The sequence below is a fragment of the Durio zibethinus genome, chromosome 24, assembly GCF_047325235.1.
Source record: "Durio zibethinus cultivar Kanyao isolate XHJ-2024 chromosome 24, ASM4732523v1, whole genome shotgun sequence".
In the NCBI taxonomy this organism is placed as follows: Eukaryota; Viridiplantae; Streptophyta; class Magnoliopsida; order Malvales; family Malvaceae; genus Durio; species Durio zibethinus.
In genome coordinates this window covers 16,783,337-16,855,000 of record NC_143185.1, presented here as the reverse complement: position 1 = coordinate 16,855,000, position 71,664 = coordinate 16,783,337, and the positions used below count along the sequence as shown (strand labels likewise).

The window sequence follows — 71,664 nt, the reverse complement described above, 5'->3', positions numbered from 1 at the left end:
AATATTGTTCTTTCTAATTTAATAGACCAATTATCATATAACAACTGATTTTTCATGATCCCCACAAACATCATAATGTCTCAAATTTTCTTTTTGGTCAAATATATTGCTATCATTTCCAAGTCAAAATCAAAACCTATGCATCATAACTTATAAGTAAAATTCTCTTATAAAATTTAAACAATAAGAACTCCAAATACTTGAATTCATGCTGAAAATATAGTTATGAATCATAACCAAATGTATCACATTATTCACAAATTTTCTTTTCAATTTTCTTTAAATTTGAGTACATGTTTAATATCACTAAGTACACAAAATCATCACTAATTATTAAGATGAACAGAAGAGGTATAGTCTCTTGGAAGAAAAGATTCAACCTGTTGAAGGTAAGAATAAATCTTATGATACAAAGAAATCCCAGCTAGTTCCAAATGTGATTATTCTGCCTAAATTCAAGATTCTGACATTTGAGAAGTATAATGAAACTGGATGTCTTGAGACATATTTAGCTCAATACTATCATAAAATGATTGGGCATGCTATTGATGAAAAGTTACCTATTCATACCTTTCAAGAAAGTTTGATTAGAGTAGCAGTTAATTGGTATTATAGTTTAGAAAATAGCTAAATTCTACTTAGAGAGATTTATAGCGAGCATTTTTTAAGCAATAACAACACATGTTGGAGATGGTTCTAGGTCGATTAACCCTTTAAAACATGAGAAAGAGCCCTGACAAAAGTTATAAAGAATATATTGCTTGATGAAAAGAGGTTACATCACAAGTTTGATCACTATTAACTAATAGGGAGCTGAATTTCCTATTTGTGAATATTTTTTTTCTTTTTATTTTGATAAGTTGATTGATAATACATTATCAAAATTTATAAATTTGCTATTTGCTACTGGTAGAATTGAGGATGGGATAAAAAAAGAGAATGATTATGAATGCCAACGTGAAAATTCATAATGAAAGGTAGGGAAATTTTCGATGAATATGTTTAAAAGGCAATTAGTGAAGGGAAAAATGAGAAAAATCTTATCATGATACAAGAAGATTTGATAAATGACTATTTCTAATTATCACTATATTGTTCCCAGCTGATACCTCAAATTGGTAAATTTCTTCAACCATTACATCTTTGTGCATCAAGTCCTTTGTCATAAACGTTTGTAAAACAAGGGATTAACCTAAGCCATTCACAAAGCCATAAAAGAAAAAGAGTCAAACTATATCATGCACTTCTAATGTCTTATGCTAAGCTTTTCACTTTATTTGTCAAAAATCATATGATTTCTATTGTCCCTACAAAACCTAGAGAGTGGTATAATCTCAATGCTAAATGTGAATTTCATGATAGGGTCAAAGGGCATTCAATAAAAGACCATACTACCTTCAAGGATACAGTTTAAGCATTGATTAATGCAAATCCCATGAAGTTTAAAGAACTAGTTAGTCATTTTGATGATTGATAATAGAGAAGTTACGGGTCAATAATGCTAAAGTTGAAGCATCAAATAGGAAACTTTTGTTTATGTAAATTTGCATCACAAGAACACTATTAGGATATGAATTTTTTTTTTTGAGTTTGTGTTTGAGTGTTTGCATTGAATGAATGGACATTATGCATCATAGTGTCTCATCGATTTATATTGTCATTTAAGGTTTTTTTTAATTTTTTAAAGTTTTAGACTTGTAGGTTTTCTTTGAAAGAAAAATAGTAAAAAGAAAAAATAGTTAGATTTGAATCAAGTCCCACGTAGTTAAGTCCAAAGGCTATAGAGAAAGAAATACCTTTAAAAAAAAAGTAAAAAAAATAAAATTTTTATGATAAAAAGAAGAGTCTTGGATGAGTTAGTGATCACTATTAAAAAATTTTTAAATACTTAAATACTATTTCTTAAATTATTCAGTTGATTTTTTTATCAGCCATGACTCTTCAAAAGTCATAAATTTGAATTCATGAACTGTACCCTCACCTAATAATATCATGATATCAAAGGGTGATATTCTTTTTCAAGGCAATGAAAAATGAAACAAGTAATTTAAAAAGGAAAAATGAAATTTGGATTCTTAGAAGATTAGGCAAACATGACATTTGTTTTGAGAATTCAAATGAGATAATTTGATGTGTTAATGTTGAGCTAAAGTTTCAAAAAAAAAATTTCAAAATCAAAGCCAACCTAAGTCCAATAAAGTGATCTCAAACATACCAACTTTTTAGTTTTTTACTGCAAAATTATCCTGGTCTCGTGTCATAGGGGCATGTTGATCAGAAAAGAAAGACCTCATTATGCTTAAGACAATTTGAGTTATGATTAACCCATATATTCTCTTTTGTGGAGGAACATAAATCATTTGACACCTTAAATGAGTTTATTCTACATGATCATTTTTTCGTTCATTTCACATGACCCTTTTTTGTAATAACTTTCATTAAGGATAGTTTGTTAAAATGAAAGATCTTTCATGAATTGTATTTCTAGCAAAGTAGACTAAAGTATGAATTATGGGGGGAGGCATGTCAAAAAAAAAAAAGAAACAAAAGAAAAAAATGTGAAAAGATGAAAAAAAAGGTTATGACATAATGTACTTAAGAAATTTGAAGAAATCTAAGTAAAAACTTGACAAATCCAAAATTTTGGAGAAGAAATAGAAAAAAAAAAACCAAAAGCTTAAGATGAAAAAGCCAAAATTCTCAAAGAAAAAAAACTTTTGATATGAAAACTTTCTTTAAATTCATTTTTTCAAAGGGAATTACTTTTCAATTTAAGTGATTATGCTTGAAATGATAAATGGCCATCTTTCATCATCCATTACAAATGTAGAAATTTATCCTTTATTACCCTTTTTAGCCTAATAAAATTGTTTCAAAAATGAACCATAATTAAAGATCACCCTTCGTACTAGGGGCAAAAAAAGATGCATTTAGGGGTTGAAAATGATGATGCCTAAATAGAATTTCGTATGTTAGGGAAAAAGCCTAATATAAAATTTTTAAAATTTTTGAATCTACTCAATGAAATAATGCAAAAGGAAGAGTGAAGAAAAAGAGAGAAAGAATGAAAGAAAGAAGAAAAGAAAAGAAAATGATTGGGTGAAAAGTATAAGAAAATGATAAGGAATATACCTTAGAGGGAATCCTTCAATGAAAAAATGATCATAAGTTTTAATTATGCTCAAACATTTATTTTGGGCCTGTTTATCCCCTTTTCTTTGAAAACCTAAACCTTGGCTTAAGTTACATCTTGTGAAAAGTTCATGTTGGATCAAGTATGAATGCTTAAAAAGTAAAAAGCTTTTGTTGGAAAAATGGCCACGAAACCCATGAATATTTTGGTTCATCTTTTTTGCCTAATTTTTTGTTTGGACTATTATCTTTTTTTTTTTTAAGATAAATTTGAATTCTTAGGTGCATGGTGTAATAATAAAAGAGAAAAAAAATAAAGAAAATAAAAAAAAATGAATGTGGCTTTAAGGTGAAAACCTTACAAAAGGATAATCTAGAGTAAATCTTGAAAGTCATTTACAATAGCTAAAAAATAATAAGCCAGACCCTTTTAAAGATCCAAAAATATCAAGGTCCTAACAGTTTGAAAAAGGTAGATTTTGAAAATCTCTATCTTTTACCATTCCCAAATAACCTTTCAAAATCTTAAACCCTTATAGCTAACCTTAACATAGATCAAAATATCACATTTGAAGGTTAAATAAAGTATTTAACATGTTTGATTTTCAAAGGATTCATTTTTTTAAAAAAACGTACGTGTCATCTGTGAGCTTACATAAAAAATATATTCCTCTTTTATCTTTTTTAGGTGGATAAACCCTTTTAAATGAACAAAAAGCTCAATGTGCAGAACCATTCAATCCATTTAAAAGATAATTTTTACTTTTTTCATTTTTTATAGGGATCACCAATTCTTGAGAAAAGATTTAAGCCCAATTTAGCTAACATCAATAAAAATTTAAACCTAAATTATCTAGTACCAATGAAGTTTTAAGCACAGTTTAGCAGGCACCCAAATTTAAGCCTAGATTAGTTGGCACCACTGAAGTTTTAAACCCAATTTGACTGGCATGAATAAGATTTAAGCTTAGTTTAGCTAGCATCCCATGAAAAGATTTAAGCCTAGCTTAGTTGGCACCCAATGAAATTTAAGCCCAATTTAGTTGGTAGCCAAGGAAAATTTAAGCTTATTTTAGCTGGCACCAATGAAAATTTAAGCTTAATTTAGTTGGCACCTTTGAAAAGATTTAAGGCTAGTTTAGCTAGTACGTATGAAGTTTTAAGTCTAGTCTAGCTGGCATCAATAAAAATTTAAGTGTAGTTTAGTTGGCACCTAAGTTTAAACCCAGTTTAGCTAGCACTCAATAAAAATTTAAGTCCAGTTTAGCTGACACCTAGGTTTAAGCCTAGTTTAACTGACACCAATGAAAATTTAAGCCCAGTTTAATTGACACCCAAGTTTTAAGCCTAGATTATCGAGCATCAATAAAATTTTAAGCCAATTTAGTTGGTAACCAAATTTAAACCCAAATTAGCTGGCATTAATGAAGTTTTAAACCCAGTTTAGTTGACACTAAGAAAAAATTTAAGCCCAATTTAGCTAGTACTCAATGAAAATTTAAGTCCAGTTTAACAAGCACTAAGAAAAATTTAAGCCCAATTTAGCTTGCATGTAAACCTAAATTAGTGATCATCTCATTCAATCTATAGTTCAAGCTCGATCACCTCATTTAACTTATGGTTCAATCTTGATCATCGTTATCTTTTGACTCATGGTTTAATCCATGTCGTCTTAAGAAAAAAGCCAAAAGAAAGAAAAATAAAAAAAGCATAAAAAATGAAGAAAAAACATATAAAAAAAATTTATTAGGAAGTAGCATCCAAACAAAATTATTATTTATGTCTGTATTATTTCTAATCCTTAGAAATATGAAAAAAGAGGCAACTATAGACATCTAATTTTGTTTGAGATATTTTATCTTTTTAATCTAAGTTTGTTTCTATAATTAAGCATTAATCATCAATTTTTTGAGTCCATTAACGATCTACTTTAAATGCTATCGAAAAAGACTTAATGTGAACCCTATAATAAAGTCGTTGCATGGCTTGATAAAAGTCTATCTTTAAAATTGGATCAATAAAGGTCTATACTTAAAAGCTCATTAATGGCCCATTGTTGGCTATTAAGCAAAAAACCAAATAAAATAATATTAATAATAATACTAATAAATAACAAAAAATTAAAAAGGCTTGGTAAAAAAAATTAAAAATTAAAAAAATAAAAATAATGATAATAAGAAAAAAAAATGATGATGAAGTCCAAATCAAATAAATGCCCATTTAACCTTGTTTAAATTTGTTTAAAATGACTAAGGCCTACATGAAAAAATGAGACAAAGATAAGCCCATGCATTTAAACCTAACTTTGTATGCATGAAGCCGAAAAACTAAAAAAAAAAATTGGTCGATGTGAAAGGAAAACAGTTTTGAAGTGAAAACTGAGTTATTTACGTGTTGAAAAAAACTAAAAAGAGAGGAAGGAATGGTTGGGTCATGAAAACTAAAAAGAGGGGAAGGAACGATTGGGTTGTGGGATGATAACATGAGAACGTGGGGTAAAAACTTGAAGAAAAACTTGCATCAAGAAAAGAGAGAGAAAGAGAGTAAAAAGAAAAAAAACTAAATAAAAAATGAGAGTACGTAGCAAAAAAAGGGAAATAGAAGAAGCAACAATGAAAATAAAAAAAAAAAAGCAAAAATTGACAACCAGAAGAATGAAACACCAGTTGAACTAACAGTAAGCAGAAAATAATAGTTCTAAAAAATGTAAGGAAAAAAAAAGAAAGGAAAAAGAGCTCGTGAAGTAGTGATGAAAATAAAACAGGAAAAATGATGAAAAAAGCTAAAAAAGAAAATGTAGAGAAGCGAGCAAAAAGTGAAACAAAAAAAGACATGTAAAAATGACTAAAAGATTGATTAAAAATTGAAGGGGGAAGAGAGATAGGCAAGCAGTACATGGGGGCCAGGCAAAAACAAAAGGCTTTATGGTTTTAGGAACAAGAAGGACGTGAAGCCAAAAAATGGAAAGCAAAAAGAAAAAAAAGAAGACAACGGGAGAAGAACCAGATGTGAGAGTAATCAGTGAAAAAAAATTAGGCTACCGATGGAAACAAGAAAATAATGTGAGTAGACAGTAGGCAGGTACAAAAAAAAGCAAAAGAAAAAGAGAATGGGAAAATAGGAGAGACGTGAAAAAGGAAAAAGAGGAGAACCACTTGCAGCAAAAAAAAATTAGAAAAAAGAACAAAATGAGGAAGTAAAAAATATAAAACAAAAGAAAAATGCATGGCAGTGGTAGCAACAAAAACTAATGGAGGCGTGAAGCAAATAAGGGAAATCAAAGATGAAAAGAAAGAGGAAAAAGGTGAAACTGAACAATCGCATAGAGATGAAACGATAAAAAAAAGACGCAAAAGAAAGGGACAAAAAAAAAACAAAGCATAGAGAACTTTCGTACAAGAAAGCTTTGGAAGGAAGGCCAAAGTTTGTTCAAAAGGTGAAAGAAAGCAAGATATTAACTGTAGGAAGAATAAAAGCAAAAAAAGAATCCTTCTTAGTCCATGTTTGGCTGGTTGTTTGCATAGAAAAGTTCTTATACTTGCCTTAGTTTTTGCTTCTTGTTCGGTTTCTCTCTGAAGCTTTTTTTGTCATACTTGCGGTCTTTGTGAGGTTTTGCTAGGTCAATTACTATGCTTAAGTTCCCTCATTCGAGGGGTTTTTTTTTAATGCTTGTATAAGAGTTTACACTATGCTAAAATTTGTGTGATCTTAATAAAGTTCAATTTCATGTATGCTTCATATCATTTAAAGTTCATGCATATTTCTTTCATGTTTAATTGCAATTTAAATTTTATACCTTTTAATTTTCCTGATGATTAAATTCTTATGCTCATTTTAATTTTTATGTAATTTTTATGTTGTAATTTACTTTTGATACAATTTATTTTATTTTTTATATATTTTAGATTTATGCAAAATAAAATAAAATAGATAAAATAACAAAAATAAAATTTTAGAATCCCTGCTTAGATGTTGAAGGGAATTAAAAATTGTTTTTTAAAAAAGTAATTTCACTTAAATGTTGAGAAATTATTAACTAATAAAAATAAGTACTAATAAAAGTAAATAAATAATAACAAAATTTTTAATGGGAAAGAGAAAAATATAATAATAATAATAATAATAATAATAATAATAATAATAAATTTTTATTAAAAAAAATAATTAATAATAAAAAAAAATCATGTTTAAAAAAAATTCCACCTAAATTATTTTTTCAACTAAACCAAGAAAATAATTTGAGTTTTAGCAAAAATATATTTTTGATCTTTGAAAACAAAGCTAGATTCAAGAGTACAATTATGCGCAAGGAATGATTAGCACCTCACAATACCTGTTAAACAATGATATCAATTAGCCATGCTTTATCTTTTGTGTTGAATAAAAATGATTTTAATTTGAAATTTAATGATAATTTTTTTTTTGAAAAAAAAACCCAATTTATAAAAATCTTTATTTATGAATATTGTAAAAATCTTTAAACTAAAGAATTACTTTAAAATTCTCAAATATTTAAGCAAAATTTAAATATAACTCTTTTTGCCTAAGATTTGTCATGATATTCTTTAAAAATAAAAAACAACATTCTTTAAAGATGATAATTATTAGTGACTCTTGAATATCTAGGCAGAGTATCAAGAATTATTTTCCTCAAAATGTTATTTTAATTTTATCTTCAATCCATTTTTTGAATAACATTTTCCACAAAAAAATTTTTTTGCAGAAAAAAATGATGTTACAACTAACCGAGAAACAATAGTTAAAAAATAGGAGCATGTGGAATGAATGCAAATAATAAATTAAAAATAAACATATGCAAATGAATCTAAGACGATAAAATGCAATTTTTGGATTGGATATTTAAATATAAAGAGATCACCTAGACTCTCCAACCTCTAGATAGAGTTTATGTGCGATATGTATATTTAAGAACTTGTTTTTATTCTAATTTTTTATTTGATCTTATTATTATTTTTTGTTAAGGAATCATATAGAAAACTTAATGAAATAAAATTTTCTAAATATCTAATTATCTATGTAGCATTTGGGAACATATTACTTTATATGTGGTTTTCATATGAATCTTCGAATTTTGGAAAGATTCTATGGTATTTGGATTGGACTTTAGTTTTGGGTAGATTGAGGATTTAGGGTTTGTTTAGGGTTTGGGGTTAGATTTATGGTTTGAAGGTTTTGGTTTATGGTTTAAGGTTTTTAATTTTAGGGTTCAGGGTTTTTAATTTTAAGATTTAGGGTTTTTATGAATTTTTCCAAAAATTTTCAATATTTAGATGGACTTTATAAGCAAGCTTAATTTTCATATTTTGTCTAAAAATTGATTTTTATGAATATTTTGGAGAGACATTAATAAAATGCAAATACCAAATATAAATGCATGAACATAATTAAAGATAACATATAAATGATAATTTATAATTCTAATGATGTAACAAGTCATTAAACAAGCAAAAAGCAAATATAAACAAGGAAGAAAATATTATTATTATTATTATTATTATTTATTTTGTGAAGAAAATTTTCTTTAATTTCTCAACATCTAGGTGGAATTCAAGAAAATTAATCCTTCAATATATGATTTGAATTCCCCTTAACATCTACGCAGGATCTTCAAAATCATTTTTCATCATTTCATTTTTTTTATATATAAAATTAATGAAGATTTAAACAAACATAAGATAATTCAAATCTTAAAAATTACCAAAGTAAATCCATCTACTGCATTCACGTGTTATAGCAAAAAAAAAAAAAAAACTTTAATCACATGACAACAAATAGTAATGCTGAACGAGACATAATCAAATCCAAACTTCGGAACAATTGTTGAAACCCAGAACCTTTTGAATCCTCATTTTCTTTCACAGCTTGAAAATTTTTGAGATCATTTTTTTATGTATTTTTTTTATAATCTTTGAAGACAATAAGCCCTAAAGAAAAGTTTCAATCTTTCAAAAACGACACATAAAATGATAAAACTGTGACCTTCATGAAATAGATTTTGAAACCTGAAGACCCTACAAAACCTTTTTCCTTTCTTCAACTTTAGAAAGTTTCTAAATTTTAAACAAAGCTCACTATTTTATTGTCAAAACAACACATGAAACCTAAAATTCCAAAAAGAGATCTAAGCTTTTTAGGGAAGAAACACCAAGCCAATTCTAAAATTTGAAACCCAAGAACCCCTTTTTCTTTTTCATTTTGAAAGTTCCTATTTTTTAAGTAAAGCTTCCAATTTTAACATTAAACTGATCTTGAGATTTGAAAACAAGGCTATTGAAATGTGATGTAAGAAGTCTAAGAAAAAAAAAAAGGAAAAAAGGCCAAAGAAAGGCCATTGTTTGCCACCTGTTTCATGTTGACACAATTTTTTTTTTAGAAAAGACTTTCCTTTTGCTATCTCAATTTAGAAGTATGCATTCAATGTGAGAACCTAAGCTTTTATAGAATGAAGAATGAAAATGAAGCTTCTATAACAATCTTTGTGGATACCCATTTGTGTTTGGGTCAAATGATGTTTATTATTATTATTATTATTATTACTACTACTACTACTACTGCTACTACTACAACTACTACAACAATAACAACTACTATTACTACTGCTACTATTATTATTATTATTATTTAATGAATCTTTCTTTCCTTTTTCTTAATCGGCATAATTGAAAAAATCAATCTACATAAAACCACGAATCAAATCAGACCATTTGGAAAAACCTAGGCCTAAATCATGATTGACAGAATCCAATCCCAAGATTCAAGCCTAGATTGGTTCTATTCGAGTAAAATCCAATCTTAGGATTCAAGTCTAAATTGGTTCTGCTCGAGCCCTAAAATTTCTACCCAAAACTGGCTATAAATTGGACACAGGATCATAAAAAAAAGCAAGAGTGAATTTTTGGGGAAATCTTTGGGTTTGAAATTTCTAGTTTTAAGGATTCTAGGTTTGAAGTTTCTAGGTTCAAAGTTCTAGGATTGAAAGTTTGAATTTTTTGGTTTGGGTTTGGAAGTTTTGGGTTTAGGTTTGAAGTTCTAGGATAAAGTTTGAATTTCTAGGAAATTTATGGGAAATCTAGAAAAATCTAGAAAAATTGAGTTTTTATTTGAATATTTAATTTTTTTGGTTGAATTTTTCAGTGAAGTTTGAATTTTTCAACAAGATTCGGACAACATTTTTTAGAAACTGACGAGTTACCCAGTTTTTAGTGGCTTGTTCTGAGGGTTTTTTAAAGAAAAGGCAAAAAGAAATCTGGTTAAAGGGAGAATGGATTGAAAGCTTCTAAAGAAAAGCTGAGAAGTTTGGCTTTTATAGAGCCTCAACATGACGTCATTTCTAAAGACCCAAAATCCACGTAAACTTGTTCAGGATCTATACGTCGCTCATGGAGCAACCTGACCTGATCGCAGGTTTTTTTTTTTTATTTTTTGATTTTATTTTTCTTGCAATTTTCATTTTAAAGTTTTTTTATTTTATTTATCATTATTATTTTACTAATTTTAACTTGAGCAATTTTTATTGTTTTAAATATTTTTATAAAATTCTTTTTTATTATTTTATTTCTAGAAAACAACCTAAAACAAAAATTTTATTTTCATGATTCTTACCAAACTATTGGAGGATTTTTTATAAATTTAAATTTTATGGATTCCACAAAATTGTTGAAGAATTCATAATTCAATTTTTACAAAAAAATAAATAATTGTTAATAAAGTATTTTGCATTTTATTCTACCAAACTATTAGAGGATTATATCTTAAGTTAAATCTTACTAAATTATTAGAAGATTTAATAAATTTTCTCAAAAATAAAATTTTATAAATATTTTACAATAAAATCTTACCAAACTATTGAAAAACTTGCATCAAAGTAAATCCTACCAAACTATTAAAAGACTTTACTAATTATTTTCTTGGGTATAATACTTTAAGAAATCCGATGATGGAGCTTCTTTAAGATGGGACACTAGTCTCCGTAAATACTCATAAGGTAAGAGAATTGTCTTAAATTGTTACCAAACTATTGAAGTAATCTTAAGATCAATTTTCAATAGTAAATTTTTGGTAAATTATAAACATGTTTAAGACTTGGATAATTTGAAATCAAACTGGTATCATCTTTTGATGAGTCTTATGAGAGTGCTATAACCTTCTTCACATGTAATTGTACTTCCAAACATAAAATTTAGTTTCATAAACTAGAATCTATTATTTAAAAATATTTAAGTCAATCTTGGGACTCCTCTTTAAATAGGATAAATTGATCAGGTGGCTAATCATACCTAAATAAAAAATGATGACTCATTTAAACCATGTTTAGCAGTAGATCCACAGATCTATATGTTATGATAATCCTAGCACAACCGACCAAACAATCATAAAAGGAAATTAATCCCATGCCTATGCATACAACTCACATATAGGAAACATAGTGAGGATGGACATTTGAGGCTCTAGATACAGACCATGAATGAAGAACAAAACAATAGTTAGAATCATCCCCACATAGCAACTACGAACAAGCGACAAACACAAGCTTTGATAAGGCAAAAAAACTCTCTAACATAAATAACTTCTTGCCCCTGTTTTGGATGTTATGCTACTATTTTTTTTAAAGCTCTATTTTATTACTTATAGGTTAATGCCATGACTTTTAAAGGGTAGACTTTCATCTTTAAGTCTTTTAAAGACCATCAACTAAGCCAGCCTTAATGAAGAACTTAGGTAAGGTAGAAACCAACAAAAGAATGCAAACACATACCCTATATCACAAGTATACAAGCTACTCTATGCATATAAACACACACAAGGAATAAAAGAACTATCTTTTTCTATTTTCTTCCCAAAGGTAGTAATTTTTTACCTAACTTCAATATATTTCCTAAGCTTTCTTTTTTTCTTTCAGAAAGCTCTATTTCTTTTGCTTCCAACTCTCTTTTTTCATTTTTTACTCTATCAAGGCCCCTCTCTATTTTTCGTGCAAAGCTTTCTTCCTTCTTTTTTTTTTCAAACTCCCTGAAAGCTTTCTATTTTTTTTATGGCTGCCTCTTTAACTATTTATGGCTTACTCTTCAAAGCCTCTTTTTTTTCAAGGTTTTCCTTTCAATTTTTTTAGCTAGCTTTTAGCCCTCTTTTTTTGTTTATGGTTGTTCTTCCCATCCACTATTTTCTGCCTTCTTTTTTTGTTGTTAGAAAACTTTTTTTTTTAATTCCTAAAACCCTTTTTTTTTTTTTTTTTGCTGCTCTAAAAACTTTTGCCAAACCTTTTCGTTTTGGCTTTTTTTATATTGGCCAGACTTCTTGTTGCCTAAGTTCTTCATTCCTTTACCCACCTTGTTTATCTTTTTTTATTTTTCTTTCCTGCCATTGGTTTTTTTTATTTTTGTATCAGTAGAGCCTCAGCATCTGTTTTAGCTGTGTGCTTCTTCATACCTATGCATGTCTTCACATGAAAAAGAAATTAGCGTCTTTTTAGGCATTTCCTTTCTCTTTTTTTGATGCTAAAAAAAATAACTTTCTTTATGTTTTTAGCTGCCTAAAAGCTTTTTCTATTTTTGTCATCCCTTTTCTTTCTCTTTTTAATAGTTCACATGTTCTTTTCTTTCTTTATTCTCGAATTATTAATGCAAAACCCTTAAAAATAGCTAAATAGACCTTTTAATCATAAGCCTTATCTCTTTTTTTTTTTTTGTTTTGGGTTTCTTCATGTGTGAGCCATACCTTTTTCTTTATTTGTTTTGGGCTTTTTCATGCATGGGCCTTTTCTTTTACAGTTTTAGATGTTCTAGGCTATTCCAAAAAGGCCACGTTTTGGGCCATTTTAAATGGCCAATTTGGGCCTTTAATTGGGCCAAAAAAATGGGTTGCATTAAGGGCCTCGTCTGGGCTTATAAAAAGTATTATAGGCATTCTTTATCAATTTTGGGCTTTAAAAAGTATTTTAGGTCTTCATAATTAGATTTGAGCTTTTAAGCATGAATAATCCAATATTAAATTTACCCAACAAAATTAAATTGGATCCAAATCAAATAAAGCCCAAATGACCTTATAAGATAAATTCAATTAAAATTATCAAATGAGCCACATCAAGCATGCAAATTAAATAAAAAAATAAAATAAAATAGAACAAACTCGAATAAAATTAGGTATGTATAACAGTCTTTTAGATTATTTGAAGATTGAGTTATTTTTGAATCTTGATTTACCACAATTTTAAAATTAGGATAACATGTTATCATGCCAACTTTGTATGAAAATGAATGAATGAATGCATGAATGAATGCAATAAGAAGGATTTACCATATAACAATTGTTTAAAAAATCTTTATTAAATTAAAAGTTATTTTTAACCAAATTCAAAATTACATCCATAGAAATTCTAAAATTTATTGTGGAAAGAAATCCCTAATCCATTATTGAGAAAATCTAACAGTTTTTGGCCATGTGTTTCAACTAGTGATACCTTTATCTACCACTCTTTGATCTCTTCTACCATGTCATTGGTTTTATAAATAGCCATAGTGATTTGATCAAGCAGGAACTTAGCTGGTCATGTTTTCTCCAATATGTTTCCTTTACTTGCTTACATTCTTCGTTCAATGCTTTTATTTTTGTTTCAATGTTAACAATCGTATTCAGCATTTGAATGTGTTTTTATGCTTCAGAGGTGCTTATTCTCTTTTTTGCACTTTCATTTGTCATTGTCTATTTTCTATTAAGAGTTGTACCAGTTACCGAATGCTAGATAACTATATTATATTAAGGTCAGCAAACAGACTCTTCCATTCTTCCCTTTCTTCTTTAAATGCTTGAACCTTGTTAGCCATTCTCCCTTTTAACTCCCTTTTTAAGCCTTTTGTTTCAAGCTTGAACATTATTTTTCAGGCCAATAGAGGACTTTGTTAAGTCTACCATATATATAATTAAGATTCTTTTGTTAAAATTGTTTTGTACCAATCACTTCTTATGATAAATCTGATGATGTAAATGCATGCACATATAGTAAAAGAAAAGCATTAGTAAATACAACATATACAAGGAGCAAAATATATTTTTACAAGTAAACTAGTAAGAAATATTCTTTCATATGCCTTATTTAGGATTTTCTATACAAAAAGGAAGGCATGGCTCTAGCTTAGGCTTGGATTCTTAGAGTTTATTTACATGCTAGGTTCAAAGGTTTGATAATTTAAAGGTTTCCAAATTATTCTTTATCATCGTCTATTATAGATGAGTAAGGCATCACAATCCTTACCCACTATTATAACCTCAAATGGAAAAGGGTTCAATTCGAGTGAAAATTTTCGCTAGCTCACACAGAAGTTTTCACTTTACGAGAATGTAGGTACTTGCTCTCTCCTAAGAAAGAACAAAACTCGGGTTTAGAGTTTATGCATGAATGCATGTGTAGTTTGTGTAAAGGGACATGCCAGTCCAAATAATTAAATAAATTAGTACACATAAAAAATTAAAATCTACAAAACAAAAAAATAGGTTAGTGCATATGAGACAAATCATAAAAAATCACATAATATAACTATCAAAGTAAGACTTAAGATAATATGCAACTAAAAAAAGGCTTGACTCTTTAATGTTTCTTATAACTTTCAAGTCCAAAAACTTACTCATTAGACACAAAAACTATGAAGTCATCACCAATCTTTTTTTTATCTCGATGTGATTAGCCACCTATATAAATCTATTCCTTTTAAGGTTGTCTTAAGCTTAAATTAAGGATTCTTAAAAAGAATAAGTTTGATCTACTTCAATATAATTTAGTTTGGGAGTTGGTTACATGTAAGAAAGGTTTTAGTACCCTCACAATGCCCAAAGTTGATACCAAATTAATTTTATATTATCTTATCTAAACTTTAACTCAAATGGTTTTTATTAATTTCAATATTTAAATACTAGAAAAAAGGTTTTTAGATTTTCACCAAAAGATAAATTTTCCTCACCTGAAAAGTAATAAATATAAACTCATTGTTCACTTAATATTGCTTCGTTGTCGGATTTATTAAATATTTTATGAAAAATCAATCACAATTCCTTTTTATTTACTTACAAAATATTATAATAAAAAAATACTATCAAAATATCATAGAAAAATATCATATAATAATATCATAATTAAAACATGTAATCATGCCAATATCATTAATAAAAATCATGCCAAAATATTATAATAAAAATTATACACAAAAATGCAAAGATATCATGCATTAAATATCATTAAAAATATGCAAATAAATATTGAAAATCATGAAAATAAATATAAAAAATGCAAAATAAACTAAAAAAAATCATACCAAAGTTTCTTTTTATTTTCCTCATCACTTTTAATTCAATCACAATTAAAAAATAACATAAAATAAAAAATAGAAAAAAAACCAAAAATAAAAGTAATAAAAAACCAAAAAATAAAACAAATAAAATCAAAATTGAAATTGAAATTGAAAAGAAAAACAAAAACAAAAATGGAAACTGCAATCAAGTTGGGTCAAGATGAGGGTAGGCACATGGGTTGCTTCGGTCAGGGTGCGAATCAGCCCTTTTTAAATGAAAACATTTTGATCTTGGTAAAAAAAGTCAAAAGTTAGCCTTTTTTTCTCAAACTTCACTTCCTCATTTTTTCTTTAACTCAAATTTGCTCTAACTTCTCTTTAGGAATTCTACTAGAAAACTCAACCCAATTCCAAAAACTAACCAAAATCCCAAAATTTGGCACCAAAAAAATTCAAATAATGCCACAAATTTTAATTTTTTCAAAAAATTTGAAGAACCCAAAAGTAAGTTGTTGTGAAAACCTTTTGACCACTATGAAATTCAACCAAAAACTTCAATCTCCTTGAAAAATTCAAGAAAAACACCAAAAAATTCCTAAAAAATCTCAAAAAATTCAAAATTCTTCAAATCTAAAAAAAAAAAACTTAGAATCAAAAAATCAAACTAGAACCCAAAAATCAAATCCAAATTCTAGAATCTTAGAGAATTCAACCCAAATCCAAAATCCTAAAAATTCAACCCAAATCAAAATCTCAAAAATTTCAAAAAGATCCTGAAATCCCAGAATAAAAAAAAGAAACCCAAAAACCCAAAGACCAAGAACAATTCCAAAAGAAACACAAAAAATTGAACTAGACCCTAAAACCCATAATCAAAATCCAAAACCTAAAAAAATTTCAATGCTCTAATTACTGTGATTTACTTGTTTCTTGCTTATTGTTTTTATTTGCTAATTGCTTCCTGTCTCTTTTTAATTACAAATTTAGAGTCTTTTTATAAGGATGAAATCCCACCTTAATTTGGAAAAACTAAATCCCACCTGGATTATTTTTAAGATTTTATTTTTCCAAAATCTTTCCCTTTTCCATGGATTAGGGACCAAGTATTTTCATAAAAAAAATTAGTAATCTTCAACAGATCCAAGAACTAGATCTTAGGCTTTCTTTTTTGCCAAAAACAAAAAAACTGTTTTTTTTGTTTTTCTATTTTTCTGGGCACATGTCTTAAAACCATAAATAATAATAAAAAAAAACTAAAACTAAAACTAAAATAAAAACTAAAATAAAAACTAAAAAATAAAATAATAAATAATAAATTGAGCTAAAAACATAATTTTGGGTTTTTTTTTTAATCTTTGGACCTAAAATTCAATTTAACAATTAAAATTTAATAACAATTTTGCATCCCATCTTCAAGAATTCAAAATTCATTTTGATACCAAAATTTTTTTTGAATAAAATAGAGTGTCTAAATTGTTTTAAATACATTTTTGTCTTAGGTTTTGGGTGCATTGCAAAAGATAAAAACAGGGGATGATTCAAGCTTGTGCTTTTGGAGATCTTGCAAGAAAAGGATAGTGGGTCTTGTGCTATGACACATAGATGGAACCAACATTGTGGCCTACGTCAACCCTCTTAATGCAGATATTAGTAAGCCTAGTGTTATCACTCCCCTGCCTCACAGGTTTGTCATCAAAGATTTGGTAGTGGGCCTTACCCAATTTTACTAACAAGATAGGTTGGATTATCAATTGAATTGGAACTATCTCATTTAATTCATAAAGTTACATTTAAGAGTTGTCATCTAATAATTTTGAAATTTATACTTCAAAATTTGTAATATCTTTCTCTAGACTAATGTTTTGACTTTTTATATAAAAAATTACTAATTTTTTTTTTTATCTTTTCATTTTATAAAATCGATAACTATGTTGCACAATAGAAGAATGTTATTCTATTTGTTTCAATCTCAAATTATGAAAAGTAAGATGGCATATGTCATGAGGTTAAGTTAAAATTTCCATTCAAAAAAATAATTTGGTTAAAGTTAGAATTGTGCATATCTTTTTCCTTACTTGATATAATACTATCTAAAAACTCATAGATCTTAAGAAAAAATACAAAGCACATGGCTATTGGCCTCACTTGTGAACTTGTGCTGCTCATGATTGTTTGCATCCTTGGTTACTATGTGAGGATTAACAATAACAAGAAGTTATATTTTTTTTCCTTCTTGTTCCTCTTCTTCTCTTTTAGAGGGAGAGCATGGGAAAGGGTAATTTGTTTTGAAGGCTAATGATAGGTGATGTTAGTTTGAAGGCTCTTAACGTAGACATACACATGGAACTGTACCTTAATTTATGTGGAGACTCACACTCAACCTATGAAGTATTGTTCGTTTTGACCCAAAGGTCTTACAATTTTATCCTACAAAAAGTGTCTCACAAATTTAAGTTTAAATCTTAACTTATATATCATCTTTTATCCATACATTTTTCCAATGTGAGATTGGGGGCGTAACAATCTCTTCACCTTTAGCTTGGTGTCCCTATCAAATCGAGTCCAATTACAAGACCAAGATCACACTAGATGTTACGATTCTAGATGTGGCTCTCTACTGTGCAGCACTTAGTGACTTTTATGGCCCCGTCATATAACACTTAGTGACTCCCATAAGGTAGTACTTAGTTTTCATCAACTAGTGACCATTCTGATACCATTTGTGGAGACTCATACCTAACCTACGAGGTATTATCTACCTTAACCCAAAGGTCTCATGGTTTTATTTCACAAAAGTTGCCTCTCAAGTTTGGGTTTAGTTCTTTACATATATATCATATCATATCCACACATTTTTTATGTCATGCCTTGAGATCAAGATGCAATACAACCATATTATCTTGAAGTAAAATCCTAAAGTAATATGAAGCCTTCTTTCTTAATTGTTTTAAAATTTTTTAATAAACAAAAATAGTCTACCAAATAAAATAAATATCTTTAATCCAATTAATGATACATCTCTATATATCCAAATATAAACCATATAAAAATAAAAAACTATTTCATAAGATTTCATTAGCCAACATTGTCTCCGATGACTAAGTAATCTTACACATTTGATCTTTTAACTTTTTATAAAACTAAGCAAACTTATCACTTACTCATTTGTAAAGAAAAAGTAAAAGAAGAATGAGCAAACCATAGCTTAGCAAGTATAGACTCACACACCTTATCATATCAAGCATTATTTTCAAACATATTATATAGATCATTCAAAACATTTGTTAAATCAAATTGTCCAAATATTTCCAAAATCATCATTGTGTCAAGCATTTCATAGATCATAAATCAATATTAAAATATGTTGATTCATAAATTATTACAAAATATACTGCTATTCAAATATTGTAATCAAATCAAATCATAGATCAATAATTAAAATCATCATAAATCATTTTTATCATAAATTATTAGTTCATCATTATTTTATTGTTAGCTATGATCACTACTATAACCGATGATGTTGGCCGTATCAATAATTTCATTCTCATGATCATTGCTAACTATTATAACCCTTTAGTCGGGGCCTTATGCTAACTACTATAACCTGTTAGCAGGGTCGTATGATCATTTTTATGCTACTAATATTACTGGTTAACCAGGGTTATAAAACTAGTTCTGGTGTTGATGATCTCACTTTTCAAGGATGTAAAAATATAGCTATCATAAAATCATTTCTTAAACATAAATCATTTTCTCATTTCATTCATAAGCATGATCCATCATTTACATAGAAAAAACATAAAATAATCATATGCTTGGTTCTATTTTCATATATCAAAAATAATGAAATAAAACATTTTCTCATTTAGAAACATACATATATACATATGTTTAAAAATAAGCAAAGTGAGTGAGATTGTACTTACCTCTTTTCGATTCTATCACTTAGTTATTCCTTCAAAATACTTAATGACCTATTCAAGATAATTTCAACATAATAGAAATTAATCAACACATTTCGAGACCAATGATATCAAAAACAATGAAGTTAAACAAGAATTAACTTAAGTAACTAATTTTGGTAGCCTACTTTACTTTCACTAAAATGACCATAACTCTAGATATATAACTCAAAATTAAAATCTTTTTAATGCATTAAAAACTAGACTCGATAAGCTTTCTACCCGTATATCACCCATTTCATGATTCCTTGTGGATTGATTATAACAATTTTTGTAATCCATGTCATATGCTATTGTCAGATAGCATATATACCTTCTAATAAAAATTACACATATATTCATAGGAAACTCCAAATTCAATTCTTCTTATTCTATTGGAAAGTAGACTTAATAAGCTTTCCAAACATATATGGCTTAATATGTAATTTCTTGTATAAAAATTAAGACAATTTTCATAATTCAACCCTAATGCTACTACTTTACAGCCTGCATATCCTTAAGAAAAAATTAGACAACTCTTCATAAAAAACTTGAATTCAACTTCTGTTTGTTTCATTAAAAAGTAGATTCAACAAGCTTTCCAACAATATATAATACTTATAGTAATAATCTATCCATTAATAAAAAAATTCATTTTAATTCACTGTTGCAGATTATAGCGTCTTATCCAAAAACATAATTTCTCCTTCAATCTTTAAAACCTCAAATCCCCACTTTCAGCCTTTAAACTCCATTCAATAATCATCAATAAATCTTAAGAACATGAAATAAACAAAGCCCAATAATTATCCAAATAGATCATGAAGATTAATGAAAGATTTATAATTTTCTTGGTTTTTCTCTCAAAACTTTAACTCCATATAATAACAACTAATATGATATTTTTCTTAAATGAAAAAAGGGTAGATACTTATCATTAGGAAATTAACTCAATTGTAGTCTTCAATTTTGGATCTGTACTTGATTTTTCATACTTTTTAACCCCAAGAAAGATAAGGAAGAAAAACTCGTATTTTATTTTGTATTTCACGATAACTAGGTTTTTTTTTTATAAAACACTCAACAACTTTTTTTTTTAATAATTAACCTCCTAATTAACTTAATGGACTTTAGTAATAGTCTAACCAAATTATTATTTAGGCTGGGATATTATAATTTGTTTCAAGTTAAACTCTCTTAATTGAAGATGAAGTAGCTAACTGTTAGTGAACCTTTTTTTTTACTGATGAGATGACATTTCTTCATGAATCAATTAAAGCTTTAGATATTCTTTTATTAAAAAAATATATAATTGTAAGTTATTTTCGAAAAGAAAATACACATTCAATTTGAACAGAAAGAAAACGAATACATTAGAAAAAATATAAATCTTTAGTGTTTGTAAACTATGTTGGAACTATATTGGTTTAATTCAAGAATTAGCGTGAAATCCAATCCAAGTATGTACATCACATGAATACATTCATTTTTTAAAAGTTTTTTTCATACGAAGAGTTAGATTTTCATATTTATATTTATCAGTGATGTGTAGGACACAAGTATTTAAAAAAAATGAAAAATAAAAACATCTTTTTTTATAGGAGGGCACGGCCCTATTATAGCTAGGGGGAAAGAGAATAGTTTGGTTTGAATCCATGCACTCATGTCGTCCTTAGACTTTTTCGCCATAAGCTAAGAAGTGGAAAACATAAAAAGGACATACTTTGCAAATGGACATTTCATGCTTCATGATTAAATTTGAAATTGACATCTTTAAACTTGTTGGCTTATTTCTCAGGATAAATATTAAAATACAGTGGATAAAAGATGAAAGGGGCCTGTATTTCATGTTATAGTAATTAATAAACTACTAATAGATTTCACTCATTAAAAGAAAAGGCTGCCTGTGCTCAATTGTGAATGTGAGATGCTAAAGACGTGCCCTCCTCCTTTTACTTTCTCTTAGTTTATTCATGAATAAGGCTGTCCTGGCTTGTAAGTTGTACACCAAAATCTTCAAAAGGCCCAATTGTTGGCTGCATGACAAGAAACTCCCCCAATTTTTTTTTCTTTCTAAAATTCTAGAGATTGTCATTTGAACTTGGACCGAGTCTCTAGCTTTGCCTATTTACATCACACGAAAAGCAAAAGGAAAAAAGGAGGAATTTTTTTTTCAACAATCAAAGCCAACTTGCATTTTTAATAAAACAACACAACTGTAAATCATTATCATCTTTTCCTGCAAATTTCTTCTTTTTTTTTTTTTCCCCACTCTTAATCATGCCATCTTCTACCATTTTTTTAGCCAGAAGAGAGAGAAAACGAAGAGAATTTCTCTCTTGGCAGACACTCCAGGAAATGACCATGCATATCATCTCCTGGGACTAGGCCTGTTTTCAACCATCCTACCATGTCTTTCTCATTCTAGCCTCTCTTTTCTTCCCTTTTCTTTACCATTAAAAAGTAAATGATATCTCATTTCTGGCCTTGTATTCTTTTACATTTCAATTGAAAAGCACCCATGTTCTCTCTGCTTGTTTGCTTGAAAATACACCATTCCTCTCTATAACAAAAAAAACTGCATTCTAAACAGAGAGCTGAGCAGGAAAATATGAGGGATAATTCACCGGAAAAGAAATCGGGTTGTGGGATATTGAATGCAGTTTTTGGGAAGGGTAGGTTTTGGCTTAGAAGGTCTACTTCTACTGGTTCATTGCCAATCCATAACAACAACAATGTTAAAACAGCAAGCTCAAATACAAAGAGGAGGCGGAGTGGTTCCGATGAGTCTTCCTTTTTTAACTCTTCGGTGAATGGACCAGAAGCGCCAACAAAACCATCCACGAAACCGCCTCCAAATCATCCCAAGTCCCCTGCGTTACATCAACAATACCAGGTTCGGAAACATCCTGATGAAGTAACCAGAATAACACCTAACCAAGGATATGTCAACCGTGGTAGAAGGGTGCCCAAAGAAGCTCTTAGTATCTCCGGTGAGCTTGAAAACATGATCGTGGATCATAAAAAAACAAAAGGAAACAGCAACCTGGTTCGAGCCTCGTCGAGTAATATTATGCTTTATGGCAATTTAGGCAACTTGAGGCAACCCGGAGGAGGAAACACTAATTCATATAACGTTATTGATCAACTCCCTGCGACTGCAAGAGAGGACATCTCAACACCTAATGGGAAATATCGTAACAGTGTAATGGGAAATGTGGTGAAGAAACCGTTTGAGGAAAAGCTTGCGGAAGAACAGCCAGCTTCTCTATGCAGAGCTCTTTCTACAAGAATGGACCCCGAAACACTGAAAATCATGGGCAATGAAGATTATAAAAATGGGAATTTTGCAGAAGCATTGGCTTTGTATGAAGCAGCCATCGCCGTTGATCCAAATAAGGCTTCATATCGAAGCAATAAAAGTGCAGCCTTAGCAGCATTAGGCAGGCTTCTTGAGGCAGTTTTTGAGTGCAGAGAAGCCATTCGAATTGAACCTCATTATCACAGAGCTCACCATCGGTTAGCAAACTTATATCTCAGGTAAAAAAAAAGTTGCTCATATTTAAACAATCATGAATATTCGAGTTAGTATTTGTAACTGATAAAATTGTACAGACTAGGAGAAGTGGAAAAGGCAATATATCACTACAAGCATGCAGGCCTTGAGGCTGACCGTGATGACATTGCTAAAGCTAAAACTCTTCAGGCACATTTAAACAAATTTACTGAAGCTAAAAGGCTACGAGATTGGAACACCCTGCTAAAAGAAACAGATTCAACTATTAATGCTGGTGCAGATTCAGCTCCACAGGTATGCATAAATAATCAAACCAATCCAAAAAAACCTCAAATCCCATCAAAATTTAGTATTATGATTTGTCCGTTTACAATATATAACTTGTTTTCTTTTTGTCAAGATATATGCATTGAAAGCCGAGGCCTTGTTGAAGCTCCACAGACACCAAGAGGCCGATGAAGCATTATTGAAAGGTCCAAATTTCAATGTTGATGACTGCACTAAATACTTTGGCCCAATTGGTAACGCGAATTTGCTAGTTGTTCGAGCTCAGGTGGACATGGCTGCCGGCAGGTTAGTGTTCTACTATATTTTTTATTTTACTACTATCAGTACCTATAGAATTAAGTGATGCAGGAAAGTACTGCTTCAGGGAAATTTAGGCAATGAGCATAGGGGTCTATGCATAAAGGATAGATAATAGGTAGAGTGATGCAGGGAGTTTATGATCCTAAGCTGAATTAATGTTGTAAAACAACTCAAAAGTAGATTCTTGCTGGAGCAAGAGTAACCAAACCAAGGGTATAGATTAGAGCTGGCAAAATCTGACCTTTACCTACCAAATGGGGCTAAATTTGCACGAAATGATTGCGTTTTGGCCTTTTGGGTTAATTGTTTTGTTTGTTATGACTGGACACCTACTTCCCCCACCTTTTTTTATTTCTCTATTCCTTTTTCATTTACTGTTTGACATTGAATTGGTAATTTCTAGGTAAGTTCAACTTTGACCTTGTCTTTGCTTTATGCGTACGGGTATTTGGTGTTACTAACAGCTTGATAAAGAAATCTAAAAGGTAAATATTAAGAAATTCAGAGCAGTTCCTGCTCCAGTCAGAGCAATATATATGACAGGCGAAAAATGAAGAGAAAATTGCTATTTAAATTGAAATCCAACACTTAATCTATAAAACTTAAGGTCATTGGCTCAGTTTCCTTAAGCCGAAACCAAAAACTGTGTCATAAGCGCTAATATGCAGGCCAGCTCATGTGCCAGGTATCTCTAATGATAATGAACAGCATAAAACAGGTTGTTTAAGTTGAACCTTGATTTACAGGTGGGGTTCGCTTCTGCACCATTGGAGAATTACCAAATTTTTGACTTGATCCAAACAGAAACTGGTGCCAGCTACAGAAATGCCCTGAAGATTTTTGTTTTATAAAATTTTTTACTTGAGTTTGGTCCATTGTTTTAAATAGAATGGTAAATTTAAACTTTATGAAAAAGACAATTATCGCCAATAGGATAATTTTCAATTTAAAAGCCAAGGGAATAAGGTAGAGAACATGCTATCTATTTGCAAATTTGGTTGATCTTTTGGGACCTGCCACTAATTATAACAATACACAAAATGATCTTTCATACAATACTGTCAGCCAACTCAACAAATAATGTTTTCTTGATGATTATCTAAAGATTTGATGATGCCTTGACGGCGATTCAGCGAGCTGTTAGGCTTGACTCGAACAACAAAGAAGCAAACTGTGTAATGAGGAAAGCTAGAGCAGTGGCAGCAGCTCGATCAAATGGCAATGAGTATTTCAAGGCATCAAAATTCTCCGAGGCGTGTGTTGCTTATGGCGAGGGGCTTGATCATGATCCACACAACTCCGTCTTGTTGTGCAACCGAGCAGCTTGTCGCTCCAAGCTTGGACACTACGAAAAGGCAATAGAGGACAGCACCCATGCCCTTAATGTGCGCCCTGGCTACAGCAAAGCTAGACTAAGAAGAGCCGATTGCAATTTCAAGGTGAGACTAATAAACTTGAAACTAATTTTTACATGATTAATAGATACAATAGCTAAAACTGAGCTCAACAGTTCATTCAGTTACTTTTTAAGAATTGACATCCAATAAATTTGAGATTTAAATTTCAATACCTATAATCTTTTTTAAGGCAGTCCTCCTTTAAAGCTACAATAGGTAATACTGGTCACAATTGACAGTTAATGTGGTGCACACATGTCACAGTATTATACATTTTTTGTGTATAGATGTAGATGTGTGTGCTAAACAAGTCAAATAATTGTGTGTGCCTATAGAATGTGTTCAATAATCTAATAATGATGTATTGGATATATGTAATAGTTGGGAAAATGGGAAGCTTCACTGCAAGACTATGAGATCTTGCAAAGAGAAACACCGGACAACGAGGAGGTGAAACGGGGCTTGTCTGAGGCTCAAATGCAACTCAAGAAACTACATGGCGAAGTTATATAAGACGAGAAGAGTACGATGGAGCTTGGTGAACACGAAAGATGAGCCCGACATGGAGAAAAGAGAGGAAGCTCAAAGGCAGCGACAAAAGACACCAGCCAAGAAATTATGGACAGCAGGTTTGGTTGTTGTGTTGCCTGTCGGGCAAAGTTATTAATTAATATCGTACCAATAGTGTTTCGATTTTATTTAAAAATATGGTATATGCCAGAATTAGTGATTTCGGTATATTATTGTAGATTTTTCAGTTTAGTATAAATATATATGAATTTATATGTTATAATATTATTAATAATTTACAAAATAAATATGTAATATTTTTAAAAATTAAAGAAATAAATTTAAAAGTATAGAAATAATATCATAAAATTTTCATAATATTTTTAAACATTTAATCTAATTATATAATATTTAAATAAATACTTTTTATGTAAATATTAAGATAAAAACAAATAAATGAAAGGATTAACCTTGACTTCAGGATTATTAAACTTTAGAAAGAGAGCACAATTACTTTCTTAAAAAAGATTAAAATACTTATGAATTTTGATTTTAAAAAATAAAGTACAAAAAAACAAATTAAAATAAGAAATAGAAAACCTCAACTTTTAATGGTTTTTTTAATTAATTTTATTTATATTAGGTTAAAAATAGTTACACAATAAAAGACAAATTGAAAATTTCAAAACATATTTTATATTTACATATAGATCGAAATAAGTTAATTTATCAAAATTTATAAAAAACAAACAAAATCAATGAAAACAATAAATAATTTTTAATATCAAATCTAATAAAAAATCTTTAAATGTATTATATTTAAATATAATTGAAACCATCAACCGAAAGAACCGATACTAAAATGAAATTAATAACTATGTTGTTTGAGCAAATGTGAAATTAGGTTCGATAAAAAAGGGTTGCTTTGCTATTGTGAAGAATTTGGAAGGGAAATTTTGATACCGTTAAAATGCGACATTAAATATTTGGTAACAATTTGATTATATGTGTGCATATTTTCTTAAAGGTTTTATTTTATAATTATTTTTATAAAATAAATTTTTTTAATTCCACCAGCAAAAGAGATTATCTCATATATTTTTTAATTATTTTTTATTTTTATTATATACATATATATATGGTCTTATTCATCATGACAATGGAGTTTTTAAACATCACTGAATGTGACTATAGTAATTTCTTTTTTACATTTATTTATTTTTAATATACAGACAATGAAAATTTTTAATTTCCAGATTAAGAGACTAGCAATGTGCATTTGAAGCTTCATTATTTTCAGCTTCCATAGTCAATCACTCAATCTATAATATATATTCCAGGATAGATTTGGGTTTCCATATTGTTTTAATTTGGACTTTTGGGCTAAATTTACAGACTTATAGGCCGGGCCTTAATCTCCATATGGCCCATTGTTTCTACTAGCTTGAATTGGCTTTACGTTGGGAAAAGACCTGAACTTGAATGACATTATGTCTTTCTGTAAATGTCACACTTTAGTATATTTCAGAAAATTAAAAATAGGTACAACTATAATTTTATAAATATTCACTACTATAAAGGTCATATTAACTTAAATCAGGGAAACTTTCTTAATACTTTATTAAATTTATTAAATTTAGAGTTTTTTTAAATATTGTTCTTTAAAAGCTTTATTTAGATAATTCTATTATAATACTAAATTCTTAAAAGCTCTGTTCATAAAAGACAACCAATCTCGTGTAAATAACATTTCAAATGCCCTTGTACATGATCAGAATAGGAAATTAAATCCAAGGGTGAAAGCAAGAAAATTAATTTGTCAATACATTCACGGTACATGCTAACAAATATAATAACAGTTAATTTCAAAAAGTTCATATATTATTATAGTGCATTGAATAGGAAATTTTCACATGCATGACACATTGTATGAATAGTACGACAAACATTTATAAACTTATAAGCATTTAGGTTCAAATCCCATTTTAGATTACCTAAACATAAGTATTTAAGTTCAAATCCCAATAGTTTATGTTTGCTATAATTTCGTCTTGAATTTCAGTACTTTGACTCATATATTCGACTCTATATAATTTAATATATTGTTAATGTATAAATCTTATGCACCATCAATATACCATAAGTTGTAATTTTATTAATTCATAAATTTAAAAAACTTAAAAGTCTTTAAAAGTAATTAAATACTAAAAATTATATAATTGAACATAAATTTATTAAATTCTCTTTTTCAATCTTACCCTTTTAAAAAACTTTAATTTTTTAAATTTATAAATTAATGAAATAACAGTGCATTGAAATAAACTTCTTATAAATTTATATGATTTTGTTTGTTTCAGAAAATTTTTTTTATAGAAGATTGTTTTGTTGAAAATTCAAATCTCTAAAGTAATGTATCGACCATGATGCATCCATATCATGAATAAAAAAAGACCCAGTCCAAGTCACATATCCAAAAATAGAGTCCTATTTTTTTTAATACCTAAAAGAGGAAAGACTAGTTGTTTTCTTCATTAATTAACTCCCTTGCTCTAAAAAATGCGTTGTCTTTTCTAAATCGCAACCTCGTTTCTCTCTAACCACAAAACCAACCCATCATCCTCAATGAAGCCACCTCTTTCCATGCAAACCCTAAATTCCACCTTAACCTTCAACTTTCTCACCTTTGGCACTCCCTACATTTTCTTTCGTACCCCATCTCCCCCATGGAGGAGCGGGTCGCGCCTTCTGCCAAGGACCCTCACTTGCAGTCGTCGAGACCCGAACCCACTCCCAGCAACAACAACGACGGCCTTTCCCTGCAGCTAGCTCCCCCTCCAGGCAAACCATTAGCAACCTACATCGTCCAAATCCCTAAAGATCAAATATATCGCATTCCACCTCCCGAAAACGCCCGTGTTGTAGAAAGTTACCGTCAGGCCGCCGTGCAGGCGAAGAAAAAGAAGAGGCCATTTCGCACGTATTTGATATGGATTGCCATTGTTTTGGTTGTGATTGGTATTATGATAGGCGTAACTCTAACTCTAATCTACCATTCTTTTACCCCTAAAGCTCCCGTTTTCTCTGTTTCAAAGCTCCATGTCAAGCAGCATAAAGATGGTAGTCCCCCTACATATGATGTAACACTGAAAGTCAAGAACCCCAATGAAAAGATGGGAATCAAATACGGGTCAGTTGCTGATGATGCGGAGCTAACTTTCTGGACGAAAAAGCTTGGTTTTGGACAATTTCCAAGCATGTATCAAAACAGCGGTGATTCGAACGTTGTTCATGTTAAACTAGATGGACCCGAAGATCAATCAGTTCCACCTAATGTCCAGAGGAGTATGAATGACAAAAAACCAAAACATGAAATCTCTTTAGTGCTAAAGTTCAATTCTCCATTGTTGCTGAACGTTTGGATATTCAAGATGTGGAGCAGAGACATGGATGTCAAGTGTAAGTTTAGGGTGAGCACCATGGGTAAAGGAACTAAGATTCTGAACGAACATTGTATGACCAACTTGTCCAATTGATATCAAAGGTAAATTATTTTGTAATCGACAATGTGAAGCATTTCTTTGTTTTAATTCTTATATTATTAGATCATTACTTTCATAATTATTTCATATGTCAAAGAAACAGGTGGTCAATATGTTAACTGACTATTATTTTATCCACCATTAGTAGAGTTTTTTTCTTTATTTTACAAGTCAGATTAAATTATTATCATTTGTTTTTCTTTTTATTTTTTAATACATTTAATTTTGTTGTTGGAGTCTAAAACTTTCATTGATAATGCATGAGATCATTTTTTTATAGAAATTATTCCTTAATATTATAGTGAAGAGATTCACTTTTTTTCTTTATTTTCTTCCTAATTTTACTCTCTAACGTTGTTAACTTTTGTGTTTAGGTACGGTCAACAACCTCTTGAGATCTCTCCATGCAATTTTATTTGAAAGAAAGTGTGACAACAAATCCGCCTATGCCTCATTAATATTTGTTAATTCTTTCCTTCTTTTTTTTTTTTTTAATCTTTGAAGCCTGTACTAACATTTTCTTCCATGTAATTAGTAGATAGACATTGGTTATGGATGGAATTGAGGTGTTTTATCAAGCTAGCTTTGGCTTTTTTGATCTGTTTATGTTTGTCTTGCCAAGCCTTAATAAGGATATAAAAGATATATATACATATAGTATATATTTCTACCAAATTTACCGGAAAATAATATATTAAATATTAAAAATAGAGTTTTAACCATCAACAAAGAAAATTTTTTCAAAAAAAAAAAAAGTGGAAGCATGGAAGGAAGTTGAAAAAGCTCCTTAAAGGAGAATACAGATCATCGAAAGATTCCAAAATCATCAAAAGCTTTTTGTCCATCTTTTCTTTTTAAGATGTCTCAAAATTATTATTTTTTAACATCTAAAACTTTTACTTTTTATTTTTTAAATATTTTTTATGAATTTTTTTTTTATTTTTTGACATAAAAAATTATGAAATTTTAATTTTATAAAAAATAATTAACATTTAATATTAAATACATTAAAATCCAAACTTTTTTCTTAAATTACATGAAAGTGAATACCACCCAAACAATTTAAGATAAAAGGGAGTAATTGTTTTTAATTTAGAAAAAGAAGAATTTGAGCGTAACTCTTTGAACAAAGACATATAGAACAAAATGCTTTGATATTACATTAAGGCTTTACTTGATAGAGAGGATGGATATGGGTAAAGATAAAAAAAATTTGTTAATTAATGATTAAGCTATAATATAAAAAAAGTGATTATGAATTTTAACCATTAGATTAAAATTTTTTTTATCATTTCCCCTTTTCGTCATTCTTATTAAATAAAGCCTCAAATATGAATGATTCTATTCCTATGCCACTAAACTTAAAGATCTAGGAGTAGAGTTCAAAGAACTCAATTTGAATCAAAATGCATCTTGGATATATATTTTTTTATATGGAGGAGGCCATAGAGAAAATGATTGCGAATATTAAAATTTGAATCTTAAAAGTGATTATATGAATAAATTAAATTAAGTTTCAAGTTCATTCATCTTATATGTTTAAAAACTTTAAGAATGACAGTCTTTTCTTTTCTTTTTTTTTTTTAATTTGGAAGGTAAGAAAACTGACTTATTAATAATGATTAGAAAAGAGTTCAAAAACAGCAGATACAAGTAGAAATGATACAATTGGTTTTAAAAAGGTAGAAATGAGACAAATGGAGAAACAAAACCCGGCAAGCATAGACTAATTACAGTCAAGCTACCGAACTAGAGGTGCAAGAAATCCCAGCTTTAGACAAACCCACCTGAATCAATCTCATGGAGGCTGCATTTAAAGGTGACACCCTTAATTCTGCATTTGAGATTTTTAATGTTTCTTGAAGAACAAAATTTTGCACAAGACTAAATTCAAACAATGTTTTGAAGGACTAGGCCCCAAGCGGAAAATCATTTATTTGGGGCCCCGTTTTCAGACTACATTGAAAGATCAAAAGAAAACCCATGTCGCAATATTACGGGCCAAAATCATATAAAGGAATGCGGCTACTCGTTGCTACTCCAATTTCACTAGATAAATATTCGAGCTTGGATAATAAACCATTATGCTTTGACTGAAAATGGGTTGTAAAATAAACTCCCTGGAACCAACAGACTTATGCCAGGTCCCAGCAAGAAAATCATGTATCAGAACTGAAACTATTGCCTTGCCTTCCCTTCTTATAAAACAAATAAAGGCGAAGCTGTTTCCACTATTTATGCAAATCCATTGAAACCCAACTGCCAAAGACCGTAGAAGTCAGATTGTAAAATATTTCAAGACATGTGGGACATTTGAAAACAAGATTTTTGCAAAGTAAGAGCTTGAAATTCCTTTGGAGTAAAAGAATTGGAATTTAGGCAAAAGGGTTTTTAGCAAAACTGGGCTTCTTTCAATGAGTTTTATGGTTTGGGTTTGTCAAAAGCCATGGCTCTTGAAGAAGCCAATTCAGGGTTTGGTTCAAGACTTTGGGGGTTTACAAGCTTGGGATTTCAAGATATCCCGAATTTGAGTATAACGATGAAAAAGGAACTGGTAAAAAGATATCAAATGGCAAAGAAGAGAAAGAAAAATAAAACGGTTAGGTGGGGGAAGAAAGCTGTCGGCCACCAGATCTGAGGCTGGATGGCCTGATCGATCGCTCACCAGCCTTGATCGATTGGCCGACGAACCACTCTGGCGTCAACAGACGCAAGGAGCGGAGAAGATGAAATTGATCACGAGAGAAAAATGAAGAAAAAAAAAGGCTCTGTCCTTGATGGTCCACGTGGCAGTTACCTATCACGGGACAGTTTTTCTTACGTAGCACCTCTAATGATGTTGTCAATTACCTTTAAGTATAAATGCAATCCAACAAATTAGAAATGTCACAAAATATTTTGTTTTTTGATCACATTAATTTTTTCTGTTAAAACATAATAAAATTTATTTGAAATAAAAATTGAGGGACCAAAATATTCTAAATAAATAAAAGATTTAGAATCAAAATGATTCTTTTTCTATGGTTCAAGGGCTAAAAGTGCCCTTATAACATAAAATTTTGATTTTTGCCTCTTAATTTGTATTTGCATTATTTGGCTACTTAATTACCATGATTTTTTTACTTTATTCAAAATTACTGCAACATGGCTAATTCTTTAAAACATAGAAAGAAGGCTTCAACCTTCGACCACATGAATAAAACAAGAAAATATAAAGAATGGTTTCTTCTCCATTACTTTTTTATTCGTTACTTTTTAATATCTCTATCATTAATATTCACATATATAGAATTGACTCATAGACTATGAAAATCAAATATGTGAATAGTAATTAAAAATGTAGTGAAATATAAGGAACATAAAAATAAAAAAAAAAAACCAACCTCGAAAATATAAGGAAGTTTAAGCTAGCATTTCTCTGCTCCAATCTCATGTCATTTTCCCAAGAAAAGATCTGCAACTAAAGCAGAACAATTATTGTATAGTAATTTTCATTGAACAAAAACTCAGTGGAGATCTCTACTGTTTTATTAAATGTTAATATAAGGTCAACAATAATCCACATCATCATTCTTAATTAATAGCACCAAAACTTATAGTTTTATTGAACTTAAAGACGTTAACCATTTCAAGTGGCACAATAGGCATCAGGATTTCTCTGATCCGAAGAAGAAGAGAATCATCATCCAAATCAGCAAAAGGGTCCTTTATCTTAATATATTGTTTTTTGCAGAGTCTTTTGCTATGACCATAGTTTGTGTTTTATAGTATCTCTTTGTGCCCTGCTTTCCATCTTTATCCTTTTATATTTGATATAGCTAGATTGACATTGCTTTGAGTTGAAGAAGCAAAGTGAAGAATAAAAATTTTGATGCCCTGTATTGAGACCTACAAAAGCACAAAAGAAAGAATAACCAGGTATACCTATGAGCATTGGATATTGAGACATTTCAGCGGACATTATGAAGTTAAAATCTTTTATACAAGGAAACGCAACATTTTGTCGGGGATTGCCTTAAATCTCTTAATCTCACATCAAAAGTTAAGTAAAATTATAAAAGTTGAGAGTTTATTTTCTATCCTACATCGAGAATTTAGTAAAAGTATGAGGGGTTTCACCTTTTATAAATAAAATGTTTTAGTTTTAATTTAGTAATTCCCAATAGTTAGACATTAATAGAATAACTAAGTGAATAGATTATTAAAATGATGTAATTGAGTTTTTGGTTAAGTTTTGACTTTTTTCACTCAAAAGTTTTATAATTGTAAAGATTTATTTATTAATGGATTTGGTTTAAAGTAAGCCATTTTGGTTTAAGCCGAAACAAATATATTTGTATATTTTTATTCTTATTTTGAGCTTTCTTTTTTCTGTGTGGATGTTGCACTTGCATGTTGATTTTCAAACAAGTGATCTCAAAGTGAGATTTGAGATCTAAAAATATAGTGTGTGCAAGTATTTCAAAATATTTGAAAAATGTATGTCTAATATGCCTATACCAAAATTTGATATTCCTTTATTTGATGAAAAAAAATAATTTTATGTTATGGCAAATTATAATTCAAGATCTGTTAATACAACAAGGGTTATATAAGACATTAAAGAAAAATAAGCTTAAGGGAATATCTGACAATAATTGAAATAGAATTCAAAGGAATGTTATTTGAATTATTAGATTGCTATTAGTTTCAGAAGTAAAGTACAATGTGTTGACTAAAAGTACTCTAAAGAATTTATGAGATAAGCTCGAGGGTATTTACATTTTGAAGTCATTGACTAACAAATTATGTTTAAAGATGGATTGGTGTCTTTAAAAATGAAAAAAAGGTATGAATTTTCATAATCACTTGAATGAGTTTAATATGTTAGTTTCTTAATTGCTGACTACTTTTATTGATGAGTTAGAAAATAAAGAGAATATTTTAATTTTGTTGTCATTTTTGCCTAAGTCTTATAAACTTCTAGTTTAGATTTTACTGGTGAGTAGTTCTACTTTGAAGTTGAATGATGTGACTACCTTATTATGTGAGAATAAAAGATTTATGAGAACATAAATTCATCACCTTAAGGAAATGCACTAGCTGTAGAGAGTTTTGATTGAAAGAGGAATTAAAAGAGGGTTGATGGATCAAGAGATAAAGGAATGACTTAAAAGAAGATTGATAGATCAAGAGAGAGATCCAATTCAAGTTATAAATATTACAATGTTATAGAATATTATTATTGTGATAAAAAGAGACATCCAAATGTGCTGTAAGAAGCTGAAAAAGGATATAACTACTTTTATAAGGGCCAATGATGAGAAAAAATTAGATGAAGGAAATAATAATATCACTGTTGTTATGTCCAATGATAATAATGTTGTTTTGACGACTTGTGTGTATAAGATTCAGACTTTGAAAAATGATAAAAGTTGGGTTTTGGATTTAGCTACTACAGTTTTTGTATGTAATGATAAGAGTTACTTTGTGGAGTTGGAAGAGGAGAAGTATGAGGATATTATGGTTGCCAACAATGAAAATTATAGATTCAAGGTATTGAGAGTATTCGTATTAGATCTCATAATGATGTTGTTAGGACACTGCTTCATGTAAGGTATATATCAAGTTATAGTTATAATTTGATTGTTTTGGGTGAGTTAGCTTCTCATTGATATACATACCATGAACGAAATGATTAGTGCAAATTGTACGAGAATGGTAATGTGATTTTACAAGGGAATAAAGTCAAAAATCACTTGTATATGCTTGATGGAGGCACAGTTGTTAGGATTCTTGAGAAAAAAAAAAAAAAAAAAGGCAATCATGTCAGCTTTTCAAATGCTATTAAAGTGTTTGGAGATTCAACTTGATGAATGATTTATTGAGGTTTGTCTTAAATCTCTTAATCCTACACTAAAAGTTAAGTTAAAGTTATAAGAGTTGAAAATTTATCTTATATCCCATATCGAAGTTGAGTAAATGTATAAAAGATTTTACTCTTATAAATAAGATGTTTTAGTTTTAGTTTGATAATTCTTGATAGTTAGACACCAAAAGAATAGCGAAATGAGCAGGCTATTAAAAGGGTATAATTAACTTTTAGATTAAGTTTTGAGTAAATAATTTTTTTATGACTTTTCTCATTTTAAAAGTTTCATAGTTGTGAAGATTTATTTATTAGTGGATTGGGTTTAAAGTAAGTCATTTTGGATTGAGCCAAAACAAATATATTTGTGTGTTTTTATTTTTATTTAAAACTTGTTATTTTGTGTATGGTGCTACAAATACGTGTTGATTTCCTAATACATTTTGCTACCCAAAAAATACTTTGTAACAAATATACACAGGTTTTATATTTTTGGTTCAGACATTCAGTATATTACACTATAATACAAGTAAAAAAACCCAACACAAGCTACAAGTGACAATATAATATAACTAAGTGGCAACAAGTGATGCCATATGATGGCTTTTTCAAATTCATAATGCATTTAGCAAATGTGTTGCTTGACATGCCTTTATGAGGATTACTAATGGAGGGAAACAGAAAAAGAGAGCTTGAGAATAAGGAGAAGTTGGAGAAAACGATATTGGAAATTGTAAATGTCATTAAGTTTAATAAAATTATGTATTTCGATGTTGTAAATTAAGATGGATGATGTGGATTATTATTGACCTTATATTAATATGAATCTATATTTGATGTACTGTCAGTATATAGATTTTATATATTATTAGTAAATCAAATAATTTCATTTTATTAATGAATGAATATCAATCCTTAAAATAAATATATAAATATTTAATTAAAAAAACTTATTCATTAATAAGTTGGTATCATCTTATTCACCTCATTAATAAAGTGGCATATAATTTATTGATAGTATATAAAATTTATATAATGATAATGTATCAAATATAAATCTTATTAACATTTAGAAAAACAATGGAAACCTTTGTTGATTTTTAGCAATGGAGAATCCTCTCTTTAAATAAAAGAAAAATAGTTTTAAAGTGGATAGCACTTTAAAAAGGAGTGTTGGATTAAAGGTGGAAAACATTAAAAAGAGCATTTAACTGTTTATACACAACTAATGGAGAAAAGCCTTTTCTTCTTTTTTCTTCTACAGATTTAATCTACTTTAAAAATTACAACTTATTAATAATTATGGAAGTTTGGAAAGGAGTCCATCCCGCATTTTTTTTTTTTAATTTCTAATTACATGCACTTGCACATGGTTAGTTGGATACAGTATTGCCCTTCTTTATGGGATTCAATGTTTAATTATTAGAATGACAATATATTTATCCTTTCTTTTCTATTTCTTTAATCATATAGCTGATGCTTTAAACAAATTAAAAGTTAGATTAAATTATTTCATTTAGTTTGCATTACTTTTTCAATGCAAAGTTGTCTTTGAACTTGCAAACACCCGTAATCACTACAAGAATTAAAAATTGTTTTGAGTTCGATAATCTATGATTCGATTGTATTTATATGATTAACGTATATTTAGTAAGTTGGTTCCCACTAACAATCTTTTTTTGCCTTTGATTTGCCTTATTTTATGAAGTGAAAAGGAATTCGAAGGTGGCATATGGTCCAACACGACTTGTTTTAAAAATCACAGCCAACTTACATAAAAAAAGTCAATTGGAGAAAGAAGAAAAAGGTGGACAAATTTCATGCATATTGAAGTTACCTTAAGCGAAGATATTAAACTGTTGTCGTTTGTTCCCTGCTTTTTTCTTGTTGTTTGTCCACCTGTTTTCATGCCACCTCCTTCAATACATTTTACCTAATAAAGTACTGCAAGAATTGAACCATGAATTTTTAACACGTTGCCACGTACCTCGTAATATCATTTTCTCCGACTTGAAATAAATGCTTTTCTTTGCCTAGAAAATGTAAACCTTACCGCAATGACCCATCAACACATATATTTCACAATTATTCATCTCTTTTCCTCTCATCAATCTCTTTCATGGCTTCATCTACACTATCAGGAGGGATGTTGACAGATTCGAAAGAAAGGACTCAATTTCCACATTGGCACTACTCCTTTGTTCCCCATAACTTAAGCATATGGGTCACTTGGGAATCCACGTGAGACCAAGAGTTAGGCACATCTGGCCAATGCAACGATCATCATGATGAACAGCCCTCATTTGCAATTACATACATATATATATATATATATAATTGTTAATGTATATGTGGTGTATGATATATTTCAAGACAAACCACCAGCCCTATGGTTCGACCCTCAAGGCGGAGAAGAGAATCACCGCTGTTGCAAAATCTCCTTTTTATGTATCGCCAAGTATTTGACACCTACCCCTATAGGACCATACCCCCTACGATCTATCCATCGATCTAACATGAGCTCTGACAACTCAATGCCCCAAAGGTTCCTGTCCCATGCCATGTTATGAATATCAAAACGATATATCTAGGTAAATATATATGTGTCACCATTTATATTCAGTATGGCCTGGTTGTTTCATTGTTCATAGGAAAGAGTTTGTATTTGGGATAATGTTAAATGCACTCCCAAAAGCCTAGTTAGTGTATACCTCTATTTGATGATGGTTCGTGAATGTAGGAGGATGGCGATTTAAATGTGACAATAATTAATCAGTCAAATTCTTTGTCAATTGACTTTCTTCTAGAATAGAAGAAATAAATGTCTTGAGCAACCAAGTAAAAGGACAGGCGCGGAAAAGAGGAGGAAGGAGTGGGGAGATTTGAGTAGAGAATGAGGGATGCATGGGGGGAGAGGGGTGTCTCCTTTTTCCGGCCATTTGCCAATAATTGAGGGTTTACCAAGACTTCGTTTAATACAGTTAAGGCACCAATCATGGGAGTTTAATCAATCTAGTGGACTCCATCTTTCCACATACGAAAGAGCCGAGGTTGTCAAAAAGCTTTGGGACCGTGTTAAATTGTTAATGTCCCTATACAAAAAAATCAGTATGTTTTTTTTTTTTTTTTTTTTTTTTTTCACATCAAGCAAGGCCTTTAAGTGGATTCCAACTCCTCATTCAACCATTGATTCCCTAACTGTAGTGGTGGGTTTCCCTTTCAAAAACCTAACCAAAAGATTATTATCCATTCTCCTTTCAAAAGCATGCAAGAGAACCTCTAAATAAAAACAAATGAATTAGCAGATTCCTTTGCTCTCTCCTTTATCGTGGGGTTCCTGCAAATCTAAGTACCCAATGGGTCAGGCATGTTCTTCTGTTTCTGAGCAATGGCTGTGCTTCCTCCACATATATAGGGACTAATATTTATTATCATGAGCTAATAGTCTACATTGTTGTGGGGTTTCAAGAGGGATAATCCTTGTTTCTACCCTTCCTCCAATTATTGTAGTTTCTGATACATGTTTCTTGTTTCAAGAACATAGGCGCAGCTTTTCGAGTGTCCATTCAAATAATTTCTTTTGCTACTAGTCAATTCAAATAATTTGTGTTCTATGGATTTTAATATCATATTGGCTAGTAAGCCTAGTCATGCCAACTCAATTCTTTTGTTTATAAATCAAAGAGTATCTATTGTATCAGGATTATCCTCTCTAACCTTTTCTTTCACTCCCTTGTCTGAGAAAAGGGTCCATGTAGATCCATGGCATATGAAAATAGAGGCAGCTAATAATAATAACATCGCGACAAGTAAAATAGATATATGGTATACATAAAAAATGACAATATACACTTCCTTTTTATCTCTTTTGGCTTATAGATATACACCCAAAATCCAATAATTTATCTATTCCTTTTCCAATAATCAAATTAAGAGCTTCAGTAAATTTACGATATTTACATCATTCTAGAAGACATAACTATTGATTGAGCTCATCAAACTTTTGGGGAAGATATATCTTCAAAAGATTAGAAACTCATCCTAGTTGTTCCATTTAAAAAAAAAAAAAAACAATTTATGTTAACAGATTTATCAGGACAATTTGAAAAAGCTTCTTTTATAGTTTAGAAATCATTTCATGGATCTACCAAGAACGCAGCCTTATAGTTTATTCCCTGTGTTTGACCAAAGCTATTTGTTTATATATATAAATACATATATTATTACTCTCTAAATCCATGCTGCAAGGAAAGGAATCAAAAGAGAATCTATATAGAATCACATAAAGTATCTGATTATTACTTGTTTAATTTAAAGAAAAGAAGAAAAACTGTGTTTTGGTAAGGTGAAGTAGGCACATGCTGTACAAGAAGAGAAACCTTTTCCAATATCTACCTGATGAACTTATCCTTTTGACTCAGCAGAGATACAGTTTTAAGTAAAAAAAAGGAAAATTTGATCCTAAAAATGGGGCCTGCCCACTGCCAAATCTTCCCTGCCCCAAATCTTAAATGGCTGTGATCATCTTATCTCCAATACCACCGATCCATCCTTAAGCTACAAAGAGTAAAAGGTCAATTGGTCCCCTTTGCTAGTTGCTAGAATCCTTTATTGTTGATACTGGATTGCAAGCAGATTCATAGGCTTTCTGTTTGATAAATAAATAATATAAGAAAAAGAAATGTAGACTGAACAAATGCCAATTATCGAGAATTTTTACTTTCCAAAACGGTTGTCGATTGCAAAATATAATGTTTATTAATATTGTATAAGATCAATAATGGAGGAATATAAAAGCTATCTTCTGTGCTGTTAAAAGATGATTCCCTTTTCTCGGTTCCCTACAAATGACAGAAACCAAGATAAAATTTTACCATTGAAGGCATCCTTTTTTTTCCCACTCTCAACTATGGACCATTAATTTGATCTCCATCGTCATTTATCAGATGAATAATAATATCGTGAAGCTCTGATATATTATATAGGAGAGTAATTGGGGAAGTGATGAAAGTGTCCTGGAGACCATATCCAAATCTATTTTGTATTTCACTCCAAAACAGACCCTGGAATGTCCTACCTACCTTTTCCTTTTGAAAATGCCGATGCAAGAGATTCTTCCTAACGAGATTTTGAGAGACCGCCGCCCCCTACCCTGGTGGATGTATGTTACCCGTGGAGTTGAGTTAAAGGAGGCTGTGAATCTAAAAGGTGGCAATCTAAAGGTCAAAAAGATTCACATCAATTATATAGATACAATAAATAATGCAACAATTCAGAGGCTGCTCTCTTAATCTGTTACCTTCAAAAAGAACTAAGAGACAATATCTTCTGCACCCTCAGATAGTGGAGTGCACCCTGGTTTTGGCTTAGTTGTGGAATGTGCTAGCTTCGTTTGCAGCACCCTAGTAACAGTAACCCCTCAGAGAGTCCACTCAGTTAAGTACCAAACTGTCTCTCTAGTAATGAAGTGACGAAGGCAAATTAAAGTTCTTAAAAAAAATCAATATATATATATATATTTATATATATTTAATGTATTCACAGAAATGGCTGGGTGGCAGTGGCATATGCAGACTACCTGAAATTTAGTTACAAAAATTGTAAGTGGTGTATCAGACATTTTAAATGCATTTATAAGTTTGAATAACTTAATAATATCGTGGAACAGACACAACTTATACATTGATTGCATCACATCAAAATCAAATTTTCAATATGGCAAATCTTTTAAGAGGAAGAGAACTCCTCAGTCACAGGGTATGAATCTGCTTAATATAATTTCCTACCACCAGAAAAATTTGGATTCATCATATTATTTATAGTAAAAATGAAATAATTGTTAATGAGAGGAAAAAGAGAGACACAGAGAGTAAAATTTCTATGCATAATAGACATGTTACAGGTCCTTACCCTCGTAGCCAGCTAGTTACAAGATAAAGACGTACAAGGCTTTCAAGCCAAAAAGACAGAATTCTGTATGATCATTTGTTCTTTTTGTTCATCTTTCCTTATCTTGAACAAGAATTTACTACATAATCTAATCCCACCCTTTTACAATTCTTTCTGTTAGGGTGGAGAAATAATTTTGCCATATTTCTCGTCTTTACATTCTGGATTGAGCTCGTACTGGTAATTGTTTCCATTCAACCAGACGCCGCAAAAAATCCATAACCTGCAAAATAGAGACAAATTATGATTAAGTTACAAAAATAATATAAAATTGTAGTAGCAAAACAATACTAATTGTGTTAGTTTGGAACTTACCTCATCTGGCTCTTGTAAAGAATATGATGCACTGGTGTCCTTGGGAAACTTGGACACAAGAATTCCAAAACCTTGTCCTCTGTCTCTCAATATCTAATAACAATGAAAATCAAAGTATTAGCAAGATCCACTAGTTTAATAAACAAACAGATGCCTTGTCTTTGATTTTGAGCATAGGATACCTTAAATGCATCTTCATCTGTGCGGTCATCTCCAATGTAGACGGGAAAAACATTCGCACAGTTAGCGAATCCTATAGAAAGAGGTTTACAATAATAGTTAGTGGTTGGAGAATACCATATCGTTATTTTTCTACCATTAAAAATTTTAAGTGAAAAAAGGTAATTAAGGGTGGAGGCGGAACTTACCAAGAGATTCTAACAAAAATTCAAGGGCTTTCCCTTTGTCCCATTTAATTGTAGGACGGATTTCTAAAACCTGCATCATACAAATAGCATTCAAAGTCAGACATCTCTCACTTAAAGCTATCTATGAATATCATCAAAGTTGAAAAAAAAAAAAAGTGATCAGATTGCAACCCAGCTCCTACCTTTCTGCCTTGAGTTAGCCGAAGCTTGGGGTACTTCTTTAAAACTGACCTAACTTGCTGTGCCAGCTCACTCCATTTCTGTATTTTAAAGCAAAAAATCAGGTGCTTCTGAAGTTGTATGGCAAATAATAACTGTAATTGCCATTGGCTATTGGCTTTTACCTTTTCATCAACACAACGAAAGTGTACAGAGAGACAAAACTTGTTGTTCTCCACCTTAGCTCCTGGAGTTGATTTGGTAGTCTCAACCAATTGTTTGTACACCTGGAATGTTCATGTCAATTAAAAATAGAATAAAAATGTCAACTATTTGAAGCTCTTTGCTTTGATTCCCATTGAGTGATGAATTAATCAAGACTGTGAAGAAAACCAACCTCATCAATCATTGGAAGAAATTCACTAGCTGGTTGGAAGAGAACGGATTCACTGTCCTGAAGAGTAAAAGCACAGGAAAAACATGGAGAAGAGTTGGAAAAAGATAAGGAAAAGTTGAAGGTTTTGACCATTTGGTGAAAGTACTAATGCAGCTTACTCACTTTTTTAGATTTGGAACGTTTCTCTGGCCCTTTAATGTCCATGCCATGACTTCCGGCATAGTACAGCTCAGCTAATTTGACAAATTTATAAACCTACAAGTTGCAAAACAAGGAAATAGTTAGCAATTGTGAAAAACATAAATGGACCAAAAAAAAAAAAAAACAAAACAAAAGGTTTTGCTTAATCTGAAGTTTTTTCTGTATCAAATTTAAGGCCAGAAAAATGCACCTTGTCTCTGCATCTGCCACTCACTATAGCAGTAGGGAAACACTTGGCTAGCTTTCTCACAGTCTTTCTCATCTGGTGTACACAAACATGAAAAGTTAGTAATAAAAAACTGCTGATGGAAACATCCAGAAAACTTATACAAAAACTATAACAACAGTTTTCATATAAACAAATAGCTAACCTTCTTCGACATGAAAGCTCGATCTGGATCCTCAACAATTGGTGAAAGAGTGCCATCGTAATCAAGGAACATTACTATTTGTTTCCCTTTCGACTCATCTATTATCTGCTCAAACATCTCCAGGGCAGATGGATGGTGGAGCTGAAAATTTTCATCAACCAGGAAAATCAGAATCTTTAATTTGTTTAATAACAAGAACACCAGCTAAAAGAAAAACCGTTCCTGAGGGCTTGCAATAGCTTAGCACTTACATTCCAGGAAACATCGTCATCAGAAGGGGAAGGTGTGGATTTTATATGAGTTGGAGAAGAAGCTTTCATGGAATCAACCCATGCATTAACTCTTGCTCCAGCATTGATTTCAAGGTTTTGAAGCAACTTCTTTCTTGAAACGGAGATACAACCAGGAGGTGCTGGCGGCTTTTGAGCTGATACGGTCATTGTGATTGACATGTTGAGGACAGATTTTGCATCAGAGATTACATTTTGACCAGCAGCCATATTCTTTGGTCTTTCTTCAGAGAAACTCACTACAAGAAAAACCACCCACGCCAACATTTTTAGTAAAGCTGCCTTAAAAACTTAAGGCCACAGTTTTTAATGTGCCCCAAAATCCAAAACCAAACTTACCCATTACTGGAAATTAAGGTAGTTAAAAGAACACCTCAAACTCAAGAAGTGTTTGGATGTTAATGTCAAGGTAAGAGGAAGACAGTTCAAACAGAGGAGTTTACAGAGTACTCTGTTTCTTTTGTCCCGTTGAAGCCCAAAGACTAAGGAAGAGAAACCAAATTGAACGACTGAAAATGAAAAATAACCAAAGTCGACAAGAGATTTGTCGAACCAAGGAAGAAAGATAGACAGAGATTTATAGAGAGCCAGAGAGGAGAATTTATGTGAGAGAGACAGAAGGGATTGAAGCCCATTTTATAGCAAAATCAGACTCTAACGGACGAAACAAACTCTTCCAAACTCTTAAAAACATGGGACCTACCAAAGCTGTATGGTCCTGTCCCGCCTCCTTTCCCAAAATCCTGAGTTTTTTATTGATGTTTTTGGGAGGATGACTAGAAGGCGGAGAGGTAAACCAAAAAATAAAAAGAAATTGCAATTACCATGCCTTTGTTAAACAGCCGTCTTAATTAGCAGTCACAGAAACTTGTTAAAAGGCATTTTTAACAGGCCGTTAGCAGTTTGCCACGTGGACGACATTTCTTGGTCGACTAAATCATGTGGGTTTCTGCCACGTGTATAACGAGCCACATGTTAGACACACCGGTTTATGGGAGCTGTTTTGCCTTGAATGGACCAGCAACTCTTTTCTGATAAGCTAAATGAAATTAAGGACCTCAAAATTTTCCTGTAGTGGAAATGTTTTGGCACTTTGCTCTTTCAAGTTTCAACGCCTCTTGTAAACGAGTGCAAAACCAACAACTCCAAACCTACCTTTGTTATAATGTTGACCCGAGTGACAAAGAAGGTTCATTTTTTTCATAATAGTTTGAATTCAATTTCGTTAAAAAATCATAAAAAAATATATTTTAATAAAATTATTAAGTTTGATGCAAAAAAAAAAAATTATTTAAATAACTTTTAAGAAAAATGTATTAGACTATAGTTTACCTCTACAAAAATTCTACCTTGTTAAGCAAAACCAGCTGCAAGCTCTGAATACAAAGATTTTTTCCCCATCTAATTGGGATTCTTGTTGTTTTAAACTCCCCTATTCTAATCCTCATTTCTAGGCCAAGCACCAATTATTTTGGGATCTGCTAAGTTTTGGAGCCCCGACCTAAACCTAATTCGTTGGTCAAATGATCATCAGTTGCCTTAGTTCGTAATATTAAAATATTAAAATTTTGACATTCGAAAATTTGAGTTAATAACTGGTATATATTATTTGTTAAAAAAATAAGGTATGAATATTTTTTTCGAAATAAAAAATATTAAGCTTTTGGTTCATAACCAATTATATTTTTTGTGTTAAATTTCCTTATGTCGTTGAATCAAGGAAATAAATAACTGTTAATGGTGCATGATTTAGCATTTATTATTTAACATGCTCAACGCATTGTTGGGTTACAGTTGTTCAAAATTAATGAATCCCAATAGTTGGCTTTCTTTAAATATACAAAATAAAATTTAAAATTTAATTAAATTGATTTATGTAATTATTATTGATAAGTAATACTTAACAAGTTTGAATTCTACAATCCTCTTTTTTATTATCAAATTACAATATCTTTTATATAACAAAAATACAAATTAGAACTCTAAACCTAAACCTTCCTTGTCATTCATTATTATGCTACAACTAACGTGGTATCCATAAAATTTTTAGATTTATTTATAAATTTCACAGTCAAAAAATATTATTTATGTTAATTTTTAAGATAAATTTTATTTATTAACAATTATGTGATTTAATAATAAAATGTTGAATTATTACTTTTAATGATTTGGGTTCAATTTTTAACAAGTTCAAATATAAAAATGTATATATAAATAACGACCTCATGTTAAATTATACTTTTGATAAAGGTGGAACAATTAATTAATAAAAATTCGTTCAAATTGTTGATTTAATATTGAAGTATTGGGAATACAAGAATTTGAGTTGTATCTAAGGTAAATGAAATGGAACTGGAATGTTTTAGATATCATAAGATTATAAATGATTTTCATGCAAATAATGAAGAGCAGGTATAGATATATTTTATCCAAAGTTTTATCGGTTTTACTGTATTAATTTATAACATTAACAACAATTTTAAAACATCAGCTTGTTCCCTAATGAATCAACAATGACAAATTTCTCTGCCAATGACATTGAGCTTTAACTATAAACTAATGAGAAAGCAATTTCTGCAAGGAGAAAGAACAAAATGTAACAACTGGAAACCCACGATCATCAAAGATCGAAAAAAAATAGTTTTAACTGCAGCACGTGTACAGGCTTCCCATAATTTGCAGTACGGACCTTAAAAAAGGGATTGTACCCTAGCCAGTGTACAGTGTCACCTGGCCTTAGTACTTTGAGGGTTATATGGAGACATGAAAGTCCAAGAAAAAGTTTGTTAGGTTTCTTTCTTTAATTCGTCCTCAGTCAAATGAAAGGAAAAAAATTATTATATTAATCCACTATATCAAGTTTAATCAATGATGATATAAACAAGTGTCGTGATTGAGTTATTAAAATTATTGTGTTGTATCTTGATTGTTTTATATCTTATAATTATCAAGTTAAGTTGGTATTAAAAACTTATATAATAATTTAATTAATCACAAAAAAAAAGCAGTATGTGAAGAAAGAGAAAGAAATGTTTTTGCAGTGATTAAAATGACAACACAATCCCTTCTTGTTTATTTGGGATAATCTACGTTTGAAATTAGATTTAGAAATTACAAAATTATAAATTTTATGTAATTGATTCATATAATTATTTTAAAAAATAATTTTTAATAGATTTAAAATTTAAATTTAATACTTACATTTTTTTTTATTCTTAAGTTACAATTTATTTGTAAAAAAAAAGAAAAAAAGAACGTAATTGATTATATTATCCTTGTTCAATTTACCACAATTACTTGTATGGAAAGGATGTGAATAAGATTATAAGATTCTTGATAGTCGTTTCAAATTATTAGGATTTAGACAACTCTTTCTAAATTCAAATCAAGATATAGAAATTTCTTAAAAAAGGAATCAAGAATGTTAAATATGACATATTCAAGTTTAATTTAACAAAAAAAAATACTTATTTTTATCTAAACATAATTTTAATCTAATAAAATGATAAAAAATTATACATGAAATTTATTTATAAATAAAACTCAAAACTTAACATAGTTCATTTAGTTACCATTAAAAGATAACATTTAGCAAGTTTAAAATTTAAAATTTCAGCACTTATAATATTTTACTTTATCCTCAGGCCACTAATTTTTTTTTTTTTTAAATTTACTTGTAAGAAATTATTTAAAAAAAAAAAACGAGTAGATTCTGCTAACCATTGACTGGGCAATCAAAGGAGGCCAAGTAGAAGATATGAAACTCATATTATTCTGTTAAATTAATATAAGAGATTCTTATATTTTATGGTTGTTGGGTTTAGAATTTTTCACATGCAAAGGCGCCAGGTTTTTTTTCTTTGGGAAGGTTGTGGGTTATTATATTATTGGATTTTTTAAGAGAACTTTCGGTCATATATATACACTTTTGAAGATGCGAGATGCTTTCAAACATAATTGATCCTCTCCCCGAAATTATTGTTGAAAGTGATTCCTTGGTTGTTACCTCGTGTTTGAATGCTATCTCCGAACGTCCCTGGAAGTATAATGCTGTTTTAAATAGGTTCTGCAATCTTTATGCTAGAATCAGGAGAGTTTCTTTTGTTCATATATTTAGAGAAGCAAACTCTTTTGCCGATTCCCTTGTTGAACTTGGTGTATACGAAGCACTGACCTTGTAGCATGGCTTTAGCCTATTTTCTTTATTAATAAATTATCTTTAACTTAAAAAAAAAAAAAAAAGGAGGAAACGAACAAGAGGAAAAACTATGGCAAAAGTGAAATAAAGTTATACAGAAATCCTTTCTTAATCAAAAGGTGAATCCCGTGTTCTTTGCCTAAATCTTCGCTTTTATTCCTTTTTTTTTTCCTTGTTTTAAGTTCTGAACAATTATTCTCTTAATTATGTTTTAAAATTTTGGTTCTCTTTCCTTGTAGTTTCGCTTGCTAATGACAAATACATGTGACATACAAATATAAAGAATCAAATTCCATGTCAATGTTCACACTGAGTTTGTTATAAAAGAGAAAAAAAAAGAGGGAATGAAACAAGGTGAGGAAAGAAAAATGAAGGAGATGAAAGAAAATTATTTTTCCTTCATTGTGTTTGATATGAAGAATGAAAAATATAGGAAAAAAAATATTAAGAATAAAGTTGTAAATAAAATTATTAATTTAAGTTGAATTGGCATTTTTCCTCTCATATTAGGTTTGAAGGAAAGGAAAACATGTCAATCTACTTACTTTCTTCCCCTCCTTTTATTTTCGTCGTACCAAATAAGGAAATGATGAAAAAATGTTATTTTTTTCTTTTACACCATTTCTTTCCTTCCTGTTTCTCTCCTACCAAATTTTCCCACCAAACACAGTGTTAATGTAATGCTAAGTATGGTTAAGCCTACAAAAAATATTTAGCTTTAATTTGACTACCTATTTGTTCTGGGGATGTGCTAAATGAATTTAGTTAATTAGAATGTGAAGGGTCAATAGTATGGTCTATAAAAAATACAAACTTTAAAGATAAAAATTATATATTTCATATTTTGACTGTTCAAACTGATTGCTTTCATTTACTATTTTCCACTCTTTAGTGTTTCTCTTTTTTTTTTTTTTTTAAATTAAGTTCTTTGGTTTCCTCGAAATTAAGTTTTATTACTAGTAGCAAATTCAATAATTTTTTTTTGGAATCTACAAATCTAATAAATTAATCTCCATTAAAGTAATCTCTTTATTAACTTTGGTCTTGATATACCGACATTATTAGTTCAAGAGTAACCAAAGTCATGTTTACATTATAGTTCAATTTCTAGTACTAGAGCATAAATGTGAACTACAAAGTAACAAAGACTTTTCCTCATTTTCAATCCTAATGAAACAAATAATGAAGCTTTTAGCTAATATAAAAAGGAAAAATGACTTAGGACATTGTAGGATGGCTCTAGCTGTGCCTAATCTTTGATTAATGAAATGATTTCAATTTCCAAAAAAAAAAAAAAAAAGACTTAGGACACTTTCTCAAGAAGCATTAGTCACATTCAAAAATTATTAAATTAACATGCATGCTATATCATAATTATTATTAATGGTTTTATCATGTCATTATATTGAAACTACATGATTAATTTTTGCATGATCACACATTCTTAATTCACATTTACTCTTTAATTAACTTAACTACTTTGATGCGCTAATTGCATATATATATATATATAATTGTTAAAATGTTTAGGTAAGGGGAGCTACTCATTTCAAAGTCGAAGCACGTACGTAAGTGTATTATAATAGATGTCGCCAATAATTTACATTATTAATTGTAACAGTGGAAAATATAAGTGCTTGCCGGTTACCCAACAAAAAACATCCACGGATGCCCAATAGAACCCAGAAACCTAGTGCGTTGTCAATCTTAGCTTTGTAGCTTTTGGCCGTTTCCTCTCACATATCGGGACAACAACCACGCAGTTTGTTCCGTTCAAAGGCCGACACCGCACGTGTGCCTAAGGGCATCTCCTCTCTGATGGTATCACTTTAGCCACGTGGCATCACATCAATGTCTGTAGATTTGATACGTTATGGGGACACATTAATCAAAAGGGCTACACGTCAGAGGAACAACAAGCCACCACGATGGTCGGCTGATTCTGGGGTTAATATCAAAAGACCAGATAAAAACGCATGAATGAACCCCAGAACAAATACCCAAACCCGAAGCCTCCCTATGACATGGCAGGTGCTGCTGGCTGCCTCTGCTTGTGTTGTTTTCGCACTTTTTTTTTTTTTTTCTATCGCAAGAGAGAACAACAACATTAGTTTTTCATGCAGTTCGAGGTGAATATTTGCCTGGAAAAAGAGCTCAGCTGCATGCTGGCAGTGGACATTGTTGTGGTAGGTATAAAATGAATTGAATTGAATGAACTTTTTTTATTCGTTTCTTCTGCACATGTCTTGCAATATTGCATGATGTCAAGTCACATTATGCATTACGTGTTTTTTGTGCACTCCAAAATAAGTTTGTCGACCAAAACGGTGTGCAGTTATGTTGTTTTCCCACCCCAGCTGATATTTTAATATGTTTAATTGTTCATCGATGCTGACCACATATTTTCGCATAATTAGTTTTACTATTAATTTCTAACCGATATCACTTTCAATAAATTGAATGTACACATTTATGTGAATATTATTTTGACAAAAAAGGTTAAAAAAATCTCTACAGTAAAATTCAATAATCATTCAATTTTTTTTACAATTAATTAAATTATCAAATATTCATTTTCACCAATTAAATCTTAAAAAATGATTAACTATTTTTATTCAGTTTAATTAGATAAAAATAAATATTTAAAATTTAATTGATTTGAAATAAGAGATTCAAAACTTAATTAATTGTAATAAAATATCAAAACTTAAGTTATTAAATTTTTGTTTAAGTGCTTTTTCATCTTTTTCCCTATTTTTTTTATATTTGATTTTAAATTTTTCATTGAAATAGTATATTTTCCTTCTTGTGATAAATCTCATCATTACAATCTCAAGATTCCAATGGAAAACTTCAAAAATAGAATTGCTATTCTAATTGTCGATGTATCTCATTGTGAACCGTTAATCTCATTAACGGCTCCATATTAAAAATTCGTTTTGGCTGAATCTAAATAGAGAGTGAGAATTGACTAATGCATGCCCATTTTGTCTTCTGGTTCCATTATATATTCTTGAACACAAAAAGGAAAAACAAAAACAAAATAATACAGAATCCTTGGTGCTTGTACCTTAATCTTCATGCAGGTATGCTCAGAAAAGAATTTATGCCAAATTTACCATTTACAATGAGTCTCACGTTTGGTCCTATGTGGGTGCCTTTTTTTTTTTCATCTATTTATAAAGAGCCCATGTTCTGACCCTCTGCGGTTTTGGTCAATGCGTCTGCACTGGAGAAAAAAATATTGGGTTTATTCAGGTAGTTATTCTGTCTCGAGTGCAAAAACAAGATAATAAAAAAATAATTCTTTCCCCCAACTTGATGATCGACTGTCGAATTAATATTATTTGATTAGGTTTTGTTTTATTTTAATTTGTTTGATCAACAACATTTGCTCATAGTTTTTCTGTCGTTCACACGAGATGGAAGAAAGCAAATTTGAAATGAAATGACTAATAAACAACTAAACGGAACCGAAATTATGATATAGATTGCATCATTTCTTTTCAATGAAAAGGATATATGCATGAATCATAATTTATTTTATTTGATTCATATAATTATTATTAAGAGATGATATTTAATAAATTTAACGTTTGAATTTTAATATTTATAATTTTTTATTTTATTTTTAAATTGTGATATCTTATATTCAAAAAATATACCTAACTCTTCTTTTTAAGATTTGCTAATTTGAAATGAAATGACTACTATATATATATATTTGATCACATGGGTTTTACATCAATCTCTTGAGGTAAAGGTAGGACTTTTGAAATAACATCAGCAAAGGAACTTGGTTCTTTGGTTGAATGGTCAAATTATGCACTCCCTTCTTCATTATCAATAATGTGAATCCAGTGGTACTTTTTTTGGGGGTGGAGGGGGGGGGGGGGAGGGTTGAGTCAATCAATGTTCAATGATCACAAGAAATTACCTGTAAAATAATTTGGAACGAGGGGAAACTGTTGGTGGAAATGCCAAATGATTTATGCCAATGGAAAAAAGGGGGGAAGTGGAAAAGGGCCAAGGAAATGCAATGAGCTGGTTTCAATTTATCAAAACACCAAAATGAAGGAAGGACTATAAATTGAGGGATGTTTCTGGTAGGCAGTGGATTTAGCACAAATGATTGTAACTCCTGGTGGACTAAGACTGAAACTTTTTTTATTCAACTTTCATTTTTGAAAATTCAACTGGCAAAACCATTTGCGGCCGACTTCTCTCTGCGCGTGCAACTGAACAAACTTTATAGGTCGGCCCACTGTTTGACACGTTTGTCTAACGAGTGATGGTGATCCAGTTGGCAATTGGGCTAGTTTCTCTTCCCCTCTTATTGTCCCCTGTCTGTTCGATCAATAGAGAAAAAGAAAACCCAAAATGGATTTGAAACTTAAATCCAAAACTCATTTTTCAAGTCTTCATTTGCAAATGATTAACTCATGTAATCGTGGGAAGAGAGATTAATGTCATGAATGTTGGTTGCCGGCCGATTGCCAGGAAGGAAATTATCAGGCAGTTTTTGCTTTTTTTTATGGGACTTGTGATTATGAAGGAGGCCCCATGGTTTATTTTTCCTTTTGGATATTGAAATTAAAATGACTCACCTTTGAAAAAAAAAGTCCCCTCCTTTGAGTCAGACCTTTTGGAAAATTTATCATCTTTGTGCTGGAAAAAATTTCTCTTTTCTTCGATAGAAGAGGACAAATTGTAAACTGTTATAATAAACTAATAATATTGCCTTTAATTAAATTAAATTAAATAAATGATACCAATTTGAGTTTACTGCGAATTAATTGCTCTATTAATATTTATTCAATATTTTAAATTATAATGATAAGTTAACTAAAAAACTGCATAAGGGTTTGCTTTGTAATGAAGAAATTATAAATACAAGTTATAATTATAAAAAAAATTTTGATTATTAAATAATCAAATTAATTAATTAATTAATAAATTAAAATATAATAAGATAAATTCGACATAAAATTAAATCAAACTCACATATATTAAGATTTAGAATAAAATTTTAAGATTTTTATAAAGAATTAAATTTTTATGCATTGATAATATAATTTTTTAACTCTACAAACAAGATTAAAAGGTTTTCATATATCTCATTTTTTATAATTATTTTTTAATTTGTTATTGTACTCTAAGAGGTATATGCTATCAACCATAATTCAAATAATAAAATTAAAAAACCTTATTGCCAATGAATATGATAATTTTTTTCCTAGAAATCCTAGTCTGTCAAGTAAATATATGCCTTAAACTTTGTTATACCAACTTACTCAATTAACAAGGTTAACCTTCATACTTGTTAAGCTAGTATGCACCTGTCATGTCACCACTGAAAAAGGTCAATCTTTAGACTCCTTGCCACATATAGGCTCTCCTCCACTCCTTCACCCATGAATAGTTTCCCAACTATCATTACTAACGTCTCATCCGAATATTACCTCACAACAGATTAACTAGCTTTTAACTTGTCTTGGATCAATAATTGCAAACACACTCACCTAAGTAATCCTTCCTTGGGGTCTAGATGGACTTTTCATCAATTATCAACAATCCTAATAACATTACCATCCATTATTCATATAAAAAATAAAAGGGAGGTTCAGATAGATAATTCTAAACCTTTCTCTTCAAAGGTTCTTATATACTCTCTGCAACTCATCATTTTCTTCCAACAAACTTCAAATACTTGACTAATTTAAACATCAGAGTGCATTCCGAAAAACTAACTCCGACATCAATTGATTATTTTTTTATTGAAAATATAAATCATTTCCAGCACAACTTTCAAATTACCATCCAATTCACTCCTACCCAAAACACCATCAATAGACTTCAATTAACATATCAAAAGTTCAGATTTTTTTCATTCTTCTTTTTCACCTTTTTTCCTTTCTTCTTTTTCTTGAGCTGTGATTCCAACACTTCTTTTGTCCGGTTGTCTTGTTTCTGTCCACTTGTTGAAGAGTATGCAACAACATGCTTCTTTTTTTTATTGAAAAATTATTGTAATACTTTTTTTTTTTTTGCCTTCAATTAATGTGGTGGGAGTCAATCTGACATGTAAAGATTTATGGTGACTCGATGAGGAAATTGTAATGCTACTTTATATCCATTTGTTTTTCCCCCTTAATTTGTGAGCCAAAATCATATGAAAGTAAACAGGACTTTCAATCCAAATTAGATTCAATTTAGTGAAAGGATTGCACAGTAAAATCAATATGATCCTCCAAAAATTAAAGAGATGGATGGTAATCAATATGATTACATGGTTTAATCATTAGTGGGTTGAATAATAACCAAAATTTACTCCAAGTCTTAATCTCATTTTGTCATTTGATGGCTGAGTAAAAAATTAGAAATATATGTATCTATAACATGTACCAAGTATTTTTTAATGAAATTAAAATGAAATGTCAACAGTTGTTGGGTTTGTTGGTATAGTGTTAATAATTTAATGATTAGAGTTTAAATTTTAATAATTTCAAGTATTAAAAAAATTAAAATGAAATCAAATATTGTATTGAAAATATAAGTGATTCAAGTAATCATCAGATAACTGATTCCAAAATATTTGATGATCACCTGCACCTTTGAAAGGAGAAAAGCAATACAATGTTTCGACCATTGAAGGGAAAAAACACCTTTCGGAGATTCCAGGTTCAGCTGAGCGCCAGACAAGAAAGAAAAACCAGCAAAAGAAGAATCCGAGACCAGAAACATGACAAGTAACCCGAAAAAACTGCCAGCTTATAACGGTCATGCCAAACTTTCGGTTGAAATGAGGCTTAACTTTGTTAGATATGATATGAAAATGCCACGACTTCATGTTGGCCCCCACTGTTTCAAACTTTTTTTATCCTCCCCCAATTTCCATGTCATCTTGACTTATTACACGACAAATCAGGTGCCCCAAACCATATCTCTAATCTAGTCAGTTCATTCCCTTTGCTTCCATTACCTTTCTCTCTTATGTGTCTTTTGCTTTAATTATCTTGTTGTTTTCAATCCTTTATATATATATATATATATACAAATATATTAGTTTCTGTTTTAAAGTTTGGTGAGATAAAAATGTGGTTTTTTCTGCAATTAAAAGTCAATAATGAGAGATCAATTTATAAAAAGGAAAAAAAAAATGAAAACAGGATCTATCTTTTATGTAGTTGCAATGAAAGTGAGAGGCATTTATCTTTTTCCTGCACTCATGGTGTCGAAATTGTCGAATCAACATGTGTAATGCCATACCGATACTAAGATCTATAAATATTCTTTTTCTTTTCTTTTGGATTATTCTAGCCAGTGAATGATTTAATGTATCCTTTGTTATCTCGGTTTTTGAATCTTCAAATTCATCAGGTTTGTTTTTATCTAAATTAATGTATAAATCACACATTCAATAATAAATTAACCAAAATTTATCACGGTTTGAAGAATGAAATTGAAATTAGTGATGTGAAATTAATTAATAAATTAAGAATAATTGTTTTAATTTCCCTGTGCATTTTTGTACTCTATTATTAATTCACCATCATTTGGTTTGTAGAAAACTTTAGGTGTCATCAGGCTGCAACCAAACCATGTAAGGACATATGCTGTGTCTTTGGGTGCTGACAAATTCATGAATCAATTTCTGGTTGTTATGTCAACAATCAATAATAAAAAAAAAAAGCCATTTAACTAACCAATAACTACATTAAATGAAAGGGAAACCAAATTTCTCTCCCTTTTTCCCTTTCAACCTGTTTACCAATTAAAACAAAATAATAAAATAGTAATAAAGAGATGATTGAAATATAAATACGCCACTAATTAGAACTAAGCATGTATATATATATTTTGCCCAATGAATAAATAAAATTAGGCATGTCCATTATATGGAATATGCTTATATAGCATCAAACAACAAAAAATCTACATAAATCAAAAGTTTAATTATTCATTATGTGCTTTCTTAATCATAATTTTGTTGGCTTTGTTCATTCAATGTGTAAAATCAAATAAAGGATTATTATTTTCAGAATATTGCCCCACTCCCCAAAAAAAAAAAAAAAAAAAAAAACAAGAAATAGGATAAAAAATTTAGCGAAGTTGCCTCTTGCTTACCTTAGAAAGTGACCGTCGGTTCATGGACCCACTTCCTCCTTTTTTAGCTTTTTTTCCCTTTATATAATTATAAAGGAATAACCAATTTTGTCACGATTGTGGTCATTTTCCACCTTTTTTTTTTTTTTTTTTTTCTATCCTGTTCTCTTCATTGATTAATTGTTTAATCCCTCCTTTTCCTCTTTACTTTACTTTAATCAGAGCAAAAATCCGAAAGGCTTAGTGCTAATTAATAAACAAATAATTAGCTATGAAATTTAATAATTATGAAATTTCCACTTAATTCAATTGTTTATATATGCACTTTTTGCTTCCACTGTTTCAACCTATTATATCTGTACTTGAATGGACACGTAAAATTTTAAATTAATTCTTCCATAATAAAAATTCAATTTTTATAACTTCATGTATTAAAAATATATTTAAATTAAGATTTATATTTGATACACAGTGAATGGACATTATTTTTATTTTTAGCAAAAAACTAATTATAAGAATTTCTTAAATAAAAGATTAATATTTTTTAATTCCACTTAAATATTAGAGAATTAACAAAAATTTTTCAACAATAAATAATAATAATAATAAAAATAATAATAATAACTAATAATGATGAATAAATTTTCTTTTATCACCAAATGTTTTTTTTAAATAAATGGTAAAAAATTAAAAATAAAAAGAGATAAAATTAAAGACTCATAAGATAGAATTAAATTGATTATTTACATATTTCAATTTATATTTGCATCATGTATTTGCATCATATTACATTGCTTGCATTTTATCCTTGTAAAAAATAAAGCAATAAATGTGATTTTGAAAAGTTTTTGTTAGAAATAAAAAACTAATATTTTTAAGTAAAAATAATTCTTAGAACCCTACCTAGATATTGAAGGGCCTCTGAATAATTATTTCTTATAAAAAATATTACACTAGATTTTAAAAATTATTATGAAAATCTAAGTGAAAAAGCATTTTTCAAAATCCCACTTATATATTGGACAATTTAAAAGAAAATTTTTGAAATTAAGGATTTTCATTTTATTCCTAAATAATTGATTTAAGAAAAAATATTTTTGCAAAAAAAAAAAATTAATGGGACTATTTTAAATATTCAAATTAAGACCATCTTTATCAATATTAAAGATAATATATGATCAGTTAATATTATTTTTTAAACGGGCACCGTAGATGTGTTAATTTTTTCAACACATAACCGTACTCCCAAATTTAATTCTATTTTCAAAGACTAAAATTATTTTTTTAAAAATAAATCTTAACTTTGTTTTAGGGTTTTATTTTAAAGATAAACTTTTTAGGTGGTCAATCGCATTTAGTCAAAAAATATTTGTAACGACTTCTTCAGTTTTGAAACTTTTAAAATTTTAGTCTAGTGGTCCTCAAAACTATTATGATAGCTTGACAACTCCATTAGGGATGCCATTTTTTTAGAGAGTCATGCCAAAATTGATAATATATTATCCTAAGTTTTGATTTAATGATTCTACTTGATATTTAATATTAATTTCCTTATTTCTTTTTTTAAAAAATTTTGCAAGAAAAATAAAAAAAGGAAAATTTTGCAAATAAATGAATAAATAATATTGTTTGCATTTGTGTTTATTTATGTCATACCTTACTTGTGTTTATTGTGGCATTTTTTTCCAATAAATTGTGAGAAATTTAGGATAAGGGTATTTTAGTAAAGAAGTATTAAATGTTTGTTTGTTCTTTCATACACAATCATATATGCATTGCATGTGTGAGCTCTATACACAACCTTGTACCTTTTTAGGAGAGAGTGAAATACCTACGCTCGCGTGAGGTGAATACCTCCGCAATAACTAGTAAAACACTCTCACTCAGATTAAACCCTTTTTATTTGTAGTTTGTAATAGGTGATGATCGAAATGCCTTACTAGTCTATAATAGATGATGATGTGAGGAACAATTTGAAAAACTTTAGACATGTAAATCCCAACCCAACATATATTGAACCCTAAGGGGCAAACCTAAAATAGAGCCATATCAAACCTTTTCTTTTAGAATGTACTTAAAGATAGGATACATAAAAAAAAAAAAAACACTTCTTACCTTTTACTTAATTTTTTTAGTAAATTCTTGCACTATAGAACAGGTGATGTTTAATGGCATCTTAACATCTGTAATAAAATGACACCTTGCCTCGTGGGTACCACGATACCCAATGAAAGCCCAAGTATATATGTTTTTAGAATAAAAAAGGAAAATTTCTTTGATAAGTAAAAAGGCAAATGTTTTCAAAACAATAAGACTAGTTTCTTTTTCTATCTTGAAATTTTATTTGTTATAAATACATTTTTACTAACTTTTTTATTTTGTGTTTTTTTTTTCCTTTTTGTATGTATGATCAAAGGTATAAAACAATCACATTGAAAGGTATTCTTATTTTAGATAGTGTTTAGCAAAAAGAAATATCATTGTGACCATGGAATCTTAGGATTCACACCCAATATCTACTATTAGCAAGACATATTGGAAAGTTAAGGATCAATTCAAGAGTGGGTAATAAAAGGATAAGGATTGTCTGATAAAAGGATGTAGAATCTTCTCAAAATAGTCCATTTAGACCTACTTTAAAATGATTTAACTAAGTAGGGGAACATTTGGAATTAGTGAAAGGTGAAGAGAAAGAACGCTTTTACTAAAAACTAAGGAGATATCATGTTGCTTATTCTGGTAAAGATAAATGAAAGGCTGATTAAGTAATAATATGATTTTGAAACCCATTGTATCATTGCTTCACCTTTAACAAAGAAGATATGAGACCCCTCATCAAGGAATACTCTATTTTGCTCCGTATAGCGTTGTCTAGGCTAGATAGGACATACTAGAAAAACAAAAGAAATTAAGGTATTGAAAAGAGCTTGCTAAGATGACGGGTTTGGATGCAAGGTGATCGATAAGAAGAAAAGGGCCAATGATGTTATCCTATAGATTTTTTTACATGATTTCATACTAAAAAACCCATGAAGATCAGGTTGTTAACTTTTTTGCCTTTATGATTTATGGATTGGTGATCTTTCTGAAGGTATTAGGGTACATCAAGGTATCAATGGTAGGCTTTTTTGCATAGTTGGAGAAACATGTCAATCTTGCACCGGTTATCCTAGCAAAAATAATTAAATCATTGAATTATTGTCACAAGAAAAGAGAAAGGCATTTTTTAGGATGTGTGCAACTTCTATACATTTAGTTCCAAAACCACTTTTGGGGAGAAGATAAAATTCCTCTCCAACCATACAATAAAATTTTAATTTATTATAGAATTCTACAATAAAGAGTATCTGAAATACCTCACTAAGAAGTAGTGGATTGTATTTTTTTAGAATATTAAGAGGAAAGATGTCACGTAGATCACTTTAGATGCCCCATACATTCATACTATATGGTTATGGTGATAGACCACGAGTTTTGCTTTTAAGAATTTGGGGAGCCATGAGTTATGCACCACTTATGGTCAAGAGACAATATGGGTCCAAATGGTTTGTTCCAATGACTCATGGGTTCAACTAGTTGAAGTTTGATTATGGAAAAGCTAACTAGATAGGTATGGTGCACAATATCACCAAAGCATGGGGACAAACCTATCGTTCAGAATTAGGAAGGTGTATCGATGATGTGACTCTAGAATACTTAGTATGGAGAGCAAAATGGGTTAATAATATAGTATTCCCTTCCAATGATGGTTTTGTTCAAATAGTTTATCCATAGGCAAAGGCACCATCTTTGGAGATTAAACTCGTAAAATTAGACTTTAAGGCAGAAAAAAAAAAGACGAGAAAAAATTTTAAAACTCCAAGAAGAATTGGGACAGCTAAAATATTGAGCCATCATAAAGGAAAGTCAACTATAAAAACTTACAAAGGATAAAGATATGATTCGTGTTGACCTTAAGCATTTGCACAAAGAAAATAAGAGGTGAATTGATCAATTGAAAGATGAAAAGATCAGACTTGATAGCTAATAGTAAAAAAAAAACAAATGAGCTTAAAGAAAAGATGTAGTTTTGAAAGTGCAAAGACATGAAAAATGAAAAAAAGGCTACTCAACCTGCTCAAGAACAACAAACTTACAAAAATCTATTTTCAACTAATATAATAAGGTTGTTAAAAAGTCAAAAATAAAATAAAAAGTTAAAGACAGAGTTGAAAAAGAAAAACAAGAAATATCTAAAAATACAAGGTGAGAAGATACACTTTGCCAAGCAGTTAAAGAGTTAAAGCAATAGTTATAAGAATATAAGAATCATATTACTGCAATACGAAATGAGTGGCAAAGAAGCTAATTAGAGGTGTACATGTGATATAAAGATAAATGCTGGCATAAAGTAGAGAGCGAAAAGCTTAGGGAGGCAAATGTACATAAATCACTTAGCTACCTATATTCAGAAGACAATAAAGAACTCAAGAGAAATGGTCAAGAAAATGAAAGCTTTACAGTAGGTAGCTACCCTAACTAGCAAATTTGGGCAATGTTTAATCAATTTTTTAGATAAAGCCAATGAAGAATATGAACAAGTTAAATGTTTTTATAGATTTAATTCAAGAATGTTGTGTGAGATGTAATCTTAAGTACCTTAGAATCAATGAAAGATCTTTTTGTTTGAAATGTTTAAAAGTGAATATCTAATACATGCATTCATAACGTAGACATGGCTTATTTTAAAGTCGACCTATGAAAAGGGACAAGGTTGTAATATACTTTCATTGATCTTTTAAAACAAAAAGAGATTTCATAAAAATCTTACCTAAATATTGAAGAATCTTAATGGATCTCTTTTATAGCGAGTAATGGTCATTTAATATTACATGTTTAAGCATTCCCTAGTGCATTTATGTCATGAATCCATAATGCATATGCAATTTCATTATTAAATCGACCTAAGAGAAATGATGGATGTAAATATACTTTCATAAAATCTTAGAAGCAAAAAAAAAAAAATGATATATTTGAAAATCTTACCTAAATATTGAAGGATCTTAAAGAATTCCTTTTATGGCAAACAACATTAGTTTCATACCATGCGTTTTCTAACTTATAGTAATTAATAAAAGGTTAAAGGATAGCTTGACCTAAGAATCTAAATCTATCAACCTCTTATATGTACAACACACGAGCTCAAACAAGAATTATGGAGTACAAACAATCGATCATAATTGAAAATGTTGAAAAAGCTCAAGAAAAGATTAGAGAGAGGATGACTGAGATGTAAGAGAGTATTATAGAACTAAAACAATTGTTGTTAAGTTTGTCAAAAGATAAAGGAATTACTTATACATCTGAACTAAAAGAAGAGGTCAATGCTGAAGAACCATTATACCTTCCAAGATTCATTCCACCCCATGCACAAGTTTCATGAGGCATATACCAACAACCAACAATAAGGTAACTTTATACCTATAAAGATATTTTTGTTAATCAACCACTAGTTCATGTGTATGCCAACCCAAGATACAATCTTATTGATTTCATCCCAGTATTGAACTTAGATGATGTTTGGGAACAGGAAAAGTTGATAAGCATGCTAGAGCTAACTGAAAACACTAAAATGTAGAACAAGTATGAACTACTTAAAGAAAGGCTATGTATAGTAAAAAAAAATAGGATCTATGGAAGCATTGATGCTAATGACCTAGCTTGGTATAATATTTAGTCATCTTAGCAAAATTCAAAGTCTTTGACTTTGAAAAATATGATGGAACCAAATGTTATTTTGCCAACATTACAATGTTCTACCAAAAAAAAAAAATAAGACACTCTTACAATGACAATCTTTTGATCCATTGCTTCTAGTAGCTAAATGGTATGTATAATTAGATTGGAATCGAATACACTCATTGAAAGATCTTGCACAAGCTTTCACTGCTCAATATAAACACATGGTTCACATGGCCCCTGATAGATTATCTCTTCAAAATATGGAAAAGAAGCCTAACAAAATTTTTAAAAAATATGCACATTGCTGAAGGGACACAATAGCTTAGGTTCAACCACCACTGATAGAGAAAGAAACAATAATGCTTTTCTTTAGTGCACTTAAGGTACTATATTATGAAAAATTGGTGAAAAATACAACTAAGAGTTTTATCGATATGGTAATCTCTGGAGAAATGATTTAGAGCATCATAAAGAATGATAAGATTGAAAGGCATAATTCATTTGCTACTGAAAAATAATTATCTTAAAAAAAAGGAAAAACCATACAGTAAGTTACAAAAATCTAGTACCATGACCATTGGTACTGTATCAACCTTATCCAACTTATCCACTGTACTGCCCATCTACAAATCTAGTGTCTTAGGGACCATATCCATGCTACCCACCGTATCAACCAAATTTTCACCCCCGAATGCCCAATTACACTTCTATCCAATAACCCAACCTTTTGCTTAACAATAGTTAAGCAAACAACTAAAGGAATTCATGCAACAATTAAGAAAAAAAACTCCTCTTAATCCAATCCCAATTTCTTATACAACCTATATGTAGAACTTCTGAAATCTCATCTTATCATCCTTATTCAACTAGAACATTTGAAACCACCATACCTTTAGTGGTATGATACCAATACTTGATGCAATTATCATTAAGACAATGTGGGTCATTCCACTAAAAATTACACAATCTTGAAGTACAATGTGCATAGTCTAATAAAACTTAGACTGTTAAAGTTTGATTCTAAATCCAAGCTAAGTGTGAATGGAAACCTCTGTTAAATCACACAAGTGGGATGATTAACATTGTGGGTAATAGAAAAGATGTGAAAATTAAAAGATGCACGAAAAAAATGAAAATCTTTTTTAAATAGGTATATGACTATTTGGTTAAGACATGTGTGATTCGATCGATATCCTTAGACTTCACTAGCATCCATGAAAGCTACGACCAAATTTACAAGTATCATAGAGGAATGGTCAAACATTCAATTCAAGGTTGTAAAGTATTTCGTCAAATGTTACAAGGTCTAATGGATACGATTGTAATAGATTTTTATGATGTGTATGATGAAGACATCATGAATGTGGCAGTGAGTGAACCCTCCAACAAGTTTTTCATCCTATGCATCTAACTATATTTTATATGAAAAGCTAAAGCCTATAATAGAAGAACCTATCTCTTTCCCTAAGGTAGCAGTGACGATTTACGTTCCTAACTTGTTTTCTTTACCAAAAAACAAAGTCATCATATGAAAGTATGACTACGATGTTATAGTCTAAGAATTTATTACTAATGCCACCCCGAATAATCTAGACATAGGGAATGCTACAAATATAATAGGCATAAGAGGAATGACTAGGAATGGCCATTGTTACACTATAAAAATGTCAAAAAAAGCCAAAAAAGATAGAAGTAAAAAAAAAAAAGAAAGATGTAAAGAAAATGAAAGAACCTAGCCTATAGCAAGTCAAGAAATGCAAATTAAAAAAATCAATATTAGAGAAAAAAGCCTATGAGTTTCTTAAGATTATCAAGCATAGCAAGTATAGTGTCATTGACTAGTTGAATAAGATTTTCTTTCTTGCATCTCTTTATTCTCACTATTGCTAAGCTTTGAGATGTATCGAAACACTTTGTTGAAGGTGTTAAGTCAAACTTATGTTTAGCACGACATTTTTGTTGAAAATGTATATTGTATAATCAAAAACATAATGGCTTTAGACTTCATAACTGTCAATGACAACGAAATACCACATAAGGGATGTGACATTGTTAATGCTCTCTACATCATCGTCAAAAGTAAAACCCACACTATGATAAAAATTTTTAGTAATAATGGATCATCAATCAACGTCATGCCTATAACCACTTTAGTTAGACTACCTATTGATCTATGTCATATGAGAAACAACAATATGGTTATAAAAGCTTTCGAATGGTCCTAAAAGAAAGTATTAAGGGACATTGAGATTTTGTTATAGATAGGCTTGTGCACTTTTAACATAAAATTTCAGGTGATTGATATCTCTTCATCAATTAGTTGCTTATTAAAGAGGCTCTAGATTTACACATTGAGCACTGTGCCATCATCCCTACATTAGAAATTGAAGTTTATTGTTGAGGAAAAATAAGTGTGTTTAGCCTAAGTAAAAGATTTACTTGTAACCAAAACATTGACCATTCCTTATGTTGAACTACAAAAGAAGCACTTGAATGCTCATTCAAAGTTTTTAAATTTCTTAATACCATCTATGTGGGTGAAGGATCAAAGATACTAGTTTTTCATCTGTCAAAGACCTTAAAGATGGTAGTCAAGCAAATGATTGGAAAATGATCACAACCTAAAGTGGGCCTAGGTAGGACTTTGCAAAGAATGAAAAAAGCGTTCGATGTTATTGAACATAAAAAATGGTTTAGTCTAGGTTATAAACCTACCATTATTGACAAGAGAAGGATGTTGTTAGAGAAAAGAGAAAAGAGAATGATATGTTTCAAGGGCAAAAGTCAGATGGGAGTAAAATGATGTTCCCTTACCTTTATAACATATTCTGCTCAAGCGGATATGTTTGCCCTGGGTCATTGAAGGTGAAAAAGAAAAACCCAACAAAAAATTTAAAGGTGGCCTTTTCTAATATGCATATAAGAGAAATAAAGGAAAGAGAATAGGTGAAAATAGAAGAAAGTGTGTTCGCTTATATTTTTTGCTGTAAATTTTAAAGATTGATGGAAGATGCAGTCTATTTTATTTTGTTATCCTTAAAGCTTGCTAATGTAACAAATTGGAACCCCAATACCTATATCCAAGGGCATGTGGGAAGTTTATATGGGCATACCTTTCATTATCATTAATAAAATGACAAATGTAATGCATTTTTCATTTCATATTTTGTTAATTTTCATCTGTTTTAACATTTTTTAGCATATGTTTTTTATTTGTTTATACTAATATTTCCACCTATATCTTTGCTATCTTTCCTATTTTTATGTCTCTAAATAATGAATTTTATGAATGATCACAACAATAATTTTGGGTTTGATTTTGAAAACTCTATTCACATTAACAAGCTTGATAATGATGAGGATTTAAAGGATTATGCCTTACCTCCTAATTTGTTAAGGCTGATGGATCAAGAAAATAAGTTGATAGAGCCTTATCAAGATGCCACAAACATGGTCAATTTAAGAGATAAAAAAAAAAAAAGAAAAAAAAGTCAGGGTCAATACTTTGCTTTCACCCATTAAAAGGTAAAAGTTGAAAGATTTACTTCAAGAGTACAAAGATATGTTTGCATAGTTGTATTAAGATATGCCAAGGCTTAACACAAACATCATAGAACATAGGTTACCTTTAAAGTTAAGACACAGGTTAATGCACAAAAATTGAGGCACATGAAATTGGAAATGTTATTGAAAATCAAAGAGCATCTAAGAAAATAGTTTAACTCTGGTTTTTTAGTAATTGCCAAATACCCTGAATAGGTAGCCAATATAGTCCCAACCTTAAAAAAGATGAAAAAAAAAGGATGTGTGTAGACTATCGGGACTTGAATAAAGCTAGCCTGAGAGATAATTTTTTACTACCTCATTTTGACACCTTTGTAGATAACACTATCAACATTCTATATTCTTGTTCATGGATGGCTTTTATGGTTACAATTAGATCAAAATAGCTTGAAATGATATGGAAAAGACTACGTTTGTGACAATATAGGGCACATTTTGCTACAACGTTGTGCTATTTAGGCTAAAAAAATGCTAGTGTTACATACCAAAGGGCAATGGTAACTTTTTTCCATGACATAATACACAAAAAAATAGAGGTGTACATTGATGATATGATAGCAAAATCTCATGAAAGGAAAGACCACATAGCTAACCTTAAAAAATTCTTTGTAATGTTATAAAAGTATCAATTCAAGCTTAATCCAGCTAAATGCACATTTGGGGTCAAGTTAGGAAAATTATTGAGATTTATAGTTAGCAAAAGAGGAATTAAAGTGGATCCAAACAAGATTCATGCCATTAAATACTTGTCTCTTTTGTGCATATAGAAAGAAGTAAGAGGTTTCGTGGGGAAACTAAATTATATATCTTGTTTTATCTTTCAACTCACTTCAAAATGTGATCCCATTTTTAGGTTACTTCGAAAAAGCAACCCTAGTGAATGGAATGAAGAGTGCCATAATGCTTTTGAAAGAATTAAAAAGTACTTGTCAAGTCCACTAGTATTGGTACCAACTATTATAGAAAAACCCTTGATTTTGTAATTAACAATTCACAAGAATTCTATGGGATATATACTGGGGCAAAGGGATGAAATTGGTAAAAAAGAACAAGCCATTTACTATCTAAGCAAGAAGTTAACTGAATACAAAACCATGTATTCTTAGTTAAAGAAAGTGTGCTATGCATTAGTGTGAACTACTTGTAGGCTCAAACAATACATACTTTATCACACCATCTAGCTTGTGTTAAAATTAGATCCCCTCAAATGCATCTTCAAGAAACCATCTTTGTCAAGGAAAATAGCAAAATGGTAGGTTATGCTATTTGAATATAATATTGTGTATGTAGCACAAAAAGCCATTAAAGGGAGTAAAATAGCTGGCTTTCTTGTAGATTGTGTTGTTGATAGCTACGAGCTCACCAAGTTTAAATTTTCAAATGAAAACTTAATGGCAGCCTTTTGAAATGACAATGAATAACCTAGATAAGTCATAACAAATATTTTTTGGTAGGGTATCTAACATTATGGGGCATGGTGTTAGGGCAGTACTGATATCCTTTAATGAAAATTATTATCTCAGCATTACAAGGATGGGTTTTAATTACACCATTAATATGGCAAAATATGAAGCGAATGTCAAGGGCTTGCAAATGGCCGTAAAAAAGAAAATCAAAATACTAAAGGTATATAAGAATTTGGTTTTAGTGATTTACCAACTATGAGGTGAATATGAGATGAGAGATTAGAAGCTAGTCTTATATCAAAAACATATAATAGATTTGATTGACCTGTTTGAGAAGGTCTAGTTTTTGCATATCTCTAGAAAAGAAAATTAAATTACCGATGCTTTAGCTACGTTGGCTGTAATGTTCAAGTTAAATGTGAGTAAAAGAATGTAACCCATTAGAATGTAAATATGAAAATCGTCGGCACATTGTTTGAGCATTAAGGAAGAAATTGATGGGTAACCTTGGTACTATGATATCAGTCAATACATTAAATATAAGAAATACTAAAAGCATATGTTTAAAAAAACCAAAAGAATAATTAAAAGATTGGTAATGAGGTTCATCCTTGATAGGGAAGTCTTATATAAAAGAAGGAAGAATCATATTTTTTTGAAATGTGTAGACACTGCTGAAGCTAGAAAAATGTTTGAAGAAGTGCATGAAGAAATGGACACATGACGGTAAGACAAGTCATGAGGGCAAGTTATTATTAGTCAATGTTGAAAAGTGACTGTATTAACTATGCCAGAAAATGTCATAAGTGTTAAATTTATATAAACAATATTTACACCCCTCAAACTCCATTACACGTCCTAGCATCTTCATGACCTTTTCTAACTATGTGAATTACTTAACAAGTAAAAAGGAAATAAATAGGATTATTATCTTTTTTTCCTTTACAATTATCTTAAAAACTCATAATATCTTGAGTTAGACATTACTTTAAATGTCAAAATCACATAAATCTTCATTTATAGGCTTTAGTGAGTTAGCATCAAAACTTTTATTATCTTTTTGAACCATGTATAATATGTACTAAATGTTAAAATGTGTTTCTTTATACAAGAGAATAGGAGAATACGTAACAGCTATAATAGCTTTAGCTATAAGAACAATTATGGTTGGCTTCTCATTGTTCTTTTTTCTTTACTTAAAAACTGAATTTATATATTTTGGTGTTGTTAAAGTTTGTAGTTTGCATTTGGCATGCACAGAATCATGCTTTGTTTTATGAAATCAATATTTATTGCCTTTGTTTTTTTTTCCTCTCAAACACTATCTTCTTGGGCTACTTCCAATGTTGAGGAAGTTGCTTTAATAAGACTTAGCATTCACTTTTTCTAACTCTATGTGAGTTTGAGATATCTTCTTTGCACTTATACATTTTATCTTGCTTTTAAGCATTGTGATATAATTGTTTGATTTTAAAACAAAACCTTAAAAAATAGTTGACCAGGCTTTACATTCTACTACTTCTTGCACGATGAATAGTAAATCACTAAGGTTGCAAGTTATTTTCAAATTATGCTAGATGCACATGCTATTAGTATATTGAAAATATGATCTCTTAAAGTTTTTATTTCATTTTATATCATTATATATTAGTCATTACTACATATTGTTCAGGTATACAAAGACAGGAAGGTTGCGCAGCTTGTGATAGGAGCTGAAAGGATTGGTTTCAAGGTAATTACCTTTATAATGGATACTCCAAGACTTGGCTGTAGGGAAGCTGATATCAAGAATAGGTGAAAAGAGTTGAAATGGCTAGTTTTTTTTAGGTACATACGTAACAGATCTAAAAATATAAATATATCTTAATTATCGCTTCTTATGTATTAGTATTATGATGTTTATTTTGTTTATGTGGTACATGTTGATGAGAGAAGGGAAAAATTCAACAAAATTGGAAAATAGGTTGAGTGAATATATCTAATAAAAGGGAAAATGGGTTTAGGGATTTTAGGGTTTCGAAGATAAGGATAACTATTTAGGGAAGTAAATGTTGTGACATTTGACTTTAGATTTGCTGGTGGTCTTTATTGGTTTTAAGTGGTTTTTGCCTTTGGTTTTTACAAGGTGGTGGCAGTTGTTCTACCACTGTTGTCATCGATCTTGGTTTTACTATTGAAATTTAGGAATTTTATTGTTTAATTTTGTTCTTGATGTTCAAAGTGAGTTGATTTTTTTTTTCGTTGTTGGTATTTGCTTTTGGTTTTTTAAATGGCTGTTACACTTGCCTCAACTGAAAATGGCTATAATGTAGATGGCACACCTTTCCCAAATGCAAATGATAGCTAAACTAATGTAGCTTCAGGATCTAGCAGCAAAACTGCTGTTATAAGGGGTTCGGATTCTGCTGATTTTAGAGGTGGTTATGACTCAAGGGGTGCAATGTCATTTATGGTTGCTGCGATGGCTGGGCTTGGATATGCCAATGGTAAAGCTATTAGGGGAGGTAGAGATGAACAAGAATGACCTCTATTTGGCAGTTCTAATGAACCTTCAAAGTTGATATTATAAGGTTTTGGATATGTTCTATTCGAAATATGCTTATTTGATCATTATAAGTCACATTTGTTAATCCATAGTTTCTATATTGATTGTAAATGTCATGTTTGATCCATAGGTATAATAAGATTTTGGCATAGGTTGGAGTTGACTTGATGCTGCTACAACAACTGAGGGGTTACAAAAGATTTACATAATATGTGAACAACATTTTTTATTTAGCTAGTAAATTACGTGATAGTAAAAATAATGCTCAAATAACTTGAAAATTACATGGTTAAGAAGGAATTGACAATTTTGTTCAACAGGGTTTCCAAGCACTACAGGAATTATAATAGTGGCTATAACACATGTGTTATCTATTTTCATTTGTAATATTGATTCAAAATTCATCCTAGTGTGTATCCCTGATAATGTTTATCTCCTTATATAAATTGTGATGAACTTTCTCAATATACTTTTAATTGATGCATCAGGAAACGACCTCTTCTAATGGTTTGAGTATAAAACAATCAATTGCCCTTTGTTTCAACTAAATTGAGAAACTACTACTGAAATCCAAACATGCTTGCAGGTTTCCATTGTTAGTGCATTTTTTGGTTGCTTCCTTATAGGCGTCCCATTCCTTTTGTAGGTTCCTCAAAAATAGAACATAAAATTTTATTTACACCATTTAGAACTTATCTTTTTTGTATCTTATTTTCTTTGATCTTTTATTTTCTAAAAGATTTAAGATGTCATAAGTAGGATCTTCATTGCTTGGAGGGAATCATTCTAACTTTGCACCTATTAGCATCCTGGTAATACAAATTATTGGTAGATTTAAGAAAAATAGAAATAGTAAGAAAGAAGGAAATATGACTTTGAGGCATGAATAACATTGTCTTAAAGACAATTATGCCTATAGGATACAACAAAGCCTTAAAACTCTCTAAATCAAAAATAGTAAAATTGATCAGGCAGAAAGATTTATTTATAATAAATGAATAGTCATTAATCAAACCAATTCAAAAAGTTATGACATTTTGTATAGTCATATTTTATTGTTTAAATAAATTTTATTTAAACAATCATGTCTTTTACTGTTCAAGCATATTTATTCGAAATCAATAATATTATGAAATAAATAATAATAATAATAATAATAATAATAATAATAATAATAATAATAATAATAATAATAATAATAATAAAGATTTAAAAATTAAATCTATTTGCCCAAGTGCCCATCTTTGACTAGAAAAACTTCTAGCAAGCTCAAATGACTTGGTCCACTCCAACACTTAGCTCAATTACTTAAATAATATAAGTAATTTCTTTTAAACCATTTATAGGTGATCTTTCTACTCAATATGGGATACACCACATTCTAAATTACCAACACAAATTACATGCCAACACTTTTGTGTTCTTTTCCTTAAACATGTTTTCCTGTTGATTTCATCTGTATTGAACATATTTTTCATTGTTCTTCTTATTTACAATTGGGAAACAAAATAAAGGCACAACAGATACTTTTAACCATAGCATAAAGAATTTGTCAAAACCATGACTTTTGTCAACCATATTTGTTCTTCTATCAGATTTCTTCAGTCATTGCATAGTCTAGAAGCCTCTTAAAACTACATTAGATATTTACTTAATTTGCCTTAGTTCCCATATTAGATACATGAGTTTTATCTTTTTATTTTGATTTCTGCATTCAGATGTACATGAGATTTTATTCATTAAGGATGTCAGGAATCCCATAGATTATAATGTCAGAGGTTAGTCAAGAGATATGGTTTTCATTTCTTTATCATTTAGTGCATAGCTAACGGTAACTAAATGGTTTTTTTTTTCTTTCTCAAATATTTCTTGTAAATATAAATGAAGCTTTTGCAACCTGGTGAACTGGTTTTATTCTTAGATTGTTTCTTATACTTTCAACTTTTTACTTTAATGGAATTTTGCTGATGAACCTTAATGCCTCTCTTTTCCCTGATTCTTCTTTTTTGTCATTCCATTATGATTATGATACTAAACCATTTATCATTACACCATTCCCAAAACATTCTTCGTATTTTCAATTTGAAACGGAATGCCATTTTATGAGATTTCTTTCTTTTTCATTTTATATATATGCATCAAAGTCGAAGCTTGGGGTGAGAATCTTATATATTTCTATCAATCCATAACTTATATCTACATCCTTTTAACTGTCTACTTGTAGCTACTTCAAATTTAACAGATGATTCTAAAGAGACTAGTATGATCAATTTGACTAGCCAGCTTATTGCAAACTCATCTGGGGTGAGTTCATAATTGTTTTTGTAAATCATTAATGCAAGCATATATGTTATGCAAAATCATTATTGATGTTTACTGGGTAGTTAATGAACTATGCTTGCATAGTTGTTTCAAGTTTAAGTATGTTTTAAGCAGCTGCGAATAAACAATATATGGGACTTGGATATGTGAATATTACTGCTTAGGGACTTCTTTTTATAAATGAGTGAAAAAAACATATTGTTAGCATTTTTTTTGTTAGAAGTTTGTAGTTTACAATTTCTAATTGCAAGTGTAATCTCTGGTCAAAGATATATGCAATACGACTTCAATTGCAAAGTCTGAACTAAAAGCAAGTGGGTTTAAACTTTAAATACTTGTGTCGTAAATTGCTTTATAATGTGAATGGCTTTCTATGTTAATTTGTTTTCTTTTGTATCTAAAACAATTGCAGATCTTTTGTTTTATGATTTATGAATTAAGCTTTCTGTCTGTCTCTATGTGTTAGCTTGGTGGATTTTGCCAATATATTGTGAGGGATTTAGTTGGACCTCTAACTTTAAAAGAGTTCTAACTTCTAAAGAATAATTCATATGATGATTTACATTGTTATTCTATTTGCTTCTATCCCTAAAATTTTAAAAAATTTGAGTTGAAAAGGTTTCAGTTGGCCAAAAACATGCAAAATTTTCATAAAATGATGCCGAAAGCAATTTTGGTGCAATTTTATTCTCATTTTATTTATAGTTTTGTGGTTTGTAAAAATTTGTTGATCTTAAGATCATTTAAGAATCTTTTATTATGTTGATCTTTAGGATCAAAATTTTCGTAAAATATTTTATCATTTTAGAAATTTATTGAACTTAAAGTCATTCCATAGTTTTTTTTATAAAAATTTAGTGATCTTAAAGTCATTTTAGAATATCTTGATTCCAAAATCTATTGTGACTATGAATAACTTTTTTCCATTATTATGTTGTAAACTTTAATTTTTAACTCTTATTATTTTAATAACTTTTT

The 71,664-nt window shown here is 29.9% G+C and overlaps 3 protein-coding genes across 4 annotated transcripts; 2 read left to right on the top strand and 1 right to left on the bottom strand.

Moving 5' to 3' along the window:
- The first annotated feature begins 21,678 nt into the window (after nt 1-21,678).
- On the top strand, nt 21,679-25,613 carry LOC111316126 (inactive TPR repeat-containing thioredoxin TTL3-like). The gene is made up of 5 exons (XM_022918138.2): nt 21,679-22,915; nt 22,991-23,186; nt 23,293-23,465; nt 24,586-24,919; nt 25,259-25,613. Exons 1-5 carry the CDS (start codon nt 21,987-21,989, stop codon nt 25,388-25,390), a joined length of 1,764 nt encoding a protein of 587 aa, XP_022773873.2. The 5' UTR covers nt 21,679-21,986; the 3' UTR covers nt 25,391-25,613.
- A 2,313-nt stretch (nt 25,614-27,926) lies between these two features.
- On the top strand, nt 27,927-29,445 carry LOC111316408 (NDR1/HIN1-like protein 13). The gene has a single exon (XM_022918369.2). The coding sequence runs from the start codon at nt 28,111-28,113 to the stop codon at nt 28,918-28,920; it is 810 nt and encodes a 269-aa protein (XP_022774104.1). The 5' UTR covers nt 27,927-28,110; the 3' UTR covers nt 28,921-29,445.
- An 11,141-nt stretch (nt 29,446-40,586) lies between these two features.
- LOC111316956 (putative trehalose-phosphate phosphatase J) lies at nt 40,587-43,373 on the bottom strand. Of its 2 annotated transcripts, XM_022919211.2 has the most exons (12): nt 43,164-43,373; nt 42,786-43,063; nt 42,535-42,675; nt 42,354-42,425; nt 42,125-42,217; nt 41,963-42,019; nt 41,751-41,852; nt 41,589-41,666; nt 41,407-41,476; nt 41,221-41,291; nt 41,039-41,131; nt 40,587-40,946 (listed from the first exon to the last, which is right to left on the bottom strand). In XM_022919211.2, exons 1-12 carry the CDS (start codon nt 43,165-43,167, stop codon nt 40,878-40,880), a joined length of 1,128 nt encoding a protein of 375 aa, XP_022774946.2. In that variant the 5' UTR covers nt 43,168-43,373; the 3' UTR covers nt 40,587-40,877. The 2 variants fall into 2 exon arrangements, with proteins under 2 accessions (XP_022774946.2, XP_089609666.1); XM_089753540.1 differs by having other exon boundaries at nt 40,728-40,946; nt 42,786-43,205.
- Between the last annotated feature and the right edge of the window lie 28,291 nt (nt 43,374-71,664).

Excerpts from the sequence above, each read along its gene's own strand:
- LOC111316408 (XM_022918369.2), top strand. The coding sequence starts at position 28,111 with ATGGAGGAGCGGGTCGCGCCTTCTGCCAAGGACCCTCACTTGCAGTCG.
- LOC111316126 (XM_022918138.2), top strand. The coding sequence starts at position 21,987 with ATGAGGGATAATTCACCGGAAAAGAAATCGGGTTGTGGGATATTGAAT. Across the intron at positions 22,916-22,990 it reads TTAGCAAACTTATATCTCAG|ACTAGGAGAAGTGGAAAAGG; the intron begins GTAAAAAAAAAG and ends AAAATTGTACAG. Across the intron at positions 24,920-25,258 it reads GAGCCGATTGCAATTTCAAG|TTGGGAAAATGGGAAGCTTC; the intron begins GTGAGACTAATA and ends TATATGTAATAG.
- LOC111316956 (XM_089753540.1), bottom strand. The coding sequence starts at position 43,091 with ATGTTGGCGTGGGTGGTTTTTCTTGTAGTGAGTTTCTCTGAAGAAAGA. Across the intron at positions 42,020-42,124 it reads AACGTTCCAAATCTAAAAAA|GACAGTGAATCCGTTCTCTT; the intron begins GTGAGTAAGCTG and ends TTTACTCTTCAG. Across the intron at positions 41,667-41,750 it reads TTCGTTGTGTTGATGAAAAG|AAATGGAGTGAGCTGGCACA; the intron begins GTAAAAGCCAAT and ends TTTAAAATACAG.